The sequence below is a fragment of the Haliotis asinina genome, chromosome 1 (assembly GCF_037392515.1).
Source record: "Haliotis asinina isolate JCU_RB_2024 chromosome 1, JCU_Hal_asi_v2, whole genome shotgun sequence".
NCBI classification, from domain to species: domain Eukaryota; kingdom Metazoa; phylum Mollusca; class Gastropoda; order Lepetellida; family Haliotidae; genus Haliotis; species Haliotis asinina.
In genome coordinates, this window is record NC_090280.1 from 29,044,170 (window position 1) to 29,102,571 (window position 58,402).

The window sequence follows — 58,402 nt, forward strand, 5'->3', positions numbered from 1 at the left end:
TTCACGCAACGCATGTAGAAATCTTCAATATGAAAGGATTGGTCCCATGTGTCCTTTTTAAAGATACTTCAAGATACTACTCCCCAAAATACTTCATTATTCTTAGCATAACTTAAAGTGAAATGTTAAGATAAGGGTTTTATCTTTCTACACCACGCCGCCGTCACTCTTATCCGTCGCTGCTCCAGTAGTGAATTCGCAATGTGTGACTTATCTCGAGATCGGTAAAGTTACCCCAAAAGCAACGTCTTATATATACTGAGAGAAACAAATAGAGGAACAAAAGAAAATGCAATCGTTCTGTTAATATTTACCATTTTTCCTCAGCATCTTTCAATAGCGGAAGAACATCTGACAATACGAGGGCTGGTCAAAAGGTTCTAAGCCTACATAACTTCTACAATGATGACACCAACCAATCTTAGGAGTGTTGTTGGACAGTGTTCTTCATCAGCTTTTCCAGTTAGTTTACTCAAAAAGATCAACTAGTGGAAAGCAACAAGTCCTTGAAGCATACTAGGGTACACATACGTTACAACAGATTTGAGCTCGTCATTACCGGCATAGCGGTTTCCATGGAAATGTTCCTTCAGTTTTGGAAACAGGTGAAATAGGGCCAGGTCAGGTAAACTTGGAGGATGAGGAAGCTCTTTGAAGCCACATAGATGTACTGCAGACTTTTCCAATTTAGAGATGTGAGACGAAGCAGTGTCATGTAAAATCAGAACTCCAGCCTTCACCATCTCTCACGTTGTAAGATTAGTTGGTGTCACCAGTCTAGAGGTTATGTAGGCTTAGCTTGACCTGCCCGCGTAAACAGAGGAACACTGCTATGACCACTGTGTGGTGTTCCCTTTATTGTTTGTTTCATGCTGTTTGTTTGTTTCGTTGTAGCATTGACATGCTGGAACCAAGTCAGTGAGTTTGACCATCCGATCCCGTTAGTCGCCTCTTACGACAAGCATAGTCGCATTTTACGGCAAGCATGGGTTCCTGAAGGCCTTATTCTACCCTGGACCTTGACGGGTCCCCGTTTCTAGGAGGGTACTGAATAGAGAAATTGCAGACCCTTTTCTTTTTATGTTTCTATTTGAACAAGAAAGTTTTAAACACATGCTAATGAACTTACATATACTGAACATCATTGAAAACGCACCACCTGTAAATTTTGAAATAAGGCAATAGAATGTTTTGGAAATGGAAAATTAATGGTGGGAATTTTGATAATAACACACTAGATCGTAAATAACACTCTACAGTAAAAAACGGATCGTTCGAACACATCATCGAACACATCACATGAAAACAACAAAATTTATGCACATCACACACGAAGGGCACAAATTGCATGCAGAAAGCATGCTGTTCAGGGGTATAAATGACCTTCGGCACAAAACCGTTCTCATTTTCGCAGTACTTTCGTAAGTAAAGTTTTTTCGCCATGCCAAGATTGTCACCAGAGGAACGAGAACAGGCCTTGGGTATGTTGCAGGTCGGCGCTTCAAGCAGAAACATTGCACGACGATTTGGGTGTCATCATTCGACCATTCTGAGGCTTGCTAACAGATACCAACAAACAGGATCCAGCAGGGACCGGCAACGCCCAGGTCAGGCACGTGTTACCACCCCTCGTCAAGATCGAGACATTGTACGGCGCCATATTCGGGATCGAACCTTGCCCGCTGCCAGAACCGCCAACGCTGTCCAGGGTCGACGTGGTTTGATCAGCGCTTCCACCGTCCGACGCCGTCTCCGTGCGGCAGGGTTACGTTGTCGACGCCCTTACGTTGGACCCATCCTGACTGACAGGCATCGCCGTGAACGCCGACAATGGGCTGAACAGCATCGTGTGTGGTTGTTACGACGTTGGCATGGTGTGGTGTTCTCCGACGAGTCGCGTTTTCACTTGCGAAATGCTGACGGGCGTCTACGGGTATGGCGTTGACGGGGTGAACGTTATCATCAGGATCGTGTTGTGCAAACCGATCGGTGGGGTGGAGGCAGCATTATGGTGTGGGGAGGGATAAGTTATCACCACAGAACCGCTCTGATTGTTTGTCGTGGCAGAGTGAATGCCGTTTACCACCGTGACAACATTCTTCAGAACAACGTCGTTCCCTTCTTTCACCAGCATCAAGATCTGCACACATTTCAACATGACAATGCACGAGCCCACACTGCACGTGTTTCGATACAGTATCTGGCTAACAACAACATTCCTCTACTTCATTGGCCTGCATTGTCACCAGATTTGTCACCCATCGAACACTTGTGGGATTACATCGGCTAACGCCTCGCACGTCGTCCGCAGATCAACAACCTTGGGGAACTCGACAATGCCTTGCAGCAAGAGTGGAATGCAGTGCCTCAGGACTTTATTCAGAGACTTATCCATTCAATGAGGAGACGTTGCACAGCTTGTGTTGCTGCTAACGGGGGTGATACACGCTACTGACTCTCCATTTTGACCCCATCTTTATTTCATTGTCAGCTGCATTAAATCTTCACTGTTTTGCTTGATTGTTTTTTGCTTCTTTTCTTTATCAAACATTGGTCTACACAAATATGTAAAATTTACATAGATTGCTCACTTCCGCTCTTAGAAATCCACAATTTTAGGGGTGGTGCGTTTTCAATGATGTTCAGTATAGTTAAAATAGGGACCAGTAAAAACTTACCGAACGTCACACTTTATTGAAGTGGCAGGTGAGCTACCTTGCCACTTGAAGTGGCCATGCTTGTGAAAGCTTAAACTCTATACATAATGTGAATGGTTCAACCAACCAACAATTTACTCTATCTATACTTCAAGTTTCTATCTCAACAATGGGAGTACCCAAACTGGGTAACGTGCAGATAACGCTTCATAAACACTTTGCATTGCCATCCATTCATGTCTACCTCACAGTTACACACATATATAGGCATGTCTGTGTGTGTTAAACATATGCTACTTCACACAGATTAAAATTTCATTATATAGCCAACCCATCTAATCTGACTTACAGTCAGACAAGAATGTTGCTTATCACGCTTGTGTCCACATTGCTGTTCTGCCAGGGACTCTCGGACACCACAGTCACCATCTACAACGAGTGGCTATCCCAGGGTGGACGGGTCCATTATGAAGCTGATCGTTGGAATAAACATAACGGGCTGACAGAATCCAATCTGATTTCAAAGTGTAAAGCTATTGGAACTGCGAGTGGGCGCTGGATTAACAGAGACATCGACCTGTTCAGAAACGTATGTATCGCTTTTGTGTCAGGTAGTCAGGTAATCGTCTGTAATTTTACGTTAAGTATTTCTTAGCATGTATATTTTTTATAAAGATCCTTTGACGCAGTGATGGTTTTACACCGCTTTTAGGAATAATGCAGCAATATCATGGTGTGTGCCATACACATTGTGCTCACAAATGGAATCGGACCCGGGCCTTTATGTGACGAGCGGAAAAAGTACAGGGATGTATGTGTTGTTTTTGTGAAACAGAAGCGTCTTTTGGATACGAATTTAGACTTATATTTGTGTAAGTGGTTTTCTTTTGAATTATTGATCCAACTCCTTTGCTCTATGTTTTAACTGAACTACATGAAACAAACTGCATTTATTTCGACGTTAGTGGTAACATGACTTCGATATAACCGCAGTTTATTGTTATTGGGTTTTAACTTACAGTGTTTCTTATGTATTGCAATTAGCATTCTAGCCACTAACGTCCTCGCCGGCTAATGTGTTAGAGTGACAACGCTGATCCAGTCCTGTTGACTCACCATATCCTTCAATAATTATGTAGTGGAGATGTCTAAATTTCATGCATCCTTGATACAAATGGTGTACAACTGACGTTCATTTGCGACAGGTGTCTCTGATTCAATTCCTTAGTTTCTCATGTATGCCTTCCCGGTTTTTATCCTGTGGATATAACGCAGGAGATGCAGGCATCGCCTCGTCCACCCGTCCATAATCAAGATCACCTGTCCAGATCATGTTATACTGATCTTACCTCACTCATAAATGTTGCTTTCTGATTGGCTAAGCGACCTTTGATTACTTTCAATGTACTTCTCTTACAAGCGAGTAACATTTCAATGTATCCCGCTTGGAAAGCCAAACTCCCTGGTAATAGGTATGAGTGGCAGTAAGTCTGTATCTCAAATATAACGACTCAAGTATCATGTACGGAAATTACCAATATTTAGTGATATTTAGTTTGAGACAGATACATTCTTCACCCCTCGGGGCCAGAGGGTTGATGTTCCCTTGATGTTTATGTGTAAATATTAGCAGGACATCATGTGTGTGTGTGTGTCCTAAAACAATTTTGACTTTGTGCATTCAATCCACCCCTCTCTGCAGAGACAAACTGGCGTCAAAGTCAGTAGTTTGCATGATTACCATTGGCAGCATTGGTAGTCTGCTCGGTACAAACTAGATAGGTAGATTAAGTTGCTTTTGAGGGATTCTTACCCATTTTGGCTGCAATGTGACGGTCAGTTGTCGAAGTGTCTGAGGGGGGTTCTGATGTTGACGGCGATCAAGCTCATATTGTCAGTTCAGATCTGGTGTTTGGGAAGGACATGAAAGACCCTGAGGCAAGAACGGATGTAGGCGGATGTATGTAAAGTAGCGTTGTCATGCCGGAACAACTCTCTCTGTTGGTCCATAATTGATGGCATGTTCCAGTTCCGGTCTCTGTGCCTGATGGAATTCTCTTAAATCAGGATCGAGAACTGTACTTCCCCACTGAAACCCCACTTCCTGCAATCGATTTCTGAGGGTTCTTCCCGAAGTAGGAATCAGTCTGCACGGCTGTGGCAAGACGTTGACGTAAGGTCTTACGGTTCTTCGTTTAAACAGTCGTTTCTCGGGCGATCTCGTGCGATCTTGTGCGAAATGATCCCAAAAGCAAAATATGGTGCTCTGATAACGGTGAAATATCGGGAAACCGCACTATGCTACTCCCCAGCCTAAAGGTCGGACATGGTGATGTTTCGTGACATAATGATTTCTGGGCAAAAACGATTGACAAAACTATACACAACGTTTGTATTTTTAAAGTGATCATTGCATCAAAATTTTCGACATTCATGCACGTGTAGTTTGCTTTCGTGTTTCCTTGGTGGCGTTTCTGCAAATATTGCTCCAAACGTTTCTAAACCAAATGTAAAGGTTACAAAACTGGCAATGAGGCTGTTTACGATCACACAAAAATGACATTTTGGAAAGAGATAGTATACTTGTATTATTCCTTTGCTGGTGCTACACCAATGCAGTTCCTCTTCTTCTTCTTATCTTCTTTTCTATTTTCAAGAGTGTAACTGTCCAATTATTTATTCTTTAAAAATTGTGATGGCGGGAGAATTTGTCATCTGTTGCTCATCCAATTCTTTCAAGTTGACTCACCTTTGTACATGTTTTGGATCGGTGCCACCAGTAGTACAGGACTCACTCACCTTTTCGAGAATGCATTTGTGTCCTCTAAATTATAGGTTCTGGAAGTAAAGTTCCTGGACATGCTCGTACATGCTCCCAGCTGTTAATGTGTGTGTTGTGTGTTTAATAATATTGATTTCAAGCTCAAACTGATTTCCAAAGTTTATGGCTTGGCTTTCAGTGGCCCCAGAGCCCAAGTCACCATGGTTACCCAGATCCAAACTACCTCCAAGACAACTCCAAACAGACGAAAGCATGGAAGACCTGGATGGAACAGGTGCATGGCTATGGAAGTCAAGTCGACAATATGGTCTGGGAAACGAAAAGTAATTAAACATTCTCTTTTGAAAATGGTAAACCTTCCCCAAGCTCCCTAACCGTTTTGATATCGCGATGTCCTCCTATATGATAATGATGTGTAGGGGCAAAGAGGTTAAGCTGTAAAGGACACCATCATTTTGTTTAAGATGATGTCAGTCGAACTATAACGACATGAGAAATTTCTCTGTAGGCCCTGTTCTGCTTTAAAATAGAATTGTTTCTTAAAAATGTAATTATGAAACTTCTAAATTGATAAACGGTAGTTTATGATTTGTTGTAAAAGTTTGTAACTGAGATTGTCAGTGGTTGTATTCTCAAATGGGGTGAAATGATTGTAAACTTATTGTCCACCAGAGAGGATAGCTAACTCCCCAAGAATTCAGAGCAGAGCCAGATCTATCACTATCTTCAGTCGTAGTATACATGTTATGTACAGACTAGGTTAAACTGCAATTACCTTCATCTAAATGTTAATCTAGTTTAAATCCACCCATGTTGCAAAACATGCCGCCATGGTCTTCAGTGTGGTGGTGACAATTTATAGCCATACCTGTCAACTCTCACGCATCCTGCGTGAGTCTCACGCATTTGAGCTAAAATCTGACGCACTGAAAATTTGACACCCCCAAAAATGTTTTCATGTATAAAAATTTAAACGAAGTAAATATACGACTCATGTCATGCGAATTGTCCGGAAATTAATATATCAAACTGGGTAATGCTCATTGCAGCTAAGTAGAGGCTATAAACCAGTTTTATGCGAGGAGTACCGTGCCAAGATGAGCGACCTAAACATACGTACCTAAAACCGGTTTCGGAAGAGGGGCGGGGGAAGGGGGCTTTGGAGACTGGATATTACAACAAAATCTATTTATTACGAATTGAAGACACTTTCTCGACAGAATCGTGTAATTTCTGTCAGCGAAAATTTCACCTCGCTCATTCACGAAATGCTGTAACTTAATTTAATCGTGACCATTTTGTTTCTGTCTGCAACAGGTCAGTTCTGGCCCAGCTGGATAGATAAGTCACACCATCAGGGTAAATTCCCCAACAACCTCGATGCAGTGGGAGAGTTTATGTCACTTATGGTTCAGAGCGCCAAGGACTACTCTAATGGACACATGCCTAGAATATTTGAGGTCATCAACGAACCTGAAGTAGAACACTATATTGATGAACAAACACTTTTGGATTTGCATAAAATAGTAGCTCAGAAATTGAAATCCAGGTTTGGAATGAAGGTTGGAGGACCAACGTACACTGGCTATACAATCGTCAATTCAGATATTAACAACTTTAGCAAATGGCAAAGAACAGCTAGGTTTTTGGACATGTCTCTTGATCACTTGGACTTCTTCTCTTTCCATGCTTACAATTACATATATGTATCAGGTGGGAGCCATAGATACAGTGGCATCAACGAAGCTCGTCTTGTTGGTGGTATTGATATGATTGAAAACTACTCTCATATGAAGAAAGGCAAGAACTTTCCGATCATTATCAGTGAGTTTGGAAGAGGTGGCGTACACGGGATAGACCAGTGGGCACCCAGTAGTTTGCTTGATTTTCAGACCATTTACCAACCAAATGGCTTCATGTTTACATATCTGCACCTGAGGGAGTTCATTGACAGGGCTATAGTTTTCATTCTTGCAAATGAACAATACCCTGGTCACAACAGCCTCAACTGGTCTTTGTTTACAAAAGATGGTCATCCGACACAAATGGTCAAATTCTTTCAGTTTTGGCATAATTTCTATTATGATCAGAAATTTCTCTCAGTTGGAAGTAAATTCGATGGACGTGAACGAGTAGTCTCTCCTTTAGCTCTGGCAAACCCAAACAACAAAGAGGTGGTAGTTCTACTTCACAACTATGGCACTGCCTGGCAAAATGTGAAGCTGGACTTCCATGGCGGATGGATCAACCCCACAACTGGAGAATCAACATGTGTCCAGTACCAAAATGGTAAGCCAGCAATGAACTCCAATGTCCACTTTGATACAAGCAAGAACCATGGAAATGTTGGCCTACCTGGAGAGTCAACATGTTTCTACAAGTTTAAAACCAACTACAACTTTGGAGGCGTCCGCACCAACACCGAGAACACCTACTATGGAAAGAACATGGTCATTCCCATAAGCAATGGGCATGCACAGACAACGATCCAGCTACCCAGCTCAGGCTATCATACATCTCATCTTAGAGTGGGAGTTAGTCGTGCTAAAAACGCCAATGCGAAACCACTTAAAGTTGATTTCAATGGATACACTCTACGCTCCACCTACACGCTGTTTGACGCCGACAAGGTTGAAGCATCTACAAAATGGGAGGTGTGGGAGTACTGGGTTCCAACTGATCGCGTCAAATCGACTAACACCGTCAGCATGACCTTTGCTGGAAATGGTGGTCATGTGACGTCTGTGGCGCTGGTTGTGGGGAAGCTTCAATAAACGAAATCGTAGCCATTCAGTTTTTATTATTTGTTTGATGGTTTTAGTAGACAAGAAATACTAGTATGAGAAAATATTTGAACAGAAAAATTTCAATTTATGTACTTTCAAGAAACACCTACTATGGACACAAAAATGCCAGTTCGTATGATTTGCTTGCCTTTATCGTTCAGCTGTACATTTATTATATGGTAGTGTTTCGTTTGAATTTAATACACCCGTGAAGATCCGGGTTAGAATATTGCTGAGTGCGGATACAATAATATTTTGGTCACGTTTCTGGCAAATTTTTATAAGATGACAGCATCTCCAAAGGCACTGGAAGTACAAAACTAAGTATAACAAAACATTTTTATCTGGTGACGGTGTATATATCAGGGTATATGATAAACAAGGATATGAGGATGTGTGATTAACAAACTTAGTTATTAAAAAAAATATCTAAAAAAAATTCTGAAAGTTAATTTACTAACGCTTCCGAACATAGCGCTACTACCTTATCGGTACTCGCATGTCTATACTGTTTACAAGTCAACATGAGGACAGCGAATGCAATATTATCATAGGCACAATTTTCCCAAAGTAGTTGGCTGGCGACAATATATTGATCCCAGGAAATATCTACCCTGTCTCAGGAGACAGTTCATGATTACCTTTTTCATTATGAATATGATGTACAAACATGGCTAATTTAATACTATTATTTTCAAACTTACTTTTCACAAGTTCAACCAACTTGGACATACTCAGTTGTTTTACTGCTTTTTTGTTATTTATTGACCTTTTTCATAATTTACAAATATGTAAGGTGAATTTAAAACATGTTTTAGGCAGGACGTTACAGAAGACCAGCTCCTGCGTGATGATCATTACTTCCTGTTCAGCCTAGCAGAGGAAACATTTCTATCTTTATTTCTCTCAGCACTGCATAAGTTTTATATTGCCTTTGAATTTGCACTGAAAACTCTATTTCCGTTAGTATTTAGAGCAGAAAGGTGATGAACAGATCGAGCTTATATCCCAAAGAACCGGTAGGCTTAAAACCAGGGTACAACAAGAAGTAGGCCGGCACTAAAATACATGTGACCAGATCAGTAGAAACAAACACGCTAAACAGACGTGTATGCCACAAGACAGATGAGATAATCCCGAAAGCAGCAGCCTTCAATCCTGATAAGAAAAACTTGAAATGTGCACTATCAACAGTTGTGTTGATGTTCTGTCTAATATCGGCGTTCTCGTCCGCCTTTGTGCCTCGGCACCAGTTTCCTTTTTGCCATAGAGGTGCACAGAAGACGGTGACGAGTTCACTTCTTTGGTTGACTGTTTGAGTACGAAAACGAGGTAAATGTACCCAGCTGGTAGTATTCACAGTAAAGACAGTTAAAGTTTGACATAGAAACATGTCGACGAAGGACGGTAAACCAAACAAAATGTCCACATACAGAATTTTAAAACTGGGATTTATCTCTACAAATCGATTTCTGTTCAAACAATACGATACAATATGGTCTCGCCAGAAACTGAAGGTAGATCACCATATTGGCGTTTCCGTCCGCCTTTATGCCTCGGCAACAGTTTCATCTTTTACATAGAGGTACATAGAACACGGTGACGATTTCACCTCTTTGGTTGACTGAGTTTAATTGTACCCACTTGGTAGTATTGTAGCCATACCATGACGAAGGCACGGTAAAGACACTTAAAGTTTGACAAATGCCGACGAAGGACAGTAAACCGAACAAAATGTCAACATACAGAAACAAAAACTGGGATTTATCTCTACAAATCGATTTCTGTTCAAACAATATGATACAATATGGTCTCGCCAGAAACTACAGGTAGATCACCATACACCAGTGACCATGGGGAATTACAATACCATGCTACCTCCATGGGTCCTAGATGGATTTGGTCGTTTATACATGTGTAGATGTCGTGTATTGTTCAAACAATTCCCATGCTGATTGCTGTCTTTGTTGATTGGGATTTACATACTGGCTCAAAGGGTGATTATCTCTCTGCAGATTTAAAACCATCTGTAATTTAATTCTAATCCTTCAATAACCGCATGGACTTGCATGCATAAACACATCTGGATGGCGGGACGTTCCTCGCTGATGTCATGATTTTCTACTGAATGATGGCCACATTGAAAAACTGCAATTTGACATTCACATGCACATTGGTTTGTCAGCTCTGACTAATGGGTTATCAACATATTCCAGACTAACTGTATCCAATGTATTTCACCTTGACAAAATAGACACAAGATAAAACTTCACCCGGTTATATTCCATGTGTTCACTACACATACAGATTACTAGCCACTATAGCAGCACCATACTCTTATCCTGCACATTCTGTCACCATGCTACTCATATTGGTCCTCCTGAACTCCCTGCTGGGAAGAGGAGTGTTTCTGGACGCTACAATCACCATCTACAACGAGTGGCTCTCTCAGGGTGGACGATGCCATTCTGAAGCTGACAGATGGACCAAACATAATGGTCTTGACCGAGCAAACCTTATTCCATACTGTAAAAGTGTTGGATCCCCAACAGGGCGATGGCTGAACAGGGCTAACTCACACAGTTTTACTACTTATCTAACGAAATGCTTCTCTGGAAGAGTCTATAGATAAGAACAATACGTCCCCGTGGAGCAGTGCTGTCGCAAGGTGTCTGCCTATCACACTGAAGGCCCCGGTTCGATCCCTGGTAGAATCATTTAGGTTCGGGTCCCATGGTAGGCGCATGTGCATAGTATCCTTGGAGAAGATACTTAAATCCACATTGTCTCAGTTCACCCAGCTGTGAAATGGGTACCTGTTAGAATTTGCGTACGATGTGAGTGATTAGTTCATTCCACCTAAGAGACAGCATGGCTGTATACTCCCCAGGGTGTTGACAATTACTGGATAGTCGGTCATGGTGTCCTATGACGGAGGATAATAATGTACATAGCGCCTTGAGCAGGTAATGGGCGCCATATAAGTGGATAGTACCGTATACACAAGTTTTAGAATGACGCGTTGTCATAGTATGTCTTTCCATACAGGTTTGAGCTGGCCTTCGTGGATGGACAAATCTCACCATGAAGGAAAATTCCCCAACAACCTCGATGCTGCTGCTGAATTTGTGTCACTTATGGTCCAGAGTGCTAAAGACTACAGCGGGGCTCATATCCCTCACATACTGGAAGTCATCAATGAACCAGAGGTGTCCAATTTTATTGGACTGCAGTCAATTATTGATTACCACAAGGTTGTTGCTCAGAAGCTGAAGTCCAGGTTCACAATGCAAGTAGCAGAACCAACGTACACCAGTTATGCCTACATACAAGTTTGGTATGTGGAATAAAACAGCAGTGTTTCTGGACATGTCTTCACCACCTGGACTTTTTCTCTATCCATGGCTACAACAATCTCTATGTGTCTGGTGAGAAGTTTCGCTTCTCTGGCATTAATGAAGCTCGCCTAGTAGCTGGTGTTGACATGATAGAAAATTACTCACATCTTAAAAAGGGTGGAAAGGTTCCTTTAGTTATCAGTGAATATGGAAGAGATCGTGTGACTGGTCTTGATCGGCATCAACACAATAGTATCATAGATTTTGTCACAACTTATCTGTCCAGCGGTTTTATGCTTACTTTCCTCAATCTGAGGGAGTTTCTGGACAGGACCGTGATCTTTATGTTTTCCAATGAGCAATACGGCAGCGAAACCAGTCTTAACTGGTCCATATTTACCAAAGATGGACACGAGACTACAGAGCCAAATTCTTCAACTCACAAAAAGGAGTTGTGGTTCTTCTGCACAATTATGGCACTACCTGGCAGAATATAAAGCTTGACTTCCATGGTGGGTGGATCAACGTTTCAGCTGGAGAATCAACATGTACCCAATACAAGGATGGAAACACTGAAATGCGTTCCAACGTCCACTTTGACACTACAAAGTACAAGGGAAATCTTGGTCTCCCGAGTCAGGCAACTTGTTTTTATAAATTCAAAACAAATTACAACTTTGATGGTTTACGTACCAACAATGAAAACACCTATTATGGTAAGGACATAGTCATTCCGATCAATAACGGCCATACCGGGACAACCATCTCCTTACCAAGCTCAGGGTATCATACATCACATCTTCGAGTTGGTGTTAGTCGTAACAAAAATGCCAGTGGTAAACCCCACCGTGTCGCATTCAATGGATATGTTCTGCCCTCAACCTTCACATTGTTCGACTCTGACAAAGTGCAGGCAACAACTAAATGGCAAGTATGGGAGTTCTGGTTACCAAATGATAGACTCAAAGCAGCTAACACTGTTAGTATGACTTTTGATGGAAATGGTGGTCACGTGTCATCAGTGGCTCTTGTTGTTGGCAAACTTGAGTGAATTTGTTCATGTTTTGTTTTGTTTTGCTTGGTATGTTCGTAGTGAAACACAAATAGTAGGACCATCCATAAAGATTTAGCGTATGCTTCTGCATACTTTTCTTTTACAAAATATCAGTATGATAATACCTTTCGGATGGGTCCCTACAGCACGAAAGCAAACAGATGAGAAATAGTTTGTGTATCTTACCAATCAAATATATCCAACTCATAAAACATTTCGAACTTGATGTCGCCTATGGACAGCGGGCGATATTCACCGTATTCTTTTACAAGCGCTTCTTTAAGTCAAGTTATCAAGTATGCTATGAGCAATGCCTTTGCATTTATTTTGTGGTGTACAACACACACACGTGTGTGTATATGTATATTTATATATATATCTGTTTGTATATATATATATGTCTCTCTCTCTCTCTCTCTCTCTCTATATATATATATATATATATATATATATACACACACACACACACATACATTCATTCAATCAGATTGTACATGTGGTTGTATATGTAAGCAATTTCCTAATCATATAAAAGCACAAGTACATGAAGACCGACCAAACAAATTCCAAATGACACCCCAGTCATAGTTGTAAGCGAGGGCAAGTACTCGGGAATACCTACTTTCATTTATATAGCCTAGGAACTAGATTCAATTCAAAATAGGTTGTGACTAGACTACCTTCCCATCTAATTAAATACATCACTGATCCAGTCAAACTGGGTCCGTCGGATGTGGTGGAACCTCCAAAACCAACTTTAAACAATTTGATTTCGTTCACAATCATGGTCACAGGGTCAGAGAATTTGTCGTCTCATGTTGTTAGTCTTTACGTCGCAGATCAGTCAGTCATCTTTAAACTATCGAGCTATGAATTATTTTTACCCAACCCATGAATCCAACCCTTCATCCAGCTGTGTTTTAATGCTCTTAGTGCATATCCGAACAATGAGAAATCTATTAATCCACCAATAATAATAGGAATTAAAACTTTCATTTCTGTCGCTAACACTGACCTAGAGAATATGTATCCTTTCCGCTTTCCTCTCCTCCTTGGAAATTACATCAAACACAGTATCGCCTTTTCTAGACCCGATTATTTTACAGACAGCTCTCATTTTGAGGGAATATTTCTGAGTGTAGATTTAAATAAACCAACAAACGAATCATGTCAGGATGTGACAGAAACGAGACGTCAAACCCAGCTAACTCCCAAACGTACTTCCAGTTACGATATGGCTGAAGTATTGCAGATGTGACGTTAACTATTAACTCCCTCACTCACCCAAACGTACTCACCCAGACGTTGTCATCACAATACATTTTTATCTGTGTACTGCCAGCATGTCTCTGTCCACGAAGACCACCATCAGTACTTAGATCACATCAGTACATCTCACAAGACCAGTTGTCAATCTCTAACGTCTGCCGTAATGTACAGATGTAATTACGTAAGCCAAAGTACGCGATGAAATCAGATTGTCATGCAAACTAGTAGCACTCGCCAGTCATGCAATTTCCATAGAAATGTAAACATGTGTTACTGAGTGGATGAGTGAGTTTAGTTCCGCACTCGGCAATGTTCTAGGTGCTGATCTTTAAATAATCGAGCATCGATCTACGCAAACAGGATAAGGCGACAGACAAACAGACAGACAAACTGTTTATTAACGTCTCACTACATATGCATATAAACACATTACCTTCAATTTATACACAGTAATAAATGTATATATACTTCTCTCTCATGGAGCTATGAGAGACAACCTTTAAAACATGCTAATCTCGTTCTCCGCACTCCAGGAGTGTAACGTATTTAACAGGTATTGTAGGTCTTCACGTTCAGCCTATTAGAACAACTGTTTGTGTCTTGAGTGAGTGAGTGGGTTTAGTTTTAGACCTTAGACCTAGGTAACCTTAGTGCAATGTTAAAGAATGGGAGTGAAGGTTAAGGTAACCTTAGTAAAGGTTGCTTTGTGAAAGGAGCCCAAAGTCAGCGGGATGGACCATCCGATCCAGTTAGTCGCCTCAACGACAAGTATAGTCGCCTTTCATGGCAAGCATGGGTTCCTGAAGACCTAGTCTACCCCGGACCTTCAAGGGTCAAATACCAGCGGATCGCCAACTGAACAGGTTGGGGATGTCTAAAAGCTATACATGGGCATCACAAATAATGACAAACTGAATGAATATCATCCTTCTTCCGATGATCTGATACACGTGTGATACGTAAATTTACACTTGCTTAAATCAGGTCTTGTTTTCAGTCTAATAGCATTTGCAAATTCCAGGTATGTAGTACTTGATGCATCGTGTCTGTGAGAACTTCTCAACCAGTCACTGGTTTGAGTCCAGAAACATTTGTAAATTTCAAGTGTATGATAATTAATCTGTATCTGTGAACATCTGACAACAGAGCCTGTTTTCAGTCCAGTAGCATTTCAGTAAAAGTTTCACGTGCCAAATGTTCGAGGATATTCTTTTCCCAGGGAGTTTATACCGAAGGAGCTGTATATTGTTTTACGCACCGCATGTAGAAATCTTCAATATGAAAGGATTGGTCCCATGTGTCCTTTTTAAAGACACTTCATTATTCTTAGCATAACTTAAACTGAAATGTTAAGATCAGGGTTTTATCTTTCTACACCGCCGACACTCTTATCCGTCGCTGTTCCAATAGAGAATGTGACTTATCTCGAGATCAGTAAAGGTACCCAAAAACCAGCGTCTTATATATACTGAGAGAAACAAATAAAGGAACAAAAGAAAATTCAAGCGTTCTGTTAATATTTTCCAGTTTTCCTCAGCATCTTTCAATAGCGGAAGACAATCTGACAATACGAGGGCTGGTCCAAAGGTTCTAAGCCTACATAACTTCTACACTGATGACACCAACTAACCTTAGGAGTGTTGTTGGACAGTCTTCTTCATCAGCATTTCCAGTTACTGTAAACTGTCTTATTTCCGCGCCTTTAAATTTTCGCGAGTGATGGTCACTAAACCTTTTCGCGCCTTCTTATTTTCGCGAGGTGATCTTGTTACAGGGGCATCTCTGAATGTTTTTACACGACACGCAGGTGAGTGACCACTGAGCTGTTATAAAATAAGCAGATTTGAGAAGTGATCTAACAGCAAATTAATGATATTGTTTTCAGAATTAATCCTTTTTAATTAGCTGTTAGAGCAATGAAAATAGAACGTGACTGAGCCGTGTTAATCCAGATTAGCCCAGCGGTGACACGTGATTGAGCAATGACACCTGTATTGTTGTTGTGTTGTTGACTTACCTGAATAGAATGTATGCTATATCTATATTATCGCGTGTTTTTATTCTCGTGCCATGAATTCTGACGCGAAGTTCGCGAAAAACAAACGGTCGCGAAAATTTGGCTGTTTACAGTAGTTTACTCAAAAAGATCAACTAGTGGAAAGCAACAGGTCCTTCTAGGATACTGGGGTATACATACGTGTACAACAGATTGGAGCTCGTCATTGCCGGATTAGCGGTTTCCATGGAGATGTTCCTCAATGTTGGAAATAGGTGAAATAGGGTCAGGTCAGGTGAACTTGGAGAATAAGGAAGTTCTTTGAAGCCACATTGATTTACTGCAGACCTTGCCAATTCAGAGATGTGAGACGAAGCAGTGTCATGTAAAATCAGAAATCCAGCCCTCACCAGCTCTAACGTTGCAAGATTAGTTGGTGTCACTAGTCTAGAAGTTATGTAGGTTTAGCTTGACCTGCCCGCGTAAATAGAGGAACACTGTTATGGCGTTGGTGTGGTGTTCCCTTTATTGTTTGTTTCATGCTGTTTGCTTGTTTCGTTGTAGCGTTGACATTCTGGAACCAAGTCAGCGAGTCTGACCATCCGATCCCGTTAGTCGCCTCTTACGACAAGCATAGTCGCATTTTATGGCAAGCATGGGTTGCTGAAGGCCTATTCTACCCTGGACCTTGACGGGTCCCCCATTTCTAGGAGGGAACTTTAGTGGAGAACTGAATAGAGAAAAATGCAGACCATTTTCTGTATATTTTTCTATTTGAACAAGAAAGTTTTAAACACATTCTAATGAACTTACATAGTTAAAATAGGGACCAGTAAAAACTCACCGAACGTCACACTTTACTGAATTGGTTAGGTGAGCTACCTTGCCACTTCAAGTGGCCATGCTAGAAAAAGCTTAAACTCTATAAGTAATGTGAATGGTTCAACCAACCAACAATTTACTCTGTCTATACTGCAAGTTTCTATCTCAACAATGGGAGTACCCGTCCCCAAAATGGGTGAAGTACAGATAACGCTTCATAAACACTTTGCATTTGTCATCCAATCATGTCTACCTCACAGTTACCCACATACATAGGCATGTCTGTGTGTGTTAAACATATGCTACTTCACACAGATTAAAAATTTCATTATATAACCATCCCATCCAAATCTGACTTACAGTCAGACTAGAATGTTGCTTATCACGCTTGTGTCCACATTGCTGTTCTGCCAGGGACTCTCGGACACCACAGTCACCATCTACAACGAGTGGCTATCCCAGGGTGGACGGGTCCATTATGAAGCTGATCGTTGGAATAAACATAACGGGCTGACACAATCCAATCTGATTTCAAATTGTAAAGCTATTGGAACTGCGAGTGGGCGCTGGATTAACAGAGACATCGACCTGTTCAGAAATGTATGTATCGCTTTTGTGTCAGGTAGTCAGGTAATCGTCTGTAATTTTGCGTTTAGTATTTCTTAGCATGTATATTTTTATAAAGATCCATTAACGCAGTGATTATGGTTTAACACCGCTTTTAGGAATAAGGCAGCAATATCATGGTGTGTGCCATACACATTGTGCTCACAAATCGAATCGGACCCGGGCCCTTATGTGACGAGCGGACGCTTTAACCTTTAAGCTACCTCATTCTCTCGAGTTCCTTTGAAAGTACAGGGATGCATGAGTTGTTTTTGGAAACAGAATCGTCTTTTGGATATGAATTTAGACTTATATTTGTGTAAGTGGTTTTCTTTTGAATTATTGATCCAAGTCCTTTGCTGTATGTTTTAACTGAACTATATGAAACGAACTGCATTTATTTCGACGTTAGTAGTCCATTGACCTCGATATAGCCGTAGTTTATTGTCAGTGGGTTTTAACTTAAAGTGTTTCTTATGAATTGCGATTAGCCCTCTAGCCACTGGGCACCCCTGAAGAGCCACGTCCTCGTGGTGGGTGCTGGGTAACGCTAAGTGCTCTTCTCCCGTGTGGACCCGGGACAGAATGTGTCCACAGCACCCCATTGCTTGTCGTAAGAGGCGACTAAATTGGGCAACCTGTTTACCGTGGGTTGCGTTCCGTGTCGGTGGAGGACGGGAACCTGGTGGTTGAGGGCATTTGGGTTTTTAACTGCTTTTCATTTGCCCAACACACCACTTTGGCCCTTACTTCACCTAGACGGGTGGTAGAAATGGACCAGTTCTATCAATCGGCTGGTCACGCCACGCCCTGAGCTGCAACTGTATATGCTCACAATTTATGAAATTGTTAATTTAATGTTTCATGCTTAGTGCTATCTTGAGACTGTTATTTCAAATGTATCATGTTATGTATGTTTTTGCCTAGGGTCGTAAGCCCAGAAGGCGGTGGCTCATGGGCCAATCAGGTGGAATAATTACTTTTATATTATTCTGCTTGAGTATATCATCCGGGTATCCTTGTTGCTGCAAGCTGGAGATCCGCTTGTTTTTAGCATTGTCCTTGTGATACTCCATGGTGGGTGGGGAGCTCGGATGATGAAACCTCAGCCCCAAACATGGCTTATGAAATCCCCACCAATAATCCACTCTGGGGTGGTACATATACCAACACTAAAGGTAAAACACTGGAAGATTTTATCTCCAATAACGATTTGTGTATATACAACGATGGCTCGAGTACTTACCTGCATCCTGCATCCTGCATCCTGCAACCGACACCTACTCTTCTCTGGATTTGTCTCTTGCAGACTCTACTGTACTTAATGAATTTGAATGGTCAGTCCACAATGACCTTTGTGGAAGTGATCACTTTCCTACGATACTATCAGGAACTTCTCCAACTGTTTCTGCATCTCACACACGATGGAATTTTTCCAAAGCAGATTGGTCCTTATGTCAAACCTTATGCACATTTAGACTAAGACCCGCATGTATAATACTTATCCTATTCAGATGTTTTCTGATGCCTTAAATATAATTGCTGATGAGTGTATACCAATGTCCTCTACAGCTCCACATGTATGGAAGCCATGGTTTAATGCAGACTGCAAAAATGCTAGGAAAGCAAGGAAAAAGGCAGAGAAATATTTTCGTCATCACACAACTGTCCATAACTTAAATAAATTTAAAATACTAAATGCGAAGGCACGTCGTACCTTCAAGCAAAACAAACGGCAATCCTGGAGGAACTATATTTCCAAAATTAATTCACGAACGCCTATGTCCAAAGTATGGAACATGATTCAGAGAATAATAGTCAAATGCACAAAATCGGCTGTTCACCATCTTAAAGATGGTGAGAATTTAATTACGGATAAATGTAAAATTGCAAATGAAATTGGCGAAACTCTTGCCAAAAATTCTTCATCAGCAAATTATGTTCCTGCGTTTCAGAGATATCAGAAACAACAGGAAAAGACAAAACACAATTTTGAATCAAACAACGGTGAAGATCATAATGAAGTGTTTTCATTACATGAGCTACATACTGCACTTGAGCAAGCTCATGACACTGCAACGGGTGATGATAATATACATTACCAGTTACTGAAACACTTACCTGAGCCATGCCTGGTCACACTTTTAGACATATTTCATAAAATATGGACGTCTGGAAAATTTCCTCCTTCATGGCGTAATGCCATAGTAGTCCCAATACCCAAACCTGGCAGGGATCATACAGATCCATCGAATTATAGACCCATATCTCTCACTAGCTGTGTCTGTAAAACCATGGAACATATGGTTAATAATAGACTAACTTGGTATCTTGAAACCAATAGTGAGTGAGTGAGTTAGTTTAGTTTTACGTCGCACTTAGCAATATTCCAGCTATATGGCGACGGTCTGTAAATAATCGAGTCTGGACCAGACAATCCAGTGATCAACAACATGAGCATCGATCTGCGCAATGGGGAACCGATGACATGTGTCAACCAAGTCAGCTAGTCTGACCACCAGATCCCGTTAGTCGCCTCTTACGACAAGCATAGTCACCTTTTATGGCAAGCATGGGTTGCTGAAGGCCTATTCTATCCCGGGACCTTCACGGGTCTTGAAACCAATAACCTGATCACAAATATTCAATGTGGTTTCAGAAAAACTCGAAGAATCATTGATCATTTGGTACGTTTCGAATCCTTCGTGAAAAATGCTATGGTAAATAAACAACATGCAATATCGATTTTCTTTAATCTCGAAAAAGCTTATGATACGACCTGGAAGCATGGTGTTTTGAAGGATTTACATAACTTTGGTTTGAGAGGCCGTCTGCCTCTTTTATATCAGAGTTTTTAAAAGACAGGCAATTTCAAGTACGAGTAGGTTCAACCGTGTCTGATCATTATAATCAGGATCAGGGTGTTCCACAAGGTAGCATTTTGTCTGTTATATTATTTAGTATTAAGATCAACAGTTTGTCGAAGGTTTTAAACGATTCCATTGATGGATCACTTTTTGTGGATGATTTTAATATTTCTTGTCGCGGTAAAAATATGCATACTATTGAACGGCAACTACAGTTGTGTCTAAATAAAATAAACAAATGGTGTCTTGAAAACGGCTTTACATTTTCTAAGTCCAAAACAAATTGTATACATTTTTGTAGAAAATATAAGTCGCATAAGGACCCTGAACTATCTTTAAATGGCTCTCCCATCAAAGTTGTCAAGGAGGCCAAGTTCTTGGGTTTATTTTTCGATTCTCATTTAATCTTCTTACCACACATTAAATCCCTCAAAGTTAAATGCCTGAAGGCACTAGATTTGTTGAAAGTTGTTTCCAACTCAAAGTGGGGAGGGGATCAAACTACCCTCTTACACCTATATCGATCACTGGTCCGTTCAAAACTCGACTATGGCTCAATCGTATATGGTGGAGCCTGCAGTAGCAACCATAAAATTCTTGATTCTGTCCACCATCAAGGCTTAAGATTTTGTCTGGGGTCTTTCAGAACTTCACTCATTGAAAGTCTCTACGTTGAGGCCGATGAACCATCTCTTACACAACGTCGTATAAAACTGTCTTTACAATACATTATTAAATTATATTCTAATGAATCTAATCCTGCGTATAACTGTGTGTTCAATCCACCTTATCAGGATTTTTATCACAAAATATCTTCTCTTGTTCCGCCTCTAGGGCACAGAATAAAACCATTTCTTTCTTCTGCGGGCATACAGCTGGAAAGTATATCGCCTTCCCGTCTTCTTTCTTCTCCTCCTTGGCAATTAGTTAGGCCACAAGTTGACCTAACATTAACATCATGAAATGACTTACAATATAAACAAGAATATCATGAGTTAAAAAACAAATATGATAATTACAAATCCTTATTCACAGACGAGTCCAAGAACGGTGACGTAGTATCTTGGGCCACGGTCATTGGCTCCAGAACAATATCTTCTAGACTACAGGGTAGCAGCTCTATTTTCACAGCGGAAGCTAACGCCATAATAACGGCTTTTAAATATATTGAAAGACACCCTAAATATAAACAGTGCATCATCTATTCAGACTCTCTTTCTTGTCTTCAGGCGATTAAAAATGTATCATGTAAACATCCACTTTTAATAGAAATTATTGAATTGTATAATGATCTTGCTACTGGCAAGTACGACATCGTCTTTTGTTGGTTACCAAGCCACGTAGGCATTTCTGGTTACATGATGGCCGATCTTGCTGCCAAGGCAGCACTCAACAAATCTGTGACACCACTTCTTATTCCATACTCTGATTACAAAGCTAGCATTAGAACTTTCATCCGTGATCTGATGCAGAAGAAGTGGGACACCCAAGTAGGTATCAATAAACTACATGAAATAAAACCCTACATTGGTTATACCCACTTGGGTTGTCAGTCCAGATTTGAAGAGGTAATCATGCGACGAAGTCGTATTGGTCATGCTAGATATACCCATAAGTATCTTTTAAAAGGTGAGGATCCTCCGTTTTGTATCCCTTGTGATGAGAGAGTTACGGTCAAGCATATTCTGCTTGACTGTGTTGAATTCTCCATCACAAGGGGTAAGTATTTCAATGTCAAACTATCAAGGATCTTTTTACAACTGTTAGTTCTCATTTAATCATTGGTTTTTTAAAGGAGATTGATCTCATGGTAGAAATTTGAGCACTGTGATTCTGTAGATACATGTATTTTAATAATTGGTGGCTGTATCCTCAAAGGGGGTTGAAGTACTGTAAAATTATTGTCCTCCTGAGAGGGTACATAAGTCCACACACATTCAAAGTAAAGTCTAAATTTCCAGGTTTTAAATCGTAGTATAAGTGGTTTTGTTTATTGTATGGCTAGATTTCCCAAATTGCTGACGGCTGAGGGGATGATGTAAATCCAACTAGGGTCCATGCAGGTAGCAAAGGTATTGTAAGTCCCCATGGTCCCTAGTATGGTGATCTACCTTCAGTTGTTAGCAATCTATAGCCCAGTTTTATATTGTATTGTCCTCTATAGATAAATTGTTTTAGGCAAAGCTACTACACTGACCCAAAAAAGAAACGCATAGCTGAAATCTCATTTTTAAAGTAGATTTTTTCGGAAAATATGGAATGGAATGACAATTAATGTAAATATTACGTGTTTTTATAGTCAATACAACCAAAACAGACAAACAAACACAACCTCTGGTGATTATTCGCCACACCACAGCACCTTGAAAACGCTTTGTATAATCTGCACGTGGGAAAATCTGAAAGCATTATGCACGTGCAAATGCAGGATCTCAATCTTGATTGTGATGGTTACAAAAGGGGACAGGTCCTGTTGCGATTCATTCTTCGAATTTCTTTCTATGCGACGCGAAAAATGCCAAGGTTAAATGAAGAAAACAGAAATAGAGCCATTGGACGTCTGGAAGCTGGGGAAAGTCAGTCATCAGTTGCCAGACGTCTGAATGTGAGGCAGAGCACGATTTCCCGTCTCTGGCAACGATACACGCAACACAACTCGACCAGAGACCGTCCAAGGAGTGGGAGACCAAGGGTGACAACTCCAGCACAAGACCGCTACATCCGGGTGCTTCATCTGCGTAATCGGGCCGTCACTGCTACATATACCGCTGATCACGTTCCTGGGCTGCGTAGAGTCTCTCCACAAACCATCAGGAATCGCCTAAGAGAGCATGGAATTCGACCTATGCGACCTCATGCAGGACCTGTTCTGCATCCCCATCACCGTCGTGCACGGTGCACGGAATTGGAGGAGGATCTGGTTCAGCGATGAGTCACGTTTTCTGCTGTACAGACATGATGGAGGGATGCGTGTTTACAGACGTCGAAATGAGAGATATGCTCGACAGTGCGTTCGTGAGGTCAACAGACACGGTGGTGGAGGTGTAATGCTGTACGCTACCGGGATGAAATTCTGAACCGTCATGTTGTTCCTACAATTGACGCTAGAAGGGAAATTTTCCAGCACGACAATGCAAGACCGACCAGCACGCATTACCACGGATTTCCTTGCCAACAACAACAGTACAGTTATTCCATGGCCCTCAAAATCGCCGGATTTGAACCCAATTGAACATTTATGGGACCAATTGGGTAAACGGTTACGACGTCGACAGCTGCAGCCACAGACACGTCTACAGTTGGTGAATGCGTTGCGAGATGAGTGGAGAAGAATCCCACAAAGGCGGATACGACGTCTTATACAGTCAATGCCCAGGCGATGCAGAGCAGTGATTGATGCCCGTGGTGGTCACACCAGATACTGACTTTCTCACTATGCCATGGAAAATAGAGACGCTTAATACCACTGTGAATGATTGTATATGTCTTGACACACATTTGTTAATACCCGTGTGAATTATCATTGCTCAAGTTCCATTACTTTTTGTGCAATTTAAGTTAATAAATCATCTCTCATAACATTGGATTTTCACCTATGCGTTTCTTTTTTGGGCCAGTGTAGTTTTACATTCTTTTCTGTTGTAGGAATTTTGAATTTGTTCTTGTTTATTTCTAGCAAAGTTTTCCTTAGCGGTGTGCACTCTGCATACTTGTAGCTCTCAAAGGGAGATAATTCGGATTTGTTTGCACACGTTTTTCGATTCGCCATGTTTCGGACCTTCGTTTCGACACTCCAGCATATAAACGGTAAATTATCATTTATACATGTCCAGTAATATAAGTTATATTTCCTTGTATTAGATATTCCGTTTCTAACTATGAAAGTGTAATTGTCGTGGTAGAAGCATGAACTTGTATTCATATGTTACACTGACTGTCTTCACTTAAGTCAGATTTTATGATTGTATTGCAGTCAATCTTCACAGAGAATCTACTTATAAGGTCGAATACCTTGTTTGTCGACAGAATTAAACAGGAATATATGAAGATTCTGAATTGTCGTTTTGAAGTGATATTTTATGAAACCTAGAAACCAACATCTGTGATGTTCTAGTTGTTTTACTGTCCTTCGTCGACAGGTTTTTATAATACTCATATATTCCATTTCAATGTTACGTTCCGTCACGATATGGCTGAAATATTGCCGATGTGACGTTAAATTTAACTCATTCACTCACTCACTCACTCACTCTAGCCACTAACGTCCTCGCCGGCCAATGTGTTAGAGTGACAAAGCTGATGCAGTCCTGTTGACTCACCATATTCTTCAATAATTATGTAGTGGAGATGTCTAAATTTCATGCATCCTTGATACAGATGGTGTGCAACTGACGTGCATTTGCGACAGGTGTCTCTGATTCAATTCCTTAGTTTCTCATGTATGCCTTCCCGATTTTCATCCTGAGGATATAGCACAGGGAGATACAGGCATCGCCTAATACTGTCAGTGTACTTCTCTTACAAGCGAATAACATTTCAATGTATCCCGCTTGGAAAGTCAAACTCCCTGTTAATAGGTATTAGTGGTAGTAAGTCTGTATCTAAAATATAACGACTCAAATATGATGTACGGAAATTACCAGTGTTTAGTGAAAACAAATCGATGGAAGGAAGATAACTCTTGTATCAGTGCTCCAAACAATTCAAAATTAACAGTGAGATGTTCGGTGAGACAGATACATTCTTCACCCCACGGGTCCAGTGGGTTAATGTTCCCTTGATGTTTATGTGTAAATATTAACAGGACATCATGTGTGTGTGTCCTAAAACAATTTTTACTTTGTCTATGTAGGTAGGGGTGGATCGAATGCACAAAATGGCGTCAAAGTCAGTAGTTTGCATGATTACTATTGGCAGCATTTCCGGCTCTGTACAGACTGGATATGTAGATTAATTTGCCGTTGCGGGATTCTTACCTATTTTTTCTGCAATGTGACGGTCAGTTGTCGAAGTGTCTCAGGGGTGTTCTGACGTTGACGGCAATCAAGCTCATACTGTCAGGTTCAAATCCGGTGTTTGGGAAGGACATGAAAGACAATGAGGCAAGTACGGATGTAGGCGGATGTATGTAAAGTAGCGTTGTCTAGGGATCAGTCTCCACGGCTGTGGCAAGACGATGACGTAAGGTATTACGGTTCTTCGTTTAAACAGTCGTTTCTCGGGCGATCTCGTGCGCTCTTGTGCGAAATGATCCCAAAAGCAAAATATGGTGCTCTGATAACGGTGAAATATCGGGAAACCGCAGTATGCGGCTCTAGTCTAAAGGTCGGATATGGTGATGTTTCGTGACATAATGATTTCTGGCAAAAACGATTGACAAAACTATACACAACGTTTGTATTTTTAAAGCGATCACTGCATCAAAATTTTCGACATTTATGCACGTGTATTTTGCTTTCGTGTTTCCTTGGTGGCGCTTCTGCAAATATTGCTCCAAACGTTTCTAAAACAAATGTAAAGGTTAAAAAACTGGCAATGAGGCTGTTTACGATCACACAAAAATGACATTTTGGAAAGAGATAGTATACTTGTATGTTTGCTTTGCTGCTGCTACACCAATGCATTTCCTCTTATTCTTCTTCTCTTCTTCTCTATTTACAAGAGTGTACTGTCCTATTTTTATTTCTTTCAAAATTGTGATGGCGGGATAATTTGTCACATTCTGTTGCTCATCCAATTCATTCAAGTTGACTCACCTTTGCACATGTTTTGGATCGGTGCCACAAGGAGTACAGGACTCACTCACATTTTCGAGAATGCATTTGTGTCCTCTAAATTATAGGTTCTGGAAGCAAAGATACTGGTCATGCTCGTACATGCTCCCAGCTGTTAATTTTGTGTGCTTGGTGATATTGATTCAAGCTCAAACTGATTTCCAAAGTTTATGGCTTGGGTTTCAGTGGCCACAGAGCCCAAGTCACCATGGTTACCCAGATCCAAACTACCTCCAAGACAACTCCAAACAGACGAAAGCATGGAAGATCTGGATGGAACAGGTGCATGGCTATGGAAGTCAAGTCGACAATATGGTCTGGGAAACGAAAAGTAACTAAACATTCTCTTTTGAAAAATGGTAAACCGTTCCCAAGCTCCATAACCGTTTTGAAATGGTGATGTTCTCGTATATGATAATGATATGTAGTGGCAAAGAATTGACGTTGTGAAGGACACCATCATTTTGTTTAAGATGATGTAGGTTGAACTATAACGACATGATAAATTTCACCGTAGGTCCCGTTGTTTTAATTAGAATTGTTTCTTAAAATTTTAATTAGGAAACTTGTAAATTGATACACGGCAGTTTATGATTTGTTGTAAAAGTTTGTAACTGAGATTGTTAGTGGTTGTATTCTCAAATGGGATGAAGTGATTGTAAAATTATTCTAATCCATAGAGGATAGGTAACTCACGAATAATTCACTTCAGAACCAGATCAATCACTCTCGTCAGTCGTAGTATACATGTTATGTACAGACTAGGTTAGACTGCAATTACCAACATCTAAATGTTAATCTAGTTTAAATCCACCCATGTTGCGAAACATGTCGCCATGGTCCTCAGTGTGGTGATGGCACTTTATAGCCATACCTGTCAAATCTCACGCATTTGAGTCAAAATCTGACGCACTGAGAAATCTGCCACCCCAAAAAATGTTTTCATGTATAAAATAATTAAACCGAAGTAAATATGCGATTTATGTCATGCGAATTGTCCGAAAATCAATATATCAAACTGGGTAATGTCCATTTCAGCGAAGTACAGGATATAAACCAGTTTTAAGCGAGGAGCGACCTAAAAATACGTACCTAAAACCGGTTTCGGAAGGTGGGGAGGGGGCTTTGGAGAATGGATTTTACAACAAAATCTATTTATTACGAATTGAAGACACTTTCTCGACTGAATTGTATAATTACTGTCAGCAAAACTTTCCCCTCGCTCAATCACGAAAGGCTATAACTTAATTTAATCGTGACCATTTTTTCTGTCCTGAACAGGTCAGTTCTGGCCCAGCTGGATAGACAAGTCACACCATCAGGGTAAATTCCCCAACAACCTCGATGCAGTGGGAGAGTTCATGTCACTTATGGTTCAGAGCGCCAAGGACTACTCCAATGGACACATACCTAAAATATTTGAGGTCATCAACGAACCTGAGATAGAGCACTATATTGATGAACAAACTCTTTTGGATTTGCATAGAATAGTAGCTCAGAAATTGAAATCCAGGTTTGGAATGAAGGTTGGAGGACCAACGTACACTGGCTATACAATCGACAATTCAGATATTAACAACTTTAGCAAATGGCAAAGAACAGCTAGGTTTTTGGACATGTCTCTTGATCACTTGGACTTCTTCTCTTTCCATGCTTACAATCACATATATGTATCAGGTGGAAGCCATAGATACAGTGGCATCAACGAAGCTCGTCTTGTTGGTGGTATTGATATGATTGAAAACTACTCTCATATGAAGAAAAGCATGAACTTTCCTATCATTATTAGTGAGTTTGGAAGAGGTGGCGTACACGGGATAGATCAGTCGGCACCCAGCAGTTTGCTTGACTTTCAGTCTATTTACCAACCAAATGGCTTCATGTTTACATATCTGCACCTGAGGGAATTCATTGACAGGGCTATAGTTTTCATTCTTGCAAATGGACAATACCCTGGTCACGACAGTCTCAACAGGTCTTTGTTTACAAAAGATGGTCATCCGACACAAATGGTCAAATTCTTTCAGTTTTGGCATAATTTCTATTATGATCAGCAATTTCTCACAGTTGGAAGTAAATTCGATGGCTTAGAACGTGTAGTTTCCCCTCTAGCTCTGGCAAACCCAAACAACAAAGAGGTGGTAGTTCTACTTCACAACTATGGCAGTGCCTGGCAAAATGTGAAGCTGGACTTCAACGGCGACTGGATCAAACCCACAACTGGAGAATCAACGTGTGTCCAGTTACAAAATGGTAAGCCAGCAATGAACTCCAATGTCCACTTCGATATAACCAAGAACAATGGAAATGTTGGCCTACCTGGAGAGTCAACATGTTTCTACAAGTTTGAAACCAACTACAACTTTGGCGGTGTCCGCACAAACAACGAGAACACCTACTATGGAAAGAACATGGTCATCCCGATCAACAACGGACATGCACAGACAACGATCAAGCTACCCAGCTCTGGTTATCACACATCTCATCTTAGAGTGGGAGTAAGTCGTGCTAAAAACGCCAATGCAAAACCACTTAAAGTTGAGTTCAATGGATACACCCTACCCTCAACCTACACGCTGTTTGACGCCGACAAAGTTGAAGCATCTACAAAATGGGAGGTGTGGGAGTACTGGGTTCCAACTGATCGCGTCAAATCGACTAACACCATCAGCTTGACCTTTGCTGGAAATGGTGGTCATGTGACGTCTGTGGCGCTGGTTGCAGGGAAACTTCAATAAAGCAAATTGTTGCTCACTTGAATTTATTTATTACAATGAATATATTTATTTATCTTATATTACAAACTATTGAAATTTTATTAGGACGTAGTTCCATAGATTATACTGATATTTCCCTGATATAGTCTGTTTTATTATTAATCGTTTTTAATCAATGGTTTCTTGACAGTTTTCTCTTATACTTATATTGTATATACTTATTGTTACGGTTAAAAGTGAGTGAGTGAGTTAATATTTAACGTCACATCGGCAATATCTCAGCCCTATCGTGACGAGAACATTCAACAAAAGAAAAAGAGCACATAAACATTGTAAAAACCCGTCAACGAAGGACAGTAAAACAAATAGAATATCACAATTTCAATTAAAACTAGCATGGAAAGTTAAAACTAATAGCACTATATAGCCAATACAATATAAAAACAGACTATAGATCGCCAACAACAGAAGGTAGATCACCACACTAGGAACCATGGGGACTTTGCTACCTGCATGGTCCCAAGTTGGATTTACACCATCCCTTCAGCTGCTGGCGATTGTACTTTTCGAAAAGTTAGCCGAAATTAAAAGAACATGAATACTACAATTAAAATCCTGGTAGAGTTATATTTACTGTGAATGTTTGTGGACTTACGTACCCTCTCAGGAGGACAATAAGTTTACAATACTCCAACCCCCTTTGAGGGTACAGCCACCAACAATTCAAGTTACTAATTCAAACTACCAATCATTAAAATGCATCTAATTACACAACAAAATTTTCAAAATTCCACCAAATATCAATTTCTTTTAAAAGACCAATGATTAAATGACAACTAACAGTGTTAAAAAGGTCCTTGATAGATTTGAAATTGAAAAATCTATCCCTTGTGGTGGAGAATTCAACACAGTCAAGCAGAATATGCTTGACCGTGACTCTCTCATTACAAGGGATGCAAAAGGTACACATGAGTATGTCTAGTGTGGCCAATACGACTTCGACGTAAAATAACCTCTTCAAATCTGGACTGACAACCCAAGTGGGTATAACCAATGTAAGGTTTTATCTCATGTAATTTATTGATACCCACTTGCATCAGATCACGGATATAAGATCTAATGGTGGCTTTGAAATCACTCTAAGGAACAAGAAGTGGTGTCACAGATTTGTTGAGTGCTACTTCAGCAGGAAGGTCGGCCAGTGTGTTACCAGAAATACCTACATGGCTGGGTAACCAACAGAAGACGATGTCGTATTGGCCAGTAGCAAGATCATTATACAATTCAATAATTTCAATTTTAAGTGGATGTTTGCAAGAAATATTTTTAATAGCCTGAAGGCAAGAAAGACAATCGGAATAGATTATATATTGTTTACGTTTCGGGTGTCTTTGAATATATTTGAGAGCTGTTAATATGGCATTAGCTTCTGCTGTAAAAATAGAACTATTATCTGGTAATCTACAAGATATTGTTCTGGATCCAATGACAGTGGCACAAGTCACTGCGCCACCGTTCTTGGACCCATCTGTAAATAAGGGTTTCTAATTGCTATATTTATGTTTTAATTGATGATATTCTTGTTTATATTGTAAGTCATTTGTTTCTGAATTTGTAAATGATGTTAATGTCACGTCAACTTGTGACCTAACCAATTGCCAAGGAGGAGAAGAAAGAAGACGGGAAGGCGATATACTTTCCAGCTCAATACCGGCAGAAGAAATAAATGGTTTAATTCTGTGGCCAAGAGGTGAAACAAGAGAAGACTTTCTGTTATACAAATTCTCATAAAGGGGATTAAACACACAGTTATAGGCAGGGTTAGAGTCATTAGAATATAATTTAGTAATGTATTGTAAAGACAATTTTATACGACGTTGAGTAAGAGATGGTTCATCGGCCTCAGCGTAGAGACTATCAATAGGTGAAGTTGTGAAAGACCCAAGAAAAAGTCTTAAGCCTTGATGGTGGACAGAATCAAGAAGTTTAAGGTTGCTTTTGCAGGCTCCACCATATACGATTGAGCCATAATCGAGTTTCGAACGTACGAGTGACCGATATAGGTGTAAGAGGGTTGCTTGATCCCCTCCCCACTTTGAGTTGGAAACAACTTTCAACAAGTCAAGAGCCTTCAGGCCTTTACTGTTAAGGGACTTAATATGAGGCAGAAATGTTAAATGGGAGTCAAAGATTAGGCCCAAGAACTTGGCCTCCTTTACAACTTTGATGGGAGTGCCATCTAGAGATAGTTCAGGGTCCTTATGTGGTGTATATTTTCTGCAAAAATGTATACAATTAGTTTTGGATTTAGCCGTGAATTTAAAGCCGTTTTCAAGAAACCATTTATTTATTTTGTTTAAACAAAGCTGCAGTTGCCGTTCAATAGTATGCATATTTTTACCTCGGCAAGAAATATTAAAATCATCCGCAAATAACGATCCATCAATTGAATCGTTTAAAACTTTTGATAAACTATTTATCTTGATGCTAAAAAGTGTGACAGAATACTGCCTTGTGGAACACCCTGATCCTGATTGGAATGATCAGACAGGGTAGAACCCACTCGAACTTGAAACTGTCTGTTATTTAAAAAGTTGGCAATAAACTGAGGCAAACGATCTCGCAAGCCGAAGTCATGTGAGTCTTTTAAAATACCATATTTCCAGGTTGTGTCATGTGCTTTTTCGAGATGAAAAAAGATAGACACAGCATGTTGTTTATTAATTAGTGCATTTTTAACAAATGATTCTAAACGCACTAAGTGATCGACAGTACTTCTGTTTTTACGGAAACCACATTGTATATCAGTTATAAGGTTATTTGTTTCCAAGTACCAAACAAGTCGATTATTTATCATGCGTTCCATGGTCTTGCAAACACAGCTAGTTAATGAAATCGGTCGATAATTGGATGGATCCGTATGATGACGTCCAGGTTTAGGTACTACTATGGCGTCACGCCATGATGAAGGAAAGTTACCCGATGTCCAAATGTCATCAGAAATATTTAGGAGAGTTTCTATGCAGGATTCTGGTAAGTGCTTCAAGAGTTGATAATGTATGTTATCAGCTCCTGTAGCAGTATCATGAGCTTGATCAAGTGCAGTATAGAGCTCATGAATAGAATAAGTTTCATTATAATCTTCCCCATTATCTGAGTTGAAATTAATAGTTTTCTTTTCTTGTTGTTTTGATCCTGCTGGAATTTAGGTAAATAATTAGAAGAGGAAGAGTGTTTAGCAAGGGTTTCACCCAGTTTATTTGCGATATCTGATTTATCGGCAAGTACTTGATCTCCATGTTTAAGATGATTGACACTAGATTTAGTACCTTTACCTTTAATTTTCTGGACCATATTCCATACCTTGGACATAGGTGTCCGAGAATTTATTTTAGATACATAATTTTGCCAAGATTGGCGTTTGTTCTGTTTAAATGTACGCCGTGCTTTATGCATTTAAAATTTTAAATTTATTCAAATTATGCACCATAGGATGGCGACGGAAATAATGTTCTGCCTTTTTCCTTGCCTTCCTAGCTTGTTTGCAGTCATCGTTGAACCATGGTTTTCTTATGTGTGGAACTGCAGAGGACTTTGGTATACACTCATTAGCTATGGAGTTCAACTCATCAGAAAAACATTTAATAGCATCAGGAACGTCAATAAACCGTTCAGGTTTAAGTTTTTCAGCACACAGTGTTTCATATAAAGTCCAGTTAGCCTTTTCAAAATTCCGCCTTGATGATGGAGGAACATCAGATGGAGTTACAGCTTTTAATATAGTAGGAAAATGGTCACTTCCACAGAGGTCATCGTGGACTGACCATTCGAATTCATTAAGTAGTTCTGAATTTGTAAGTAGCAAGTCAAGAGCAGAATAGGTCCCTGTACCAGGGTATAAATACGTATTGGAGCCATCATTATAAATACATAAATCGTTGTCAGAACAGAAGTCCTCCAACAACTTACCTTTAGTGTTTGTAGTTACACTACCCCAAAGTGGGTTGTGGCCATTTAAATCTCCCATTATAATACAGGGCTTCGGGAGTTGGTCATATAGAGCTTGAAAATCGGTTTTAGCAAACGTCGAAGGCGGCGAAATATAAAGAGAGCATAGCGTAAACGCTACATGTAACGTAATTCTCACAGCAACAGCCTGAATCTTAGTATTAAGTGAAACAGGGCTTTAAATAACGTTTTTTTGTCTGACTAGAATGGATGATCCTCCAGTGGCCCTATCACCCGGAGGTGCAAAACAATGATATGCATTAAAATGACGAAAGTCAAATGTATCTGTTTGTTTTAAATATGTCTCTTGGAGACATATCGCTGAAGGTGAAAAATATTGGACTAATAGCTGTAATTCACGTAAATTATTCCTCAATCCTCTGCAGTTCCACTGTACAATATTATTAGAATAAACTATCTTTTAGGGGGATTTATTGGGGATCTACACCGCACCCTTTTGGAGGGCGACAAGCTATGTGCCCTAGAATGGACGTTTTCAGAAACGTCCATGTCTTCAAATGACCCATATTTATTAAACAACTGAATTTTGTTTTGTGACCCTTTCGGGGCTCTGCCACTTAGTTTTTGCAAAGGATCTGGCCTTTTAGGTTTAGTTTTAACGGCTTCCGAAGATTTTGGAGTTGACTGAGAAGATGCCTCATGATCAGAGGATGCTGCTGATTGGATTTGAGACGAATGTGACTTTGGCATTTGGGTAGATATTGTAGGTGAAGTAATCAGAGGAGCTTCTGATGTAATCCACGTCAAGTCAGTTTGACAGCTTGTGGTTGATTTTGTTATACTTGTTTCCGACGGTGTTTTAGTTATAGAAGCATAGCTTTCTGTAGGTTCAGAACTTTGGACCAGTTTTTGGCATCTGCAAAACTAATGTTTCGGGTGAATTTTAGTTTGTTGATCTCCATGTGATACTTCCAGACAGGACATTCTTTAGAAAAGGATGAATGGGCACCAGTGCAGTTTGTACATTTCTTAACGTTACTGTCACAATCTTCTGTTGTATGTGTCTTTTCATCACAGTGAGCACAAACAACAGACAATGTGCAGTTATTAACCCCATGGCCGAATATTTGGCATTTGAAACATCTACGAGGGTTTGGAATGTACATTTCAACGTTGCCAGTTACAGTATCCTGCTTTCAGTGATTTTGGAACATTTGGAGAAGAGAAAGAAAACAAATATGTGTTTGTGTTGACAGTAGCATCCTTTCTACGGGTTGTAAAACGTTTGACAAAAAGGACACCTTGCTCCTTCATCTCTGAGGCGATGTCAAGTTCTGACATGTCAGCAAACAAACGTTCACGGTCCCTGACAATTCCTTTACTCGTGTTAAGTGTTTTGTGAGCCGAGATCGTAACTGGAATGCCTACAAAAGATTTTGTGCTCATAAAATTGGTGGCTTGCTGCCTTTTTGCACACTCAACAAGAAGGGCACCGGAACGTAATCGCCTAATGTTTTTAACATCACCAGTGATGCCTTGTATACCTTTAGCTACGGCAAAAGGATTCAACTTTAAAGGGGTCTTGTCAATAGTCTCAACAACAAGAAAACGTGGCCAGTAATCAATTGAGTTGGGCAGTCTGTGGTCAGTTTCAACGGGATCAGTATCAAGTTGACGTTTGCTCTTTTTTTGAGGGGTTTCGGAAGCCATGTTTTGTTAGTTAGATTCCATCATCTGAGCTCCCCTCCCACCACGGAGTATCACAGGGACAGTGCTAAACGCAAGTGGGTCTCCGACTTGCAGCACCAAGGATACTCAGATGATATACTCTAGCGGAAGAATTATGAATAACTAATCCACCAGATTGGCCCATGAGCCACCGCCTTCTGGGCATAAGACTCTAGGCAAAATTCAAGTACATATTATCATATTGCAAAATCCAAATAATGTCACTGTAATAATAAGGCCAAGTCCGAAAATCAAACAATTCCAAATACAATTTATGCATTGACATATATATAGTCCATACACAGGGCTTGGCATGACCAGACGATTGGTTGAACCGGGCCCATTCAACCACCCGTCTAGGTGAAGTAAGGGTCTAAGGGGTATGTTGAGCAAAGGGAACACGATTACAGGCCCCCAGTGCCCTCAACCCCCAGACTCCCGTCCACCGACACAGGGCCGCAACCAACGGCAAACGGGTTGGTGGACCAAATTTCCCCCCGGGTCTACAACGGGGGTGTCGGCGAGCTCTTGGCGTTACCCAGCACACACCACGAAGAGGTGGCTCGCCACGGGTGCCGTTATGGTTAAGAATTTGCCATGACAAAACATGTAAGAAATCCCCTTTGAACTAGCAAAACAGAACGAAGACAAGTCTAAACTATTCAAATATTATTATTAGCAAAGAGAGCAAGTTATACAAAGCAGACGACAGGTTCACAATATCGATTTCAAATACAATGCAAATGCATTTGTGTCCATCGCACCTAAGCCTTTCTTTCCAGGTGGTTCTGAGGAGAGTTTTGTCTGTGAGAGTAAGTCTCCAGATTCTGTTTTTGCCCTTTTTGTATAAGGCTTCTGTGTCACTTATGGGAGATAATTCTACCCCATGGCCCGATATTATATTGAGGGAAACTGGAGCTCTTCAGTCCCTGATTTTGAAGAATATTTTGCCTTTTTATGATGAGTCTTCAGCTAACTCAGATGTTTTGCTTCAGGGTATAGGTGGCAATTCTTCTGTTCCTCTCTATTTTGTTAATTTGATCTCAGATCTGGTGAGGTGAAAGTTGGTGTTCTTGACGCTCTCCAAGTTCGTGGTGTCGATTTGTTGATCGGTAATGATCATATGGGGGCCAAAGTTGGCGCTGATCCTATTGCTGGAGAGTTCATTTAGTACAGAAAAGTTGGAGGGTGAATTTCCGGGTATTTTTCGTTCTTGTGCAGTGACTCGTTCAGTATCGAAAGGCATTTCTTCCAAGGCTTCTTCACAGAATGATACCATTTATGATTTATTTGTCAGGTACTTTGATGGATCATTCTTTGTGTGAGGTGGAGACAGATGACTTACCTTAAAAGAGTAGTAGCTCTTAAGGACTTCTTGATAAGTCAGATAGTTCGTCAGGTGGTGAACACATTCTTTCCAGAGAGCCGCTTATTAGTGCACGGGGTGAGGATGTTGAAGTGCAGAAGCTGGCTAGTAAGGCTGTTTCTGTTGAGGAGATCAGCAAGGTTCCAGTTTGTTATTACTACAAGGATGGAGTTTTGATGAGGAAATGTAGGTCGCCAGATGTTCCTGCAGAGGATGAATTGAAATTGTACCACCAAATTGTGGTACCGAACTTTTTTCGAAAACATGTACTTTCATTGGCACATGAAAGTGTTCACCACCAGACATTGGCACAAGTCCCATGGCAGGTCATTTGGGTGTAAACAAGACTTGTGAGAAAATTTTGGCACATTTTTTGGCCCAGTTTGAGATATGAAGTGGCTGAATTTTGTAAGCTGTCATGCATGCCAAATTGTTGGAAACCAAATCAGAACATTCATTCCGCTCCCTTGAAACCTATACCGGCTTTTGAGGAACCTTTTAGTAGAGTTAGTATTGATTGTGTTGGTCCACTACCTAAGACTAAGTCTGGTAATCAGTATTTACTCACAATCACGTCTGCGTCTACCAGATTTCCTGAAGCAATTCCGCTTCGTAGGATGGTTGCTCCTGTGATTGTCAAGGCTTTGATCAAGTTGATCAAGTTCACCTTAGTTGGTTTGCCAGATGTTTTTCAGTTTGATCAGATCTCAGATTTCATGTCTAAGGTGTTTCAGCAAGCTATGTACCAGTTAGGTATTAAGTAAGTTAAGTCTAGTGCTTATCAACCAGTGTCACAGAGAGCTTTAGAAAGATTTCATCAAACTTTGAAGAATATGATCAAGACTTATTGTTTTGAGACAGATAAGAGATGAGATTGGGATGAGGGTGTGCATTTGTTGTTGTTTGCTGTCAGAGAGTCAGGCCAGGAAAGTTTAGGGTTTAGTCCCTTTGAACTTGTATTTGGTCACAGTGTGCTTGGGCCACTAAAACACTTAAAAGAACAATGGCTCAATGACAGACCTGAGATCAATCTTTTAGACTATGTTTCTACATTTAGGGACATTATTAAAAGCAAGTGAATTGGCCAGAAGAAACTTAAAAGTGTCACAAGAAAAAAAGTCAAAAGAGAGAAATTTCACTTGTGGTGAGAAAGTGTTAGATTTGCTTCCCATTCCTGGTCAGCCACTGAGAGCAAGATACCAACGTCCATATGTTGTTGACAAAAAGGTTAGTGACACAGACTATGTCGTCTTGATGCCTGGTCGTCGTATACAGAACATGAACATGATTAAGAAATATCATGACAGGTTAGAAACCAATCATGTCAATTGAATTGCCACACTCTCCCCAGTTACTGATTGTGAAAATGTTGACAACATTGATGATTGTGTTAGCAATGTTAAGTTTGATGATAAGTTAGTGATAATGTTTCACCAAAGTTGAGAAATTCTGATGTGTTAGCTCACCTTGATGAGAAACTTTCTTTTCCTCAAGAGGGAGAGTGTTACGAGTGTGTATTTTCTGTATATTTTGTTATTAATTAAGTAATAATTATGATGGGTCACATTTCGTTTTAATAGATGATCCGCATTTTTAGGATTCTCGCAGCAGGCTTGTCCGGGAATTATCTGCCCTTGACCTCCTGTTTGTTTACTTCCGGGAGAATTATTCTAGGGCATTCTACAGTGTTGACGATGATCGTTTGTGGCCGAACTTTCGGGAAATGGCTAAATATATATAAATAGGCTAGTTTATGCGATCATACGGATCCGTCCAATTATCGTCCGATTTCGTTAACTAGCTGCGTTTGCAAGACCATGGAACGCATGATAAATAATCGACTAGTTTGGTATTTGGAAACTAATAACCTTATCACAGATATACAATGTGGTTTCCGGAAAAATAGAAGTACAATCGATCACTTAGTGCGTTTAGAATCATTTGTAAAAAACGCACTCATTAACAAACAACACGCTGTGTCTATCTTTTTTCATCTTGAAAAAGCATATGACACTACTTGGAAATATGGCATTTTACGAGATTTACATGACTTCGGTTTGCGAGGTCGTTTGCCTCAATTTATTGCCACGTTTTTAAATGACAGACAATTCCAGGTCCGTGTGGGTTCTACCCTGTCTGATCATTACAATCAAGATCAGGGTGTTCCACAAGGCAGTATGTTGTCTGTCACTCTTTTTAGCATCAAGATCAACAGTTTATCAAAAGTTTTAAACGATTCAATTGATGGATCCTTATTTGTGGATGATTTTAATATTTCTTGTCGTGGGAAAAATATGCATACCATTGAACGACAATTGCAGTTGTGTTTAAACAAGATTAATAACTGGTGTCTTGAAAACGGTTTTAAATTTTCTAAATCGAAAAATAACTGCATACATTTTTGTCGTAAATACAAACCACATAAAGACCCTGAACTATCTCTAGATGGGACGCCCATTAAAGTTGTGAAGGAAGCCAAATTCTTGGGTCTAATCTTTGATTCACATGTAACGTTTTAACCATATATTAAATCACTTGAAACGAAACGCCTGAAAGCTCTTGACTTGTTGAAAGTGGTTTTAAATTCAAAATGGGGAGGGAATCAAGCTACTCTTCTCCACCTGTATCGATCACTAGTTCGTTCGAAACTTGATTATGGCTCCATCGTCTATGGTGGAGTCTGCAAAAGCAATCTTAAACTTCTGGATCTTGTCCATCACCAAGGTCTAAGACTTTGTCTTGTGTCCTTCAGAACTTCACCTATTGACAGTCTTTACGCTGAGGCCGATGAAGCATCTCTTGCACAACGCCGTATCAAATTATCTTTACAATATAAAACAAAACTATACTCTAACGAATCTAACCCTGCATATAACTGTGTCTTCAATCCTCTTTATGAGGATTTGTATAACAAAAAGTCTTCTCTTGTTCCACCTCTTGGGCTCAGAATAAAGCCGTTTATTGCTGCTGCTGGTATTGAGCTGAACAATATAGCTCCTTTCCGTCTTCTTTCCTCTCCCCCTTGGCAGTTGGTCAGGCCACAGGTTGACCTAACATTAACTATATTTAAAAAATCAGAAACCAATGAATTACAGTATAAACAAGAATATAATCAATTGAAACATACATATAACAATTACAAATCCTTATTTACCTCCGCTGTCTGGGCAGACGCTCTAACCACTACGGAGGCGGTCAGAATTGCTTCAAACAAACGATAATATTTCCAAAGATAATGAAGGGACTTTTACGTGACTAAAAATAAAACAAAAAAATCTTGCTCTAACGACTTTCAAATCTCGTTATAACGACTTATGATGAATCGCATATGCTTCCGAATTGGGTCTCGTGGATATTCGCCCACCTCATAATAAATTTAAGGTCACAATATATGTCTTTGAATTGTTCATGACATTTTACAAAGATAACTTGCGTCATTTAACATGGATTAAAAAATGTCAAGGATAAGCACCTGTTATGAAAACTGGAACACTCTGTCGAGACACATTTCCTTATCATTGACTTGGCAGATCTCATACATGGTATTATTATGCTAAATATTACTTGACATCTGACACATGCAGATTTCAGCCATGAATCAAACATATATAAGCCAATGTTTGTCAACAAATTTATCAGAATTCCACTGCAGAATGATCCTACTGGTCCTATGCACATTGCTACTGTGCAGGGCGGCGTTCTCTGACACAACCGTCACAATCTACAACGAGTGGCTCGCCCAGGGTGGACGTGTCAGTTACGAACCTGAAAGGTGGAACAAGATCAATGGGCTCTCCCAGCTGAACCTAATTCCAAAATTGAAAGCCATCGGAACATCTCCCGGACGGTGGGTGAACAGGGACCTGAGAGCTAGTCTCTTTCCAAACGTACGTATGCCAAAAATTTGGTTGGTTGTTTTGTTGTTTAATCCGCACTCATCATATTCCAGGTATATGTCTATAAATAGTCGAATCTGGACCATTACAAATCCAGTGATCACCATTACGAGGATCGATCTAAGCACATGGGATACGATGACGCGTGTTAATGAAGACAGCAAGCCTGGCCACCAGATTGTGTTAGTGGCCTATTGTGAAAAACTATAGGTTGCCGAAAATCCATTCTGTCCCTGATCTTCCCGGGTAGCGCAGAAAGAAGATTACACCTTGAAACTATTTTAAGAAAGTGTATGACTCACGTATAATATTGATACATAATGCAATGGGCCGAATTTCTTCTAACACTGAAATTGTACGGATGGCGTTGAGAAGACATCTATACGTATTTCAAAAAGCAGATCGTTGAGTATACTGCTGTGTTGTGACTCCTGGTGTGTAACTCCTTGTTCCTGCGTTCACTGATATGTTTAAGCAGGGTCATACATTTCTCACATCAGGTAATTGCAATACAAAACTTTTATGTGTATTGTGTGTGTCATAGCAATGTGTTGTGAAATTGTAATATATGCAGGAATATTATCACAATGTATACTCCAGAACGTATTCTTCCTTGGAGAAAGACCGTGAAGATCAGGGTTAGGATTGGCCTTCAGTAACTGATTCTTGTCGAAAGAGGCGACTAACGGGATCAAGTGGTCAGGTTCGTTACATTGGTTGCCCACTGTCATCGGATCCCAATTGCGTAGATCGATGCTCACGATGTTAATCACTGAATTGTATGGCCCAGGCACAAAATACTTACAGATCGCCGCCATATAGTTGGAACATCGCACAATGCTGCTACTACTACTACTCAGGACGTATCTGTACAATGTGTAACACTTTTATTCTTCCACGGAGAAACTTGCAAATCCATACTAAGTTATTGTTCTTTATTCAGTGGCCAGAAAACCCTCGTCGTCATGGGTACCCCAACCCAAAGTATCTCCAGGATCATGCACTCCAGTCCAAGACATGGGCGTGGTACATGCAACAAATGCAAAACTATGGGGATGCCAAGATCGAAAACATCGTGTGGAACATAGAAGGTTGCCTAAGTCGTCTAATTGTTCGAACGTTTTAATGAAAAGACCTGCAGAGCTGGGGCAGTTGTCCTAGTGCTAATGATTATATTCGAGAGTTATTGCATTCAATAAAGCTTCCATTGCTTCATGATCCCAATCATATTTAACTCATAACCCCATTTTCTGTAGAATAAGTATGATCACGCCAACATGTTAATATTTGCCACTTCTCCTAATCTCAAACATCCATTCTGCATTAAGCCTTAAAGGCTGTGATGTAACCCCTACTCGATTAAAATGCTTGACTTTGTTTTCGCATTGCACATATTTCTTTTTACAGGTATGCACTGGCCAACCTGGATAGACAGATCTAAACATCAAGGTAAATTCCCCAACAACGTTGACGCTGCATCAGAGTTTGTCGCACTGATGGTTCAAAGTGCCAAGGACTACACGGGGGGACGTATTCCCAAAATATTTGAAGTCATCAATGAACCTGATTGGGTCGAAAGAATCATTGACCCACAAACAAATATAGACTTCCACAGGTCCGTCGCCGACAAACTAAAATCGCGAATTGGAATGAAGGTTTGCGGACCGTCGTACACCAGTATGATTTTAAGACAAGCAGATGAAAATAACTTCAGCAACTGGAAGAAAACTGCAAAGTTTCTCGACATGGCTCTCGACCATTTGGACTTTTTCTCTTTCCATTCATACAACTATCTGCGTATATCGGGTAATAAAAACTCCTATTTTGGCATCAACGAAGCCCGTCTAGTTGCTTCTCTCGACATGGTGGAAAATTATTCTCATATCAAGAAAGGAAAAAATATACAGTTAATTAACACTGAATTTGGGTTAGGTAACATGTTTGGAGTTGCTGCCGATTTTGAAGATGGTTTGACCGACTTTCACACCATTTACCAACCAAATGGCTTCATGTTTACCTTCCTTAACATGAGAGAGTTCATTGACAGAGTTACCGTCTTTCTCCTTTCAAACGAACAATTCCCGGGTCATACCACCCTTCGAAATTCCTTATTTACCATTGATGGCCACCCTCTGGAGATGACAAAATTCTTCCTGTTTTGGAAAAACTTTGTTCAAGATCAGAAGTTCCTTCGAGTCTCAAGTCAATACAATGGACAGGAGAGGATAGTTTCACCACTTGCCCTAGCAAATCCTCGGACCAAAGAGCTGGTAGTTCTGCTCCACAACTATGGCAACAAATTTGAGAATGTTCAATTGGTCTTCCCCAACAATTGGCTCGATCCTTCAACAGGCGAAGAAACATGTGTTCTGTTTAACAATAGTAAACCAGTTATGAATGCTGACTACAAATTTGACCGGCATAAACTCCAGGGCACCGTTGGTCTCCCAGCAACATCAACCTGCTTCTACAAGTTTAAAACCAACTACAACTTCAACGGAGTACGCACAGACAACGAGAACACTTTCTACGGCAGGAACATGGTGATACCAGTCACAAACGGACGTGCTCAGACAACTATCGCTGTACCCAGCTCAGGGTACCATACAGCTCGCCTTAGAGTGGGAATTACCCGAGCCAAGAATGCCAATACCAAACCCAAGTCAGTTGTGTTCAATGGCCAGACGCTGTCCTCAAGCTACCAACTGTTTGATGCTATGAGAATTGAAGGAAGAACAGCGTGGAACGTGTGGGAGTTCATGGTCCCTGCATCACAGGTTCGCGCATCAAACTCAGTCACTATGACCTTTGATGGAAACGGTGGTGACGTCACGTCTGTTGCACTCGTTGTTGGAAAACTTCAATAAATACCAATATATTTTGAAAATACCGTGTTTGTACTGAATCTGGGCTGTTTATGGGGGTAATGTGGTCAGTGATGGTGGCATGGTAGTGGATACTCTATTGCATATTCACATGACATTCTTGATAATGAAAGGAACTCGAAAATGGTATGCATTTGTTACATGTTTGCTGCAGTTGAGCTGATGAAATTGCATTTATTTCTTCGGATGTCTGTACATAATCGAGTGAGCAACGCCGTGACCATCTATCTAAGCAACTGGGATGCGATGACATGCGCGAACCAAGACAGTAAGCCTGACCTCCTGATCCATTTACTCACCTCTTAAGACAAGCATGGGTTACTGAAAGTCATTTCTAATCCGGGTTTTCCTCCCACGCTATCATTGAGTGGTGCACGTTGCTCTCCCTTAGAACCACAGGTGACTGGATATTCTTAATATGGAATCTTTAGGTCTGATATGTGGTGATGTGAGTGTTGATAGAAAAAGTGAAGACAAACTTCTCACCCCACAAACATATCCAGGTACATCTCCGGTTACGCCTACATTACATTGAGGGTTATTTCTTCAAAATGACCAACCATGGTGTGTTTTTGTAAATTTGATGTTGGTAAGTTTCAACACCGTATCTAACCCCCGTCCGCCACAGTTTGCGGTAGAATCCTAGATTAAAAACGGCCGTGAGAAGACTCATCATGGCAGTCTTGAATGTCATGGCCCTGGTGTGTCACCCTACCCAGCGTCAACCCTCAGCTCATGTCACTCGATTGACACAATCTGAAGATACTACTTACAGGTGCGCCAGCAGTGCACTTCAGATGCAAAAATGCAGAATCGACTTTGTGTTGCGATATCTTTGCTTAGGTATCTAAGGAAACGTTCAGAGTCATGTACCCAATAATTCTCATAAGGACTACGCTGAAAGATTACCAAAAGATCTGATAATGTTCCCGTATGTGTCCAGTTGCAGTTACTGTTGATCACTGGATTTTCGGGCCCTGACTCGTTTATTACAGACTCCCGATATAAAGAGTGAGGCGTAAAACTAAACTCGCTCACTTTTTATTGTTGCTTAGGAGTTGAACGGACTATCGAATTAGTATTTTTCAACGAATGAGGGTTGAAGTAAACATGTCCCGTCGTGACTGTCAAACGCACCACATTGACAAACAATATATTTTCCTGACAAGCACCTTAGGAATGAAACCATGCAAACTCGGACTTTCACTCGGACACCTCATTTCACTTCTAGTAGTTCGAAGTGAATATCACATTTTCTCATCGACATAATCACATCATATAATTATATTATACATATAAAAAGGGACAGAAAAAGCGACTTCTGGTTTTCAAAAATAAACGTTACATAAAGCTTGGAAAAAAATGATCAATAGTTGAATATTTTGACAGGAAACCGACTTGGAATTCTGACGTAAGGTCAGTAATATTTAACCTGTAACCTAAATGCATTCGTATGTGTAAGTGTCCAAGTACATTTATCACACGTGTACCTGGGGGAATCTTACTACCTAAACTGCCTTTAATAATGGCAATATCATACCAAACTAGTGTTGTCAATCCTAATTGCGTATTTCGATGTTCATGCTGTTGATCACTAAGTGAGTGAGTGAGTTAAAATTTAACGTCACTTGATCACTAAGTTGGCTGCCCAATACAATAGAGTCTGCAGCCACACAGCAGCCTGAAACTAATCTCCGTCACTCCTTTAGAATGTTGGAGAGATCTCCAAGAGGTTATACTGTTTTGTAACGATTTTTTGTTGTTCTGAATGACAACAAACTCACATAATTTCGAGTCTGGTCTCCTTCACTTCAAGTTCAGGTGAGTATACCAGTGTACGATCATTTTCTGCTTGAATGTTACTGAACGTAACTGCGCACAGCTGGTGCCTATGGAGGATGCCTATTTCAAACCCAAAGGTTTTATGTAGATGATAGTCAATGAGTTAGTCCAGCATTTTGTTTCTCCACAACTTTCTTTTTGACGTTTTGATTTGTATCCACTTTCATTAACAGAATGGATCCTGAATCCTTAAATAACGTTTGTCATGCAGGGTAACAGTGTGCAAAGTCGAAACTAATTAAATTATTTGACAGAGATGAACTTGAACTTATGGAAAACTTATGGAAAAAAATCCGTAAATTCTTTTTAATCCACGTCATGTAAATTCCTCCTGTCTAAAATACCTCATGTGAATATAACAGGCCCTTATCCTTGATGGTGTTTAGGATAACTGTTGTTACGAGCGTGTGTTTTTTTTTCTAATTTGTGTAATCATTGAATAGGTGATAGGTATTATGGGTCAAAATTTCGTAACAGGTATGTCCAATTTCAACAATATTTTAGTGGCACACCTTCTTAGATAGCGTTTCAGAGTTGCTCCCCTTGATCCAATCTTACCTTATCTTATCTGTCTTATCTGTTGTGACTGGTGGTAATCACAAGGCCAATCGAGCAGATTCTGAAAGAATACTGATACAGCTACGCTTTGTTTACGAATCTGAGTTAATATGTGTAAAGGCAGTGTTGACGGGCCCACAGACAGACAAACACTCGGAATTATACTTGAGTTGTGTACACCTGCCTACCACGATCGTCTGACTGGTAAAGCATCTGACGCACGTTCAAGATTGGCACTTCGTGCCTGACTGCTTCTGTGTAAACAACCTTCATTTAGTATATCAGGTGTCACTGTAAATGCCAAGACTGTGAGTTAATATTTGATGTTTTTGATCCATTACCTTAGACTCAATGCAACTAGTGCTTAATTGTGACTTGAGAAAACTGGAAATTGACAGGAAAATGGAACTGAAAAGCTTGAAAACACTTCACCCTCAAATTCTTCCTTTTTGGTCATTGCAATGCACGATACCCCCTTTTGTACCCCCTTTTCATGAGAAAGAAGTAGACAGGTATTTTCTACATTTTTAAAACGTTGATAAAAACCTCAAGTGGCCTACGGGTTCATGGACTATGCTACTGCAATTTGTTTTGAAGGGTAAGGCTCAGCATGCTTATTCATCCTTGTCGACACAGAAAAGCTCAGACTCTGGTCTTGTCAAGAGAACACTTTTCAAAGGTTCTGTTACGATTAATAATTTTCCGTGACAAAAGGTATAAGAAATCCCCCCCAGAACCAGCAAAATATAGCACAGACAAGTCTAAAGTAATATGTATTGACCAAAGAGCAAGATACAAATATTCACAATAGAGGTTTCTTGAACAATGCAGCAGAATCAAATCTAAGGCAATGGATCACAAATATAATATCAACTCACCAAAGTCTTGGTTTTCATTGAAACCGTTATGCGAAATGTTACAGCGAGCTTTACGATTGTCGGTTGAACGTTGACAAAGAGGCAGCCAGATGGATATAGGCCGAATAATGATACACCTCAAGGAAAATTCTCCGTGTGTGTATGGTCAACACAGTAACCAGCCTTATATATACACAGTCACTTATTCTTTAGTATTCCAGCGTTGTATGGAATCTTCGCGATTGGTTTGTGTTTAGCAATAGTAAAAACACCCCAAAGGGAGGCAACTCTAAAGCGCTACCTTAAAGGCGTGCCGTTAAAACACTATTACAGATGCGAAACGTGACCCATAATAACTATCACTATAAACTCTAACCATTGTGACCCAATAATTACTATAGCTTAACCAACAATAATACAAACTGCAGAAAATACACCCTCGTAACACGTATGAATTTGTGCCTGAAGCATATGTTCAGAGGTTCAGAAATGCTCATGAAAGAGGACTCTTATACCTTAACGCTGTAAGCATTAAAAACACTGTTTTTTTCTGGTTCTTGTGGTTATGCTACCCTAACAGTTTCTGTTTTACCGGAATATTTATGGAAATAAATGGGCATTAGCTCTGTTTTTAGAATAATATTATTACTGCTTATCATGAACACTTCCAATGACATTTTATACAAGCAGACAATATTTTAGACACGTGACACAATATTTCAGTGAGTGAGTGAGTTAATATTTAACGTCACATCGGCAATGTTTCAGCCATATCGTGACGAGAACATTTTATTCTGAAATGAAATATATGTACAGTATAAAAACCTTTCAACGAAGGACAGTAAAACAACTAGAATATTACACTTTGAATTAACACTAGCGTGGAAAGTCAAAACTAACATCACTATTTGGACAATACAATGTAAACTCATACAGTTTAACTATAGATGAGAATACAATATAAAAATAGGCTGTAGATTGCCAACAACTGAAGGTAGATCACCATACTAGGGACCATGGGGACTTACAGTGCCTTTGCTACCTGCATGGACCCTAGTTGGATTTACATCATCCCTTCAGCCGTTAGCAATTTAGACACATCTAGCCAAAAATTAAAAGTACACATATATACTACGACTAAGAACAGTGGAAAGTTTAAATTGACTGTGAATGCTTTTGGATTTGCGTACCCTCTCAGGAGGACAATAATTTTACAATACTTCAACCCCCCTTTGAGGGTACAGTCACCAACAATTTAAGTTACTAATCCAAACTTCCAATAATTAAAATACATCTATTAATACAAGTTTTCACAATTCAACCGAAAAATCAATTTCTTTTAAAAATCCAATAATTAAATGAGACCTAACGCTGGTAAAAACATCCTTAATTGTTTTAACTGTATAATACTTATACCTTGTGATGGCACAATATTTCAGACCAAAGTTGCAGTTTCAGAAATAGATTTTCTGTTTGCAAAAACAGTGTAATATGTTCGACAACGTACACATCTCAATGGGCACCAGTCACATTCTTCTTGCTAGTCTGATTCCATATGCATATACGTTATTAAATGGTATCTCGTCTCGGCACATATATAGCCGGAAATTGTTAAATTAAGTTACGTGATCTGTCTGCGTCAATGGTCAAGAACGATCAAGGAAATAATTCCTTTCCATTGATTTACTCGCCCAGATTTCAGATGGAGGAGGCTACTTCTGCTGCTTCATGCATGCAAAGTCAGAGGGACACAGGTCTCATTACAAGACTGTAGTACAAGAAGAATGACGACAAACAGCCATCTTTCTCATTATGTCCAATGATATTCCAAAAGCTTCTGTCTCCAGTTTTAACATATCAAAACTTTTGAGGTATACTCAAACATACTTTATAAGCATTTCCAAAAGCGCTATGTGACTTATGCTCAGAGGTAAATTGGTCAAGGTTACAACATTCCAAGTGTCAGTAATGCCTATGATTATGGGACATATGATGAGGACAGTACATTTAGGCTCAGTCTAGCAGTGTAATGGATAATTCTGACTTTACTTAAACTGTTGTTGAGGATTTCCAATTGCTGACCACCTTGCCACTTTTTATCTCGCATCACAAATTATTACTTTGTGATTTCAATTTTCCTTGAGATAGCTCAAAGTGAGTGAGTGAGTTGTGGTTTATCTCGGTAGTCTCACATCGGCAAAAGTCCAGCCATATCGTAACGAGAACTATTATGTTTACACATAATAAGCAATGGTAAATTATATAAACCCCTCAATGAAGGACTGTAAAATAAGCGGATTATCACTGACAGCTGGTAATTACATCCAATACAGTTTAACTATAGATGAGAATACAATATGAAAATAGGCTGTAGATTGCCAGCAACTGAAGACAGATCACCATACTAGGGACCATGCGGACTTACAGTACATTCGCATCCTGCAAGGCTTTAACAAATATTGGTTATGTTACTGTTCTTTGATAGAATGACTTCATAAATTTATACATGAACTAAATGTATTGATTTGTCGCGTCACAATATGGTTGTAATATTGCCGATGTTACAGTAAAGTTTAAGCAGGTCACAATCTGGGGATACTTCATGGAGGTGTGCCAACTGCTACTTCGTTATCAATTACATGAATAAACCCATCCCTAATGTGTAAAAGGCTCGCACACAGATTACCAACTAGCCAAGGCCGTACTTTCCAGGTGCTACCGTTCACACAAGGATCACACCGACCTTACAAACAAACCGACAGTAGCTGAATCCGTTTAGTTATCGTTTTGCTTAATGAGGCTTTGTGTTTGTGGGTGTTCCACCCGGACTCTCTCCATTTACACCCATGAAGATCTGGGTAAGAATCGATCTTCAGTAACCCATGTTTGTCACAAGAGGCGACTGTCGGGGCCGGGTGGTCAGGTTCACTGACTTTTTGACACATAGTATCCCAATTCCATGGACCGATGCTCGTGATGCTGATGACTGGAATGTCTGGTACAGATTTGATATGCTATTGACCGCCCCCACATAGCAAGAATATTGCCGTGTGCCGCATAAAACTAAATGCAGTCACTCTTGTCATTTACAATGATGGATGGCTCCATTGTTAACAGAGTAGTACGTTCGAGATCCAACAGACCATATCCATCTGTCCTTTCTAGATACGTCCCCATTTGTGTTTGACTCTATGACCTAACTTGACTTCCTTCTTATGTGTTTCTGTACGAGTCAGAATTTATTGACTTTTTTCTGAAGACAGAAAATGGCCATGGGACTTTGCTAATGCAGTTTTCCTTGGACAGTAGGTAGAGTAGTGGCTGATATCTTGCAATACAGATGAAACCAGCAACGTCTTTTATAATCCGCCCAAATATGGGTTTGATCCTATGAGCCTAATTGTTCTTCTTTCACATTTGTACTGGTACGAGTGAGAATGTAGTCTCTGGTGGAATGTCATCGGACACTCTTATGTAGTTGTGTGATACACTTATGTCTGATACTGCGCAATAAAGGTGAACGTGTTAATTCCCCTCAACTGATTTATCATCCTTGGATATCATGTTACTGCATCAGTCCTCTTCCCTATATCCAGACAATCGTCTACAGTCACATCAAAGAAATGGTAAGTCAACAGATAACCAGTTGACCTTCAGATGTATATCGACAATACGTGCTCATTATACATCCCTGACTTTTATTCATTCGGTGACAAATGCGTTCGGCCCATATATCGGCATTCTAGGTAGCTGACGTATGTTTCAGTTCAAATAAAAAGCAAACTGATTCAATATCACTTGATAGGGACGTTATTATCACGGTCGTTGTATCGGTTTGACACATTAAGAAATCCATCAGGCAAATGACCAGTGCTGTGGCTGTGGATCTGACGTTCCATACAATTATTAGCATTCACTCTAATCTGTTCAGGCAAGGATAACAATTGATAAGTGCTGAACAAAAAAGATTTCAGACAAAATAAATCCGCGGCCTCTCTCTACTGAGCATTGTCGGCAAAGTGTCCTCCCGAGCCTCCGTCATCTGCCTTCAAAGCCTAGCTTCACGCGTCTATCCCGAGTTGCAATGCGGCTTCAGAGGTGGGTGGTCTACCGTGGACATGATCTTCTCCCTCCGTCAGCTGTAGAAGAAGTATCGTTAGAAGCAGCAGTCACTATTCCTCGCTATTTGTGGACCTGACCAAAGCCTTCAACCTGGTCAGCAGAAGCGGGCTCTTCCAGATCCTCCTGAAGATCGGCTGTCCCAAAGAACCCAATCATCACCTCCTTTCACCAGGACATGCAGAGCACGGCCTCAATGGGGCGACCTCCGACTATTTTCCATTCAGCAGTGGAGTGAAGAAGGGGTGCGTCTTAGCCCCCACCTTGCTCGGGATCTTCTTCTTGATACTCCCCCCAGTATGCTTTTGCCGACAGCGACAAGGGCGTGTACATATTAGACAGGAGGGCAAGCTCTACAACATCGCTAGAATCCGCACCAAGAACAAGACCTACGAGATCCTGTGCGTGAGCTCCCGTTCGCAGGCGACGCTGCTCTAACATCTCATAACAGCACCTTGTCGACAAGCTGTCGACGATAACTTCCCTTTAACGGGTCTAAATTGGGTTAACTGAAATACATCACAAGAAGGATTCCTGTTTGAGTTTCTTATTGCATTTTCAAAACCCCAAATATATTATTCATAATAGTGTTCAGTCACAAGTAAAAGCGAAAAAAAAAAACATCTGCCGTTTTCAATTGAAAATATACTCTCCAAACAAGTAGGGGAACTGTACTTTCAATGTACGATTGTCGAATTTGGGAGATATATGGGATGGAATCAATGTTGATAGAATAATCATGGAGGTTTTGAGAATACATTACCACATATTATATTATGTACATGTTCTATAGGCCTGTGGCCTCTTCGATACGAAATAAAGACTGATTGATTGATAGAAAGAGAATTATCTCGACTGAATACGGGCTTCTTCAGTAATCTTGACTTGGATGGGCATTACGTACATGGTCATTTTTCACATGTATTGGGTAATGTATGCAACAAGACGTGATTAGTTAATCCAATCAGAATGTTGGAATTCTAGTGAGTGAGTGAGTTATTAGAGGCGAGAAATGCCATAAGATAAACTGTTAATGATAACGATAACGATGTTTACTTGAAATTATAATTAACAAACCAGAAATGTAGTTATTGGTATCAGCAACGAGCATAGTGCAATGCGAAAACATAACGCGTGTCATATTTCTTTTATATGCTTTAGATGTTCTTTTCATTTCTTCTCAAATCTGAAACCAACTAATTTCACAACTTTCAACACACCCATTGGTTGACGTCAAACATGGCGGAGAGATATTGGATCTTCATTCTCTCTCCGTTATAGATAACACGCTGCATAGGTAACATGTCAACCGTCACATGGTGCTTCACATGCATATGTCAGCCTTGAAAAACATTTAAAAGCCCATATGGCTCACTTGAAAAGCCGTTGTCTCACAGAACAATGTTGCTTCGGGTTCTGTGTTCCATGCTTCTCTGCGGAGCGGCGTTGTCTGACACAACTGTGACTATTTACAACGAATGGCTCTCCCAGGGCGGACGTTTCCATTTTGACGTTGGAAGATGGAACAAAATTAATGGTCTCACCCAACAGAGCCTCATTCCAAAGATGAAATCCTTCAGAACGATTCCAGGCCGTTGGGTGAATAGAGATCTGAGAGGCGATCTCTTTCCAAAGGTACGTATAAAGTAAATTACAGCTTCTGTGCAGTCAAGCGATATTGTTCTGTCCAAATATGATGACGGAGTCAATCGTTTGTAAGGAGGCGTATTCCTTCATATCTGAAAGTGAAGGGGGGTGGGGTGAGGGGAGAGAGGCTAATGTTTAAGGCGTTCCCTCATGCTGAAGACCCGGGTGCGATTCCCCACTCCTCGCATGTGCGATGTCTTTTCTGGGGTCCCCGACGTGATAATGCTGGAACATTGCTAAATCACTCATATCTTAAAAAGGCGGTTAGATAGCCTAGTCGTTAGAGCGTTCGCTCGTCACGCCGAAGACCCGAGTTCGATTCCCTACATTGGTACAATGTGTGAAGCCCATTTTCTGGTGTCCCCAACAGTCAAGTCCCTGGAATATTGCTAAAAGCGGTGTAAAACTAAAATCACTCACTCACTCATACCTTAAAATTGTAAGATACAGGTACACTCAGGTGCCAAAATAAAGTTCACAAGATGGCCGCCACACCATTTCTAACCTGTATCTTGCACAACATTTTGAATCATTTTTTGTGAAAAAAATACAAACTGGCTTACCTTATATTGTCTCAGTATTTGGTAATGCATCCATTAGCTTGCATAACATGCCTCATTCTCTTTGGTAGACTGTTATACAGTGACTGTATGTAGGCTGGTGTCAGGGAGGTCCAAATGTTCAACACACAGTCAATTAAATCTTGCTTTGTTTTGATGAGATGCAAGTCTTTCTGAAGTTTGACTTTGATTGTTCTCCAAACGTTTTCTATAATATTACAGTCTGGTGATTGTGGTGGCCAACTCATGGTATTGATACCATTTCCCTGCTTCCAATTTGTTGTCTGCTTTGACACATGGACTGGGCAATTGTCCTCTTGAAAAATATAACCTCTCTCTTGTGGTACTTTTGCAATAACTGGCCAAAGATTACTGTCTAATATTTCTATATATTTTGTAGAGTTTATGTGACCATCAACTGGCACCAGTGTCCCTACACCGTCAAAACAAATGCACCCCCAAAACATCACACTAATCTGAGGGGGTTTCCTGTCATTGTAGATTCCAAGACACCTAGGTTTCCATTTTTCCTGATTAGTGCGCCAGACAAAAACCTTTCGGGCCTTACCTATAATGACTTGTGTTTCATCTGAAAAAATTACTTTCCACCAGTCTTGATTCACTTTCCAGTGCAGATGAGAACGTGCAAAAGCTCGTCTTTTAAACCTGTTTACTGCAGACACTGTTGTTTTCTTCTTTACAACCCTCCTAAAATATCCATTTTCATGTAAACGACGCTGTATTGTTCTCTTGGATAGCTGAACAGTGGCATTTTCATTAAAAATTGCTGAAATGTCACTTAAAGATTTCCTTCTGTTAATTTTCACAATCCTCATCAGTGAGCGCACATGCCTTTCTGTTGACTTTCTCTTCCTCTTCTTTTAGGATTTTCCTTATCTTCTCCTTGTCTCACTTTCCTCAAATATTTACAGATGGTGAACCTGTTTATCCCTGTTATCTGTCCTATTTTGCAGCCACTTTTTCCTTCTTTGGATAGTCTTAATATCAATTCTTTCTGATACTCTGTCAAACATTTGCCTCTGGCCCCCATCTTGTTCTGAGCAGACGACTTCCTGTGACAGTGAGAGTTATTCCCCTTTGTTTACATTTCCTGACAGGTGAACACCAAGACATGCACCCTGTGAAATTTGATCCCCCACTTTTGCCTATGAGTTAAGAAATCTTATTTTGAATCAAGAGGTATACTCCATGACGCAATACAGCAACCATTTTGTGAACTCTATTATGGCACATGAGTGTAGATTAGATACAGGAAGACGTACGTTTGTATTGTCAGGGTAGTTATCGCTGTATACAGTTCAACTGCACAGGGATAGAATGTACCATTCACCGTAAACCTCCGTTACAACTGTTTCTTGATTTTGGTCTGGTTAATGGTGTAACTTAGCAGCGTTGTGGATGTGAATGTAACTGAGTGGTGATGATGAGGATGATGAAAACTGTCGGTGTTGTCAGTGTTTGCCGAGCTGGTATCAATCACAAGTTACATGTAGGATATTCGTAAAGAGCTCTACAAGGGACATTACTCTATGGGGCGAGTGACTGAGTTAATATTTAACGTCACATCGGCAATATCTCGGCCATATCGTGACAAAAACAATTTACATGAGAAAAATGGAAACAATTTGAAGAATATAACCTGTCATGGAAGGACAGTAAAAACACTGGACTACCATGGATATGGACATAAAAAGTAGCATATAAGCCTAATTGTAATTAAAGAAGACAATACAATATAAAACCCGGTCTATAGATTACCAACGACTGAAGGTAGATCACCATACTAGAGAACATGGGAACTTACAGTACCTTTCCTACGCGAATGGACTTCGCTGGATTTACACCATCCCTTTAGCCACTGGTGATAAAAGTCGTTGCGTTTTCATTGCATCATAGTATATGATCTAAGTGTAGCTTAATAATCTGGGTATGGAATAACTAGTGGTGTCACAGATTTGTTGAGTGCTGCCTTAGCAGCAAGATCGGCTATTGTGATGATGATGATGATGATGATGATGATGATGATGATGATGATGGTGATGATGGTAGTGCCCTTGGGTCGTCTTGTACAGACATATTTTGAACTGGTTCTTGACTATATGCTAGTCACCTGAAAATTGCAGATCAAATAACTGCATTGCCAAAGTGAATTCCACGGGCACACATGTTCGGCAAGATAAGTTAATTTCTAACATGAAACTATTTGTATAGCGTGACAACAAATATTGTCTTAAAAGGAAACTTCACATATACAATAAACATATTTATATATAACAAATCTATGAATGTAATGAGCGTACGCAAAACAGAAATAGGCAATAAACTTACGTCCATAAATCGCACGGATTCGTCTTTCGTCACTGAACTAATCCTGTTCCGTTGTGTCTGGTTCCAGCGCAGTTGCCGTTGTGCACAACGTAGCCATTCATATAACTGTGTTTAAATCGATCCAAAACAAGAACGTCGGCCACGAAGATGAGCAGGGAGGGAGCGGTTGCTCTGGTCTGGGCTGAGACACGACCTCTGAACAGCACGCTACTGGTTGATTTTACTGTCGTAAAACAGTAAAAACTTAGTAAATGCTACAACCGAATTTTCGGCATTTAATCGTCATCCATGGCCGTTTGAACCTGTGGCGTTTGATGCAAAAGCGCCACATTCAGCTTCTAGTATTGTTGTCCTCTTTTCAGTGGCCCGAAAGCTCTAGTCGTCATGGGTATCCAGATCCCAGCTATCTCCAAGACCATACAATGCAGGCAAAGACGTTCGCAACGTATATGCTGCAACTGAAGAACTACGGGAATTACATTGACGATATGGTCTGGAACATAGAAGGTTTGAGATGACATAAATCATTTCGAGACGTTTATGGGCTAATTGTGATCTGAAGAGCAGATATGGATCAATGTTTCGAATTAAGATAATAAGGCTTGAATTATTGCACCAGGGTTTGCTTATGGAAATCCCATTTGAGCCCAAATTTCTTTCGGACATAAGTTTATATTTGACAAGTTACAGACATTTACATCTACGTCTATCCCCTCTCGTATTCAGGCAAAGGGTAGTTTAATCTAAAATTTGTCTTACTGGCAAGGGCGGTTGAGTAGAGATTGACGCTTAGTTAAGACTCATCACGTGGAAGAATCATGTTCGATTCTCCGCATGGGTAGAGTTAGTGAATTCCACTTTTGGTTTTCCACGTGATTTTCCTGAAAATATTGCAAAAATATTGTAAAACTAAACTCACTCACTAACGGACTGGGACGGTTGTTTGTTTGCAGGTCTTCACTGGCCCAGCTGGATAGATAAGTCTAAGCATGAGGATAAATTTCCCAACAACATTGACGCTGCATCAGAATTTGTGTCCCTAATGATTCAGAGTGCCAAAGACTACACAGGAGGACACCTTCCCTCTATCTTTGAAGCTCTCAATGAACCTGATTGGGTCGAAAAGTACATTCCACCCCAAACGTGTGTCGAGTTCCATAAGGCAGTCGCCGACAAGGTGAAAAGGAAGTTTGGAATCAAAGTCAGCGGACCATCATACACTAGCATGGCCTTGAGACAAGCAGATGAAAATGATTTCGCCTTCTGGAAGAGAACTCAAAACTTTCTGGACATGTCTCTTGATCACTTGGACTTTTTCTCTTTCCATTCCTACAACTATCTGCAGGATAAAACAGGTAAAAGCTACATGGGCATCAACGAAGCTCGTCTGTTTGCTTCTCTTGACATGGTGGAGAATTATGCTCATATCAAGAAAGGGAAAAGTGTTCAGTTAGTTAACACTGAATTTGGATTAGGTTTAGATAACCTCCAAGGCGTTGGCCCAGACTTTGAAAATGGAATGACGGATTTCCAGACAATTTATCAAGCAAACGGGTTCTTGTGTTCTTTCTTTAACCTGCGAGAGGTTATGGACAGAGCGACAATCTTTCTTCTCTCTAATGAACAATACCCAGGTCATACTTCCCTCCGAAATTCCTTATTTACGATTGATGGTCATGCCCTCAACGTGACAAAATACTTCACCTTTTGGAAAAACCTTGAGTATGATCACAGGTTTCTTCGATTCTCAAGTGAATTCGATGGGAAGGAGAGAACAGTTTCAGCACATGCCCTTGCAAACCCTCATACCAAAGAGTTGGTAGTACTTCTCCACAACTTTATCAATAAATTTCAGAATGTGAGACTGGACTTCCCCAATAACTGGATCGACCCGTCGACAGGCGAGGAAACATGTGTTGTGATGGAAAATGGTTATCCAACTCTAAATGAGGGTTACAAATTTGACAGGCATAAACTTCAAAACACTGTTGGACTCCCAGCAACATCAACGTGCTTTTACAAGTTTAAAACCAACTACAACTTCAACGGAATACGCACAGACAACCAGAACACATACTATGGGAGGAACATGGTTATCCCAATCACCAATGGACGTGCACAGACGACCATCAATGTACCGAGCTCTGGCTATCATGAAGGTCATCTTAGAGTGGGCATTAGTCGAGCCAAGAATGCCAATACCAAACCGAAATCCGTCGTGTTCAATGGTGAGACGTTGACTTCAAGTTACATGCTGTATGACGCGATGGGCACGCTAGGGAAAACAAAGTGGCACGTGTGGGAGTTCGCGGTCCCTCCGTCAAAAATCCGCACATCCAACTCGGTGACCTTAACCTTTGATGGAAACGGTGGACACGTAACCTCCGTTGGACTCGCTGCTGGAAAACTTCAGTAATTAAATTATCTTTAAAAATATTTGTATTGTTTTGATTCCATTCCCGCATCAGGAATGAAATGCAACGAGACGGTGATGGAATTAGAGATACAGATCCTAGAGGCACATTACAACACTTAGTACGTTTCAAGTGGTCATATATAATCGACAGGATTAGAATTATCAGCTATTTTTGCGGTGTTATTGAAAAACATTCTCGCACACATGCTTCGGCAACGGGTCCACATCAGAGTTCTCAGTGTGCAATTTAACAATGTTTAGAGGACATAAATAAACTGATGAATTAAATCAACAACAGTACTTATAAAAGTTGTCAAATGAACATTATAAGTTACCATTTTGATCTTTAATGTGCGATCGTGTACTGTAATTCGGCTTTCGTCGCTTCGACCTACACGCTCGGACACGATGTTTAATGCATAAAACGTTCTTGTCACGGATAATATCCAGACATGATACATCCTCCAAGTTCCATAATATACATATTGGTGGTGCGTGTATGTGTAACACGTCCAGAACAGCTTGATGTTACCCAAAACTTTCGTCTGAATCTTCAGGCTTTCGTTTATGAGGACAGCATACATTTCTGTTATCTGATTGACTGACTTGGGCCACATGTCTGATTTTGACCAATCACGATCCTTATTGCAGACTGAGCCGACAAAGCGTCATTACAAAACAGTCTTTATCCAATTAGATCACATCTTACAACCATGGACATACTCTTGGCAAGGGTACAGTGATATTGTTGATGTTGAGAGCTATCGAACGATACCTGCCATCAAACGAATCGCCCCACATGTTATTCATACGAAACTTCGAAAACGGAGGTTTCCACACTGTTGTGTCACGTTACCAGGCGGAATGCTACTGATATAGGGAAATACATGACCATATATCTTATTTCAGAAATCTCTTTTTTCATAATAATTTTATGAGTGTCTAAAAATGAAAATAAGAGAGAAAAGAGGAAATGGACAGCATGGCATGAAACAACACCCCAATTCCTGCTTCCTTCCTGGACATATAAACGTGTATGCCTGCATTTTCATTAAAAGTAGTTTATTTAAGTATTATGTAAATAATATGATAAAGATAACTTTCATATTTACAAACAGAAGGATTAGGCCGTTCAAATGGTGTATGATGTGTAGTTGTAATAATGATTTAAGAGCTGCTATTGCCCTTGATAACCATAGGCTTCACCTATGACCTCTGGGAACTCGATGTCATGTCGGTATGTGCCTCTGGTTGACTGGTATTGAAAGAGTTAATTGTGACTATATCGTGAGCAATTCATTATTTCAGCAGCTGTATAATGTTTCTAAACTAATCGAAACTGCACCTGACAATCCTGTGATTACCATCATGCGATAGGAACACATGTTTATGAATCGCTATGAAATGCTCTGAAAAAAGACGAAAACTGATATGGGGAAAATGAATTTTAAGAAACTATTTGGCACAACCAAGTTCATACTGAATCCCCACATGTGGAGAAATAGTTTTAAAAACGAAACGCTGAACAAAACTGCAAACGTT

At 40.3% G+C, this 58,402-nt stretch overlaps 4 protein-coding genes and 1 pseudogene across 4 annotated transcripts; all 5 read left to right on the forward strand.

Moving 5' to 3' along the window:
• Positions 1–2,991: 2,991 nt before the first annotated feature.
• On the forward strand, positions 2,992–8,228 carry LOC137290212 (beta-porphyranase A-like). Its single transcript, XM_067820954.1, has 3 exons — positions 2,992–3,246; positions 5,618–5,762; positions 6,757–8,228. The coding sequence occupies exons 1-3, from the start codon at positions 3,019–3,021 to the stop codon at positions 8,211–8,213; spliced, it is 1,830 nt and encodes a 609-aa protein (XP_067677055.1). The 5' UTR covers positions 2,992–3,018; the 3' UTR covers positions 8,214–8,228.
• A 2,356-nt stretch (positions 8,229–10,584) lies between these two features.
• On the forward strand, positions 10,585–12,614 carry LOC137271664 (beta-porphyranase A-like; annotated as a pseudogene).
• Positions 12,615–17,068: 4,454 nt separating this feature from the next.
• LOC137278196 (beta-porphyranase A-like) lies at positions 17,069–28,705 on the forward strand. The gene is made up of 3 exons (XM_067810400.1): positions 17,069–17,304; positions 26,138–26,282; positions 27,233–28,705. The coding sequence occupies exons 1-3, from the start codon at positions 17,077–17,079 to the stop codon at positions 28,687–28,689; spliced, it is 1,830 nt and encodes a 609-aa protein (XP_067666501.1). The 5' UTR covers positions 17,069–17,076; the 3' UTR covers positions 28,690–28,705.
• Positions 28,706–39,235: 10,530 nt separating this feature from the next.
• On the forward strand, positions 39,236–42,514 carry LOC137290220 (beta-porphyranase A-like). Its single transcript, XM_067820965.1, has 3 exons — positions 39,236–39,618; positions 40,571–40,718; positions 41,035–42,514. The coding sequence occupies exons 1-3, from the start codon at positions 39,310–39,312 to the stop codon at positions 42,492–42,494; spliced, it is 1,917 nt and encodes a 638-aa protein (XP_067677066.1). The 5' UTR covers positions 39,236–39,309; the 3' UTR covers positions 42,495–42,514.
• An 8,637-nt stretch (positions 42,515–51,151) lies between these two features.
• LOC137290228 (uncharacterized) lies at positions 51,152–56,878 on the forward strand. The gene is made up of 3 exons (XM_067820978.1): positions 51,152–51,523; positions 54,807–54,951; positions 55,398–56,878. The coding sequence occupies exons 1-3, from the start codon at positions 51,290–51,292 to the stop codon at positions 56,858–56,860; spliced, it is 1,842 nt and encodes a 613-aa protein (XP_067677079.1). The 5' UTR covers positions 51,152–51,289; the 3' UTR covers positions 56,861–56,878.
• The last annotated feature ends 1,524 nt before the right edge of the window (positions 56,879–58,402 follow it).

Excerpts from the sequence above, each read along its gene's own strand:
- LOC137290212 (XM_067820954.1), top strand. The coding sequence starts at position 3,019 with ATGTTGCTTATCACGCTTGTGTCCACATTGCTGTTCTGCCAGGGACTC. Across the intron at positions 3,247-5,617 it reads ACATCGACCTGTTCAGAAAC|TGGCCCCAGAGCCCAAGTCA; the intron begins GTATGTATCGCT and ends CTTGGCTTTCAG. Across the intron at positions 5,763-6,756 it reads TATGGTCTGGGAAACGAAAA|GTCAGTTCTGGCCCAGCTGG; the intron begins GTAATTAAACAT and ends TGTCTGCAACAG.
- LOC137278196 (XM_067810400.1), top strand. The coding sequence starts at position 17,077 with ATGTTGCTTATCACGCTTGTGTCCACATTGCTGTTCTGCCAGGGACTC. Across the intron at positions 17,305-26,137 it reads ACATCGACCTGTTCAGAAAT|TGGCCACAGAGCCCAAGTCA; the intron begins GTATGTATCGCT and ends CTTGGGTTTCAG. Across the intron at positions 26,283-27,232 it reads TATGGTCTGGGAAACGAAAA|GTCAGTTCTGGCCCAGCTGG; the intron begins GTAACTAAACAT and ends TGTCCTGAACAG.
- LOC137290220 (XM_067820965.1), top strand. The coding sequence starts at position 39,310 with ATGCAGATTTCAGCCATGAATCAAACATATATAAGCCAATGTTTGTCA. Across the intron at positions 39,619-40,570 it reads GAGCTAGTCTCTTTCCAAAC|TGGCCAGAAAACCCTCGTCG; the intron begins GTACGTATGCCA and ends TTCTTTATTCAG. Across the intron at positions 40,719-41,034 it reads CATCGTGTGGAACATAGAAG|GTATGCACTGGCCAACCTGG; the intron begins GTTGCCTAAGTC and ends TTCTTTTTACAG.
- LOC137290228 (XM_067820978.1), top strand. The coding sequence starts at position 51,290 with ATGTTGCTTCGGGTTCTGTGTTCCATGCTTCTCTGCGGAGCGGCGTTG. Across the intron at positions 51,524-54,806 it reads GAGGCGATCTCTTTCCAAAG|TGGCCCGAAAGCTCTAGTCG; the intron begins GTACGTATAAAG and ends TCCTCTTTTCAG. Across the intron at positions 54,952-55,397 it reads TATGGTCTGGAACATAGAAG|GTCTTCACTGGCCCAGCTGG; the intron begins GTTTGAGATGAC and ends GTTTGTTTGCAG.